The 72,089-nt window shown below is 53.8% G+C and overlaps 1 protein-coding gene across 2 annotated transcripts; it reads right to left on the reverse strand.

Annotated features, from left to right (window-relative positions):
• Positions 1-32,735: 32,735 nt before the first annotated feature.
• Positions 32,736-35,383, reverse strand: LOC144947812 (aerolysin-like protein). Of its 2 annotated transcripts, none has more exons than XM_078877165.1 (3): positions 35,352-35,383; positions 34,331-34,393; positions 32,736-33,767 (listed from the first exon to the last, which is right to left on the reverse strand). In XM_078877165.1, exon 3 carries the CDS (start codon positions 33,756-33,758, stop codon positions 32,817-32,819), a length of 942 nt encoding a protein of 313 aa, XP_078733291.1. In that variant the 5' UTR covers positions 33,759-33,767; positions 34,331-34,393; positions 35,352-35,383; the 3' UTR covers positions 32,736-32,816. The 2 variants fall into 2 exon arrangements, with proteins under 2 accessions (XP_078733291.1, XP_078733292.1); XM_078877166.1 differs by having other exon boundaries at positions 35,359-35,379.
• Between the last annotated feature and the right edge of the window lie 36,706 nt (positions 35,384-72,089).

Here is a 72,089-nt window from a genome sequence, read left to right on the forward strand (position 1 = left end):
GCACGCATCACACACACCACACGCACACACCACACACATCACACAGACACCCCACACATATCACACACACGCCACACACATCACACACACACGCATCACACACTTCACACACACACGCATCACACACACCACACACATCACACCACACACATCACACACACACCACACACATCACACACACGCATCACACACACACCACACACACACCACACACACACGCCACACACACACACACCACACACATCACACGCATCACACACATCACACAGACACCACACACACACCACATACATCACACACACCGCACACATCACACACACACCACACACATCACACACACACACACCACACATCACACAGACACCACACACACACACCACACCACACACATCACACACACACACCACACACACCACACACACCAAACACACACCACACACATCACACACACATCACACACACACGCCACACACATCACACACACGCATCACACACACACCACACACACACCACACACACACCACACACATCACACACACACCCCACACATATCACACACACGCCACACACATCACACACACACGCATCACACACTTCACACACACACGCATCACACACACCACGCACATCACACCACACACATCACACACACACCACACACATCACACACACGCATCACACACACACCACACACACACCACACACATCACACACATCACACACAAGCATCACACACCACACATACACCCCACACACATCACACACACACGCCACACACATCACACACACACGCATCACACACTTCAAACACACACGCATCACACACACCACACACATCACACCACACACATCACACATACGCATCACACACACACCACACACACACCACACACATCACACACAAGCATCACACACCACACATACACCCCACACACATCACACACACACCACACACATCCCACACACACGCATCACACACTTCACACACACACACACGCATCACACACACCACACACACACACCACACACATCACACACACCACACACACCACACAAACGCATCACACACACACACCACACACACCACACACATCACACACAAGCATCACACACCACACATACACCCCACACACATCACACACACACGCATCACACACTTCACACACACACGCATCACACACACCACACACATCACACCACACACATCACAAACACACCACACACATCACACACAAGCATCACACACCACACACACACACCACACACATCACACACACGCATCACACACTTCACACACACACGCATCACACACCACACAAATCACACGACACACATCACACACACACCACACACATCACACACACGCATCACACACACTCCACACACATCACACACACACGCCACACACATCTCACACACACACACCACACATCACACAGACACCACACACACACATCGCACACACACACCACACACATCACACACACACCGCACACACACCACACACATCACACACACCACACACATTATACACACCACACACATTACACACACCACCACACCACACACACCACACACATTACACACACACCACACACACAACACACATCACACACACATCACACACACACACCACACACACATCACACACACCACACACATCACACACAAGCATCACACACCACACACACACACCACACACATCACACACACACGCATCACACACTTCACACACACACGCATCAAACACCACACAAATCACACGACACACATCACACACACCACACACATCACACACACGCATCACACACACACCACACACATCACACACACACGCCACACACATCTCACACACACACACCACACATCACACAGACACCACACACACACATCGCACACAGACACCACACATATCACACACACACCGCACATACACCACACACATCACATACACCACACACATTATACAAACCACACACATTACACACACCACCACACCACACACACCACACACACACACCACACACATTACACACACACCACACACACAACACACATCACACACACATCACACACACACCACACACGCATCAAACACACCACACACATCACACCACACACATCACACACACACCACACACATCACACACACACCACACACACACACACCACACACATCACACGCATCACACACATCACACAGACACCACACACACAGCACATACATCACACACACCGCACACATCACACACACACCACACACATCACACACACACACACCACACATCACACAGACACCACACACACCACACCACACACATCACACACACACACCACACACACACCACACACATCACACACATCACACACACACACCACACACATCACACGCACGCATCACACACACCACACGCACACACCACACACATCACACACACACCCCACACATATCACACACACGCCACACACATCACACACACACGCATCACACACTTCACACACACGCATCACACACACCACACACATCACACCACACACATCACACACACACCACACACATCACACACACGCATCACACACACACCACACACACACCACACACATCACACACATCACACACAAACATCACACACCACACATACACCCCACACACATCACACACACGCCACACACATCACACACACACGCATCACACACTTCAAACACACACGCATCACACACACCACACACACACATCGCACACAGACACCACACATATCACACACACACCGCACATACACCACACACATCACATACACCACACACATTATACAAACCACACACATTACACACACCACCACACCACACACACCACACACACACACCACACACATTACACACACACCACACACACCACACACATTACACACACACCACACACACAACACACATCACACACACATCACACACACACACCACACACACATCACACACACCACACACATCGCACACAAGCATCACACACCACACACACACACCACACACATCACACACACACGCATCACACACTTCACACACATCACACCACACACATCACACACACACCACACACATCACACACACGCATCACACACTTCACACATACACACGCATCACACACACCACACACACACACCACACACATCACACACACCACACACACCACACACACGCATCACACACACACACCACACACACACCACACACATCACACACAAGCATCACACACCACACATACACCCCACACACATCACACACACACCACACACATCACACACAAGCATCACACACCACACATACACCCCACACACATCACACACACACGCATCACACACACCACACACATCACACCACACACATCACACACACACCACACACATCACACACAAGCATCACACACCACACACACACATCACACACATCACACATACACGCATCACACACTTCACACACACACGCATCACACACCACACAAATCACACGACACACATCACACACACACCACACACATCACACACACGCATCACACACACACCACACACATCACACACACACGCCACACACATCTCACACACACACACACCACACATCACACAGACACCACACACACACATCGCACACACACACCACACACATCACACACACACCGCACACACACCACACACATCACACACACCACACACATTATACAAACCACACACATTACACACACCACCACACCACACACACCACACACACACACCACACACATTACACACACACCACACACACAACACACATCACACACACATCACACACACACACACCACACACGCATCACACACACCACACACATCACACCACACACATCACACACACACCACACACATCACACACACGCATCACACACACACCACACACACACCACACACACACGCCACACACACACACACCACACACATCACACGCATCACACACATCACACAGACACCACACACACACCACATACATCACACACACCGCACACATCACACACACATCACACACACACACACCACACATCACACAGACCCCACACACACACCACACCACACACATCACACCACACACACCACACACACACCACACACATCACACACACATCACACACACACGCCACACACATCACACACACGCATCACACACACACCACACACACACCACACACATCACACACACACCCCACACATATCACACACACGCCACACACATCACACACACACGCATCACACACTTCACACCACACACATCACACACACACCACACACATCACACACACGCATCACACACACACCACACACACACCACACACATCACACACATCACACACAAGCATCACACACCACACATACACCCCACACACATCACACACACACGCCACACACATCACACACACACGCATCACACACTTCAAACACACACGCATCACACACACCACACACATCACACCACACACATCACACATACGCATCACACACACACCACACACACACCACACACATCACACACAAGCATCACACACCACACACACACACCACACACATCACACACACACGCATCACACACTTCACACACACACGCATCACACACCACACAAATCACACGACACACATCACACACACGCATCACACACACACCACACACATCACACACACACGCCACACACACACACCACACATCACACAGACACCACACACACACATCGCACACAGACACCACACACATCACACACACACCGCACACACACCACACACATCACATACACCACACACATTATACAAACCACACACATTACACACACCACCACACCACACACACCACACACACACACCACACACATTACGCACACACCACACACACAACACACATCACACACACATCACACACACACCACACACGCATCACACACACCACACACATCACACCACACACATCACACACACACCACACACATCACACACACACCACACACACACACACCACACACATCACACGCATCACACGCATCACACACATCACACAGACACCACACACACACCACATACATCACACACACCGCACACATCACAAACACACCACACACATCACACACACACACACCACACATCACACAGACACCACACACACCACACCACACACATCACACACACACACCACACACACCACACACACACCACACACATCACACACATCACACACACACACCACACACATCACACGCACGCATCACACACACCACACGCACACACCACACACATCACACACACACCCCACACATATCACACACACGCCACACACATCACACACACACGCATCACACACTTCACACACACACGCATCACACACACCACACACATCACACCACACACATCACACACACACCACACACATCACACACACGCATCACACACACACCACACACACACCACACACACACGCCACACACACACACACCACACACATCTCACGCATCACACACATCACACAGACACCACACACACACCACATACATCACACACACCGCACACATCACACACACACCACACACATCACACACACACACACCACACATCACACAGACACCACACACACACACCACACCACACACATCACACACACACACCACACACACCACACACACCACACACACACCACACACATCACACACACATCACACACACACGCCACACACATCACACACACGCATCACACACACACCACACACACACCACACACACACCACACACATCACACACACACCCCACACATATCACACACACGCCACACACATCACACACACACGCATCACACACTTCACACACACACGCATCACACACACCACGCACATCACACCACACACATCACACACACACCACACACATCACACACACGCATCACACACACACCACACACACACCACACACATCACACACATCACACACAAGCATCACACACCACACATACACCCCACACACATCACACACACACGCCACACACATCACACACACACGCATCACACACTTCAAACACACACGCATCACACACACCACACACATCACACCACACACATCACACATACGCATCACACACACACCACACACACACCACACACATCACACACAAGCATCACACACCACACATACACCCCACACACATCACACACACACCACACACATCCCACACACACGCATCACACACTTCACACACACACACACGCATCACACACACCACACACACACACCACACACATCACACACACCACACACACCACACAAACGCATCACACACACACACCACACACACCACACACATCACACACAAGCATCACACACCACACATACACCCCACACACATCACACACACACGCATCACACACTTCACACACACACGCATCACACACACCACACACATCACACCACACACATCACAAACACACCACACACATCACACACAAGCATCACACACCACACACACACACCACACACATCACACACACGCATCACACACTTCACACACACACGCATCACACACCAAACAAATCACACGACACACATCACACACACACCACACACATCACACACACGCATCACACACACTCCACACACATCACACACACACGCCACACACATCTCACACACACACACCACACATCACACAGACACCACACACACACATCGCACACACACACCACACACATCACACACACACCGCACACACACCACACACATTACACACACCACACACATTATACAAACCACACACATTACACACACCACCACACCACACACACCACACACACACCACACACATTACACACACACCACACACACAACAGACATCACACACACATCACACACACACACCACACACGCATCACACACACCACACACATCACACCACACACATCACACACACACCACAAACATCACACACACGCATCACACACACACCACACACACACCACACACACACACCACACATACACACCACACACATCACACGCATCACACACATCACACAGACACCACACACACACCACATACATCACACACCGCACACATCACACACACCACACACATCACAAGCACACACACCACACATCACACAGACACCACACACACACACACACCACATCACACACATCACACACACACACCACACACCACACACACCACACACACACCACACACATCACACACACCACACACACACAGACATTATACACACCACACACACCACACACACCACACACACACCACACACACACCACACACATCACACACACGCATCTCACACACACACGCATCACACATCACACACACCACACACATCACACACACACCACACACATCACACACATCACACACACACCACACACACACACATCACCCACACACACCACACACACACATCACACACACCACACACACACCACCACACACACACCACCACACACCACACACACCACACACACACACAACCACACACACACACATCACACACATCACACGCATCACACACCCCACACGCATCACACACAAGCATCACACACCACACATACACCCCACACACATCACACACACAAGCATCACACACCACACATACACCCCACACACATCACACACACACATCACACACACACGCATCACACACTTCACACATACACACGCATCACACACACCACACACACACACCACACACATCACACACACCACACACACCACACACACGCATCACACACACACACCACACACACACCACACACATCACACACAAGCATCACACACCACACATACACCCCACACACATCACACACACACGCATCACACACACCACACACATCACACCACACACATCACACACACACCACACACATCACACACAAGCATCACACACCACACACACACATCACACACATCACACACACACGCATCACACACTTCACACACACACGCATCACACACCACACAAATCACACGACACACATCACACACACACACCACACACATCACACACACGCATCACACACACACCACACACATCACACACACACGCCACACACATCTCACACACACACACACACCACACATCACACAGACACCACACACACACATCGCACACACACACCACACACATCACACACACACCGCACACACACCACACACATCACACACACCACACACATTATACAAACCACACACATTACACACAGCACCACACCACACACACCACACACACACACCACACACATTACACACACACCACACACACAACACACATCACACACACATCACACACACACACACCACACACGCATCACACACACCACACACATCACACCACACACATCACACACACACCACACACATCACACACACGCATCACACACACACCACACACACACCACACACACACGCCACACACACACACACCACACACATCACACGCATCACACACATCACACAGACACCACACACACACCACATACATCACACACACCGCACACATCACACACACACCACACACATCACACACACACACACCACACATCACACAGACCCCACACACACACCACACCACACACATCACACACACACACCACACACACCACACACACCACACACACACCACACACATCACACACACATCACACACACACGCCACACACATCACACACACGCATCACACACACACCACACACACACCACACACATCACACACACACCCCACACATATCACACACACGCCACACACATCACACACACACGCATCACACACTTCACACACACACGCATCACACACACCACGCACATCACACCACACACATCACACACACACCACACACATCACACACACGCATCACACACACACCACACACACACCACACACATCACACACATCACACACAAGCATCACACACCACACATACACCCCACACACATCACACACACACGCCACACACATCACACACACACGCATCACACACTTCAAACACACACGCATCACACACACCACACACATCACACCACACACATCACACATACGCATCACACACACACCACACACACACCACACACATCACACACAAGCATCACACACCACACATACACCCCACACACATCACACACACACCACACACATCCCACACACACGCATCACACACTTCACACACACACACACGCATCACACACACCACACACACACACCACACACATCACACACACCACACACACCACACACACGCATCACACACACACACCACACACACACCACACACATCACACACAAGCATCACACACCACACATACACCCCACACACATCACACACACACGCATCACACACTTCACACACACACGCATCACACACACCATACACATCACACCACACACATCACACACACACCACACACATCACACACAAGCATCACACACCACACACACACACCACACACATCACACACACGCATCACACACTTCACACACACACGCATCACACACCACACAAATCACACGACACACATCACACACACACCACACACATCACACACACGCATTACACACACACCACACACATCACACACACACGCCACACACATCTCACACACACACACCACACATCACACAGACACCACACACACACATCGCACACACACACCACACACATCACACACACACCGCACACACACCACACACATCACACACACCACACACATTATACACACCACACACATTACACACACCACCACACCACACACACCACACACATTACACACACACCACACACACAACACACATCACACACACATCACACACACACACCACACACACATCACACACACCACACACATCGCACACAAGCATCACACACCACACACACACACCACACACATCACACACACACGCATCACACACTTCACACACACACGCATCACACACCACACAAATCACACGACACACATCACACACACCACACACATCACACACACGCATCACACAAACACCACACACATCACACACACACGCCACACACATCTCACACACACACACCACACATCACACAGACACTACACACACACATCGCACACAGACACCACACACATCACACACACACCGCACACACACCACACACATCACATACACCACACACATTATACAAACCACACACATTACACACACCACCACAGCACACACACCACACACACACACCACACACATTACGCACACACCACACACACAACACACATCACACACACATCACACACACACCACACACGCATCACACACACCACACACATCACACCACACACATCACACACACACCACACACATCACACACACACCACACACACACACACCACACACATCACACGCATCACACGCATCACACACATCACACAGACACCACACACACACCACATACATCACACACACCGCACACATCACACACACACCACACACATCACACACACACACACCACACATCACACGCACGCATCACACACCACACGCACACACCACACACATCACACACACACCACACACACGCATCACACACACACACCACACACACACCACACACATCACACACAAGCATCACACACCACACATACACCCCACACACATCACACACACACGCATCACACACACCACACACATCACACCACACACATCACACACACACCACACACATCACACACAAGCATCACACACCACACACACACATCACACACATCACACACACACGCATCACACACTTCACACACACACGCATCACACACCACACAAATCACACGACACACATCACACACACACACCACACACATCACACACACGCATCACACACACACCACACACATCACACACACACGCCACACACATCTCACACACACACACACCACACATCACACAGACACCACACACACACATCGCACACACACACCACACACATCACACACACACCGCACACACACCACACACATCACACACACCACACACATTATACAAACCACACACATTACACACAGCACCACACCACACACACCACACACACACACCACACACATTACACACACACCACACACACAACACACATCACACACACATCACACACACACACACCACACACGCATCACACACACCACACACATCACACCACACACATCACACACACAACACACACATCACACACACGCATCACACACACACCACACACACACCACACACACACGCCACACACACACACACACCACACACATCACACGCATCACACACATCACACAGACACCACACACACACCACATACATCACACACACCGCACACATCACACACACACCACACACATCACACACACACACACCACACATCACACAGACCCCACACACACACCACACCACACACATCACACACACACACCACACACACCACACACACCACACACACACCACACACATCACACACACATCACACACACACGCCACACACATCACACACACGCATCACTCACACACCACACACACACCACACACATCACACACACACCCCACACATATCACACACACGCCACACACATCACACACACACGCATCACACACTTCACACACACACGCATCACACACACCACGCACATCACACCACACACATCACACACACACCACACACATCACACACACGCATCACACACACACCACACACACACCACACACATCACACACATCACACACAAGCATCACACACCACACATACATCCCACACACATCACACACACACGCCACACACATCACACACACACGCATCACACACTTCAAACACACACGCATCACACACACCACACACATCACACCACACACATCACACATACGCATCACACACACACCACACACACACCACACACATCACACACAAGCATCACACACCACACATACACCCCACACACATCACACACACACCACACACATCCCACACACACGCATCACACACTTCACACACACACACACGCATCACACACACCACACACACACACCACACACATCACACACACCACACACACCACACACACGCATCACACACACACACCACACACACACCACACACATCACACACAAGCATCACACACCACACATACACCCCACACACATCACACACACACGCATCACACACTTCACACACACACGCATCACACACACCATACACATCACACCACACACATCACACACACACCACACACATCACACACAAGCATCACACACCACACACACACACCACACACATCACACACACGCATCACACACACCACACACATCACACACACACGCCACACACATCTCACACACACACACCACACATCACACAGACACCACACACACACATCGCACACACACACCACACACATCACACACACACCGCACACACACCACACACATCACACACACCACACACATTATACACACCACACACATTACACACACCACCACACCACACACACCACACACATTACACACACACCACACACACAACACACATCACACACACATCACACACACACACCACACACACATCACACACACCACACACATCGCACACAAGCATCACACACCACACACACACACCACACACATCACACACACACGCATCACACACTTCACACACACACGCATCACACACCACACAAATCACACGACACACATCACACACACCACACACATCACACACACGCATCACACACACACCACACACATCACACACACACGCCACACACATCTCACACACACACACCACACATCACACAGACACTACACACACACATCGCACACAGACACCACACACATCACACACACACCGCACACACACCACACACATCACATACACCACACACATGATACAAACCACACACATTACACACACCACCACAGCACACACACCACACACACACACCACACACATTACGCACACACCACACACACAACACACATCACACACACATCACACACACACCACACACGCATCACACACACCACACACATCACACCACACACATCACACACACACCACACACATCACACACACACCACACACACACACACCACACACATCACACGCATCACACGCATCACACACATCCCACAGACACCACACACACACCACATACATCACACACACCGCACACATCACACACACACCACACACATCACACACACACACACCACACATCACACAGACACCACACACACCACACCACACACATCACACACACACCACACACACCACACACACACCACACACATCACACACATCACACACACACACCACACACATCACACGCACGCATCACACACACCACACGCACACACCACACACATCACACACACACCCCACACATATCACACACACGCCACACACATCACACACACACGCATCACACACACCACACACATCACACCACACACATCACACACACACCACACACATCACACACACGCATCACACACACACCACACACACACCACACACATCACACACATCACACACAAGCATCACACATCACACATACACCCCACACACATCACACACACGCCACACACATCACACACACACGCATCACACACTTCAAACACACACGCATCACACACACCACACACATCACACCACACACATCACACACACATCACACACACGCATCACACACACACCACACACACACCACACACATCACACACAAGCATCACACACCACACATACACCCCACACACATCACACACACACCACACACATCACACACACACGCATCACACACTTCACACACACACACACGCATCACACACACCACACACCACACACACCACACACACGCATCACACACACACACACCACACACACACCACACACATCACACACAAGCATCACACACCACACATACACCCCACACACATCACACACACACGCACGCATCACACACTTCACACACACACGCATCACACACACCACACACATCACACCACACACATCACACACACACCACACACATCACACACAAGCATCACACACCACACACACACACCACACACATCACACACACACGCATCACACACTTCACACACACACGCATCACACACCACACAAATCACACGACACACATCACACACACACACCACACACATCACACACACGCATCACACGCATCACACACACACCACACACATCACACACACACGCCACACACATCTCACACACACACACCACACATCACACAGACACCACACACACACATCGCACACACACACCACACACATCACACACACACCGCACACACACCACACACATTACACACACCACACACATTATACAAACCACACACATTACACACACCACCACACCACACACACCACACACACACCACACACATTACACACACACCACACACACAACAGACATCACACACACATCACACACACACACCACACACGCATCACACACACCACACACATCACACCACACACATCACACACACACCACAAACATCACACACACGCATCACACACACACCACACACACACCACACACACACACCACACACACACACCACACACATCACACGCATCACACACATCACACAGACACCACACACACACCACATACATCACACACACCGCACACATCACACACACCACACACATCACACACACACACCACACATCACACAGACACCACACACACACACCACATCACACACATCACACACACACACCACACACCACACACACCACACACACACCACACACATCACACACACCACACACACACAGACATTATACACACCACACACACCACACACACCACACACACACCACACACACACCACACACATCACACACACGCATCTCACACACACACGCATCACACATCACACAAACCACACACATCACACACACACCACACACATCACACACATCACACACACACCACACACACACACACCACACACACACATCACACACACCACACACACACCACCACACACACACCACCACACACCACACACACCACACACACACACAACCACACACACACACATCACACACATCACACGCATCACACACCCCACACGCATCACACACACCACACACACATTACACACACGCATCACACACACGCATCACACATACATCACTTGCACGCGGCCCACGCGCACCCGAAGATCCCCCTGCGTGGCCTTCAACAGACCGTTGGGGCAAGTGCTGTTGGCCAGCGCGGCACAGGAAGGGGGCGGATGGCCAACACTACGCCCGGTCACCTTTGTCTCCCCAGTTCTGATAATTACACACCTCGTTTTAAGGCCAAGTCGACCTAGGGGGGCCCAGGACCGGTTCAGATATTTGCGATCGACATTCGTCACACATCACAGTCACTCCCACATCAGATACCCAGGTGCCATGGGTTAACTGAGATGACTGACATAAGAATCAGCTGTGCCCCCTGCTGTGCCACCTCCCTGCGTTTTATCCACCTGGCGCTCCGCTCGTTGTTGTGAGCGTCGCTCCTCCGCCCTCAGTTGTTGTTGGATGGCGACTTCCTCCAACTTCCCAATAGCAGCGTTCTTCACGAGCCTCCTCCACAGATCGATCTTGACACAAACATCACACACATCCCACATCACACACATCACACACGCACCGTACACCCACATCACACGCACGTCACACATCACATGAACATCACACGTCACACACACATATTACACGCGCATCACACACATCACGCACGTCACACACGTCACACACACATCTGTCACACACATCACCATTCCACCTACGCACATCACACACATTACACTCACCACACACAAATCACGCACACACACACTCATCAAGCACATCGCAAACACGTCACACACATTACACACGCACCACACACATCACACACGTCACACACACACAGGGCCGTCCATAGGGGGATGCGGGGCCCGGGGCAAATCTCACTGTGCCCCCCCCCCCGACCCGACACCTTTAAACCGAAGCGGCAGTGTGACATCTCATACCGTGACGTCGAAGCGCGAGGTCCCCCCAAAGCGCCGGGCCCGGGGCGCTCGCCTCGATATTCGCCGTTCCCAAGAGACGGCTCTGCGCACACGCACACACATCCCGCTCAAAGTGCTCGTCTCCTGTTTATAGCCCTGTAGAGCCAACGCGTGCCATTCCACATGCCTATGGCGGGGACGAGTCTCTCCACTGCTGACTCCTGCTCCCTCCCTCCGCCCGCAAAGTGCTGGTCACCACGGACACGGGGAGAGTTTGGCCTCGGTTCGCTTCGCTTTAGCGACAAACCGAATGAATTAGCGGTTTGCCGCACCGATAGCAACGTCGAGATCAACGGCCGCGACGCCCTCAGGGCTCTGCCGGAGAAGTGAAGAGAGCAGCGGCAGCAGCGGTGGCAACCGCGGTGGCGGTGGTGCAATGGCGAGAGGCCCAAGCGGACTTTGCAATCCAGAGGTTCGCCGGTTCGACTCCATCTCCCGCGGTGCGGCGTTTGGAACAGTGGGGGCGAGCACTTTGCAGTGCGGCGCCTTCAACGTTGACACGAGGGCAGACTGTGTAACACGCGGTGGCGAGATGCCTTTCGCCCTGCGGTTTTTGCAAGTTCGACTGAAATCGATTCGCCGGGGTTCCTGATTGATTTTTAGTTTTTTAGAACTCGCTAACGGTTTCTAAAGACAAAAAACGGTTACCGGTTTAGCGGTGTCCGCTTGACACGGCCGCACACGCGCACGCGCGCGCGCCGCCTCCATACGACTCGCACGCGCCCATGCGCTCCCCCGGGGGGTGAAGATGAATGGAGACCGCTTTGCTTCCCCTGAATGGAATCTAATTGGGTTTTTAAAATTTTCATTAAATCGCCTTTTGTTCACCGCGGCCTAATGAGAGGGAATTAAGAGAGGTTCGTGCATTGTGGGAGAAGAAAAAAGAAATCGACCACGTGCTCACGGAGCCGCTGAGCCGGACTGCAGTGTCCAGGCAGGGGACGGGGGAGGACGAGGGGGAGGGGAGGTGGGGTGGAGGACGAGGGGTGGACAGGGGAGGATGAGGAGGGGGGAGAGACGTTCGCCTGGAGTCGCTCCCTGACGAGCGACATTGGCAGGGTCGACGGGCGTGAGCACCTGATCACTCACTAACTCACTCACTCACTGACTCACTCATCCATCCACGCACTCAATCCCTCACTCACTCATCAAAGCACTCAACCCTTCACTCACTCATCCAAGCACTCAACCCCTCTCTCACTGACTCATTCACTCAACCATGCACTCACTGACTCACTCAGCCACTCACTCAACCACGCACTCAACCACTCACTCAACCACTCACTCACTGACTCACTCACTGACTCACTCGACCACGAACTCAACCAGTCACTCACTGACTCACTCACTGACTCACTCACTCAACCATGCACTCAACCACTCACTCACTGACTCACTCTCAACCACTCGCTCATTGACTCAACCACGCACTCAACCACTCACTCAATAACTCATTCACTAAACCACGCACTCAACCACTCACTCATCCTGGCACCCACTAACTCACTCACTCAACCACGCAGTCAACACAAACTCACTCAACCACGCAGTCAATCACCCACTCAATCACCCACTCAATAACCCACTTACTCGCTCGCTCACTCACCGCCTTACTTACCCACTCAGCCATGAGTACATTGTTGGTATTGGCGCTGTGGTTCCTATAGCGCAGGGGGAGGGGGCGATCATCAGGCGGGATGGCGCCGTTGCTGACTATCCCAGACACAGCCGGCTGTAGTCTCTCAGTCGCTTTGCGCGGTGTTGCCGCTGTGTGTAAACTGTTCGTGTAATTTTTCAAATTTTGGCAAATGTGGACCGTGACGCCGGCCGGCACAACAATGGCGCCCACTCTTTTCAAACCTCCAATGCGAGTGAAGCAGACGGCACGTGGTAGGAGAATATTTTTTGACTGTTAATACGCACCGCGGTGATTAACCAGGGTGGGCCCTGCCGGAACCGAACCTCTGCAACTCGCGGTGAATGCGCTGCGCCCCCCCCGGTGCCCACGTGACCGTGCAGACAACACCACGCGCAAAACCAATACCGCGTGGCCAAACATTGGGCCAATGTTGCAGAAGCTCCGCAGAATTGATTTCCCCCCCCCAGCCCAAAATTAATCACGGTTCACTCTGCTCCGCACACAAAAGGGTGGTCGCGCCTTTGCGTGAGCGGCATGCAGGAGGTGGCCAGCGGCACCTTTGTGTCCACAGCCGCGTGGACAAACACCGAGGTCGCACGCAGGGGCCACCGCTGGTAGCCCCCCCCCCCCCCGCGAGGCCGCCCGAGCAATCTCGCCATGCGCGCTTCGTCACTCGCGCGGCGCGTGCTGATGGCCCCCTCGGGGAGACGCCGGGGACCTCGCCACTGCCCACACGCAATCACGGGGGAGGGGGGGGGATTCTAAAACGCTGCTTGGTGGCCTCGCGTGCCTTGCCCTTGCCCGTGTCCTCCTCCCTCCTCCTCCTCCGTCCTCATCTCCACTCCGTGCACCGCCTGCAAATGTTGAGACGGCAGCGGTGGCGGCGGCGGTGGCGGCGAGCGCAGTGGAGACAACTCGCGCCTCGCGCGGCGAGAAGGGGCCTGGGTTCCACTCCCGACTCGGGCGGCTTCTGCGTGGGGTTTGTGGTCTCCCCCTCCGCTCTGCATCGTTTCCCTCGGGTTCTGCGATTCCTTCCATAGCTAACACAAACATTTAAAACTGATTTTTATTTTATTTTCTTTCAAACTTATTTTTGCGTGTTTAGTGTTGTTACCCTTCCCCTCTGTACCTCCGATTAGCACGGTTGGCTAAATACGGTGCGAAAGAGGTTCAACATAGATACACGCGCACAGACATCCATTGCAACCGAGTTCGATTCCCAGGTCCAACGGCTAACATCAGTGGCGAGTGATATCAGAACTGCTCCTGGTCTCTCCCTGTCCCCCCAGCGGTGGCTGACGAGCGTTCGGTGATGCAAGGTCCATGACCCGACTCGCCGAGGGGAGGGCTTCATCCAGCAGTGGAGTGCGAAGGCTTCTCTGCTCGCCTCCCACATCAAGCCCAAACCCTCATGCAGGGAATTGGCCGAACTTGCCCCGGGTGTAGCGGGCGCCTCCTGAACGAGAGCGTTCAGACCCAGCGATGCTTCCCTTGGGTCGACACATTATTACATTAATGCGCATTAATAATATAAATACATTATTGCATTAATATATTAATATAACGGAGGTGACATTGGGAAAACCACACTGGATGTTTTTCCCATTCGTTTGCTCCCGATTGAGTTGGCAGCAGAAGAGAAGCAATTCTGACAGCGTCTGAATAATTGAATCTACACGGATCGTGACTTCGGCGTTCCTCGTCACCTTTCCGCGCTCGCGTCTCTCGGAACCTGAACACCCGTGCCAGATAAGATGTTCCGTCTCCTGCTGGACGGCCCCTCGAGACGTTCCATCTCCATCATTTGTGAATAAATATCTTCACAAATTATAGAAATGTACAAACGCCGCCGCGCGAGACGACGCGGGGAAACGCCTCGTTATCCGCTCTGCTGTTATCAGCCCTCCTGTTATACGCGCCGATATTCTCATTGTCTGTGCACAAATTCTTCTCTCCCGTTATCCGCGCTACATCCACGGTCGTTGGCGAGCGCCAATCGATCCCTTCTATCCGCGCGGCTGAGTGGGCAAGAGGACAGAGTTCGCTGGTGTCGCGGCAGCACATTCAATCCTGTTTATCCAAAAGCATATTCACGGGTAGCCACGTGTATCGGCTCTCCGTGGCTTGCGTGGCAGGACACAGACGATGGGATTCGGGGTTGAGTTGTTGGTTCGGCCACGGAACGGTTTGGGGCCAAGTTCGTGTCGCAAGGCCCTCCGCCACCCGGCACAGCCACAGATATGTAATTGTCACGGGGTTAGGTTCGACGTTTCGGTTGTGACTGCGCCAAGCATATTCAGGATAAGATCCAGGAAGTCAAAATGATATGAACCGTACACGGGAATGTCACCTGTACACGTGGCGAGAGGGGTAACGCTCAGTCTCCGTGCAGATGGACGCGAACCACCCGCTTGCTGTACTGACCCAGCCCACGGGAAGGGAGGGAATGACTCAACGTGCGTGTGTGTGATCCACCAACCCTCGCTGCTGCCTCAACAATGCTGAGTTACAGACCACGCGCAGCGGAGAACGCGACAGCGAGTTGGGGGGGGGGCGTCAGGGAGGGCAGCAGCGCACTATCATCATCATCACCATCATCATCACCACCATCGCCATCATCACCTTCATCACCATCATTAACACCACCACCAAAATTATCATCATCACCACTACCACCACCACCACAATTATCACCTTCATCATCACCATCATTACCACCATCGCCATCATCACCTTCATTATCATCACCACCACCACCACCACCACCACCGCCACCACAATAATCACCACCACCACCACCACCACAATTATCACCTTCATCATCATCACCACCACCACTACCACCACAATTATCACCTTCATCATCACCACCACCATCACCACCACATTATCACCTTCATCATCATCAATCACCATTATCATCACCATCATCACCTTCATCATCACCACCATCATCACATTCATCATCACCACCAGCAATCGACACGGATCGTGACGCGATTTTTCTCGCCACCTTTTGCTGTCCTTCCGCCGCCCCTGCGCTTAGCGCGATTGGCTACGTACGGTACGAAAGAAGCGCAACATAGGTACACGCTAGATTTGAAGCTTTCGTGACTGCAAGGATTCATATTCTTAGGTTTTTTCGGTAAAGACACGTAGATAAAAAATTTTAATTAATAAAAGTAAAATAAAATAAAAATAAAATAAAAATCACGACGTTTCGGAGGCAACACAAGCTTCCGTCTTCAGGTGGAACCGTCACAGCACGATAGCTGTATCAAGTAAGATAAATTCCAAGAAAACAGTCCTTGTATATATACTGGTTAAGGGTGGGAGGAGCCAAGGTGGGCCCTGAATATTATTTTTGTGAGGTTCGGTGCGGTTGAAGCACGCTGTTAGGAATGAGCCTTTGTTGTGTAAACTAGGTGCGGCTGATGTAAAGGTGCGTGTAAATGGGACTGAGCCTTTTGTTATGTCGAGGTGGTGCGGCTGAAACCGCTGCCAGGAATGAGTCTTTGTTGTGTAGAATGGTTGAACTGGGAGGTTCTAAGAGTTGTTAAGGTGCGGCTGATGTAAAGGTGCGGCTGCTGTGAATGGGACTGAGCATTTGTTATGTAGATGAAACAGCACTTTTGTTACGTTTCTGTGATTAATTCTAGATTTGCCAAATATGTGTGGTAAAACTTAAAGTAGGAAAACCAGTGTGTGAAAAAAGAAGAAGAAACTATACGGTAACTGAAGAATAGTGCCTGTCAAATAAGATGATCCAGATATGTGTAGTTAAATCTTTTTTGCATGGTTAATAACATCTTCCCAATGATTACTAAGTTTGTACCCATCATCACGGTTGAAATTATGTCTGTGTTTGTATATTTGGATGGCTTCGTGTACAGACCTTTGATGGTAGCCAGGAGGTTTGCAGAGCACCTTGGTCTCGGAAAAGACCATTTCATGAGAGCCCACAGCGTTGTAGCAATGATCGGCAATGGCGGAAGAATCCGTTTTGCCGTGTTTCAGATCTGACTTGTGCTGGCGGACACGATCAGAGATATGACGTTTCGCGTCTCAAATGTAGCAATCACCACAACTGCAACTCAGTTTGTAGACTCCAGGGTATTGTAAGTCAGGAATGACATCTTTCACAGATGGAATTAGATCACGGATTTTATGTACTGTACTGAATCGGACTTAGATCTTATGTTTGTGTAATAAACGACTGGACCACGATGTCTGGCTCAGTGTCCTTTATTATTCGGTTCGTGCTGTACACCCACACGGCTGTCTTTACTCTGTAGCTTCTCCACGGTGCTGACTCCAATGTCGGCCCGATCCACAACAGCAGCTCCGCTGCTGTTTCTCTCACACAGCCCCCCTTGGCTGTACTCGCTGCTGCTCTTCTCCCTCCGCAGCTCTGACAGCTTCTTGCTCTCTCTCTCTCTCTCCGCAGCTCCTCCTGGCAGCCACACCGCTGCCTCTAACAAGCAGCCCCCTCTCTCTCTCTCTCCGCAGCTCCTCCTGGCAGCCACACCGCTGCCTCTAACACGCAGCCCTCCTGGCTGTCTCCTCTGCAGCTGCACACCACTCCGCAGCTTCCTCTTATCTTCGGGGTTGGCTCCCGATGGCCGTCGGCGCCCCCCCTCTCCACACTCGCCCGCGTGGCCTCACTCTTTTCCGCTCACACCCCGACTGCCTTCCCCTTCCGGTTTACCCGCTTAAGGCCCCGAACCTTCCCCCCACGTCACATGACTCCACCCCCCGTGACGTCACATCCGGAAGGTCGCTTACGCCCGCATTACACCACCCTCCCCCGTAGAAAAATCCCAGCCGACCTCGGCTGACCAATAGCAAATCGTAATGCGGCGAACCGAGCTTCCCCCCCTAAAGGACACTAAGCATACAATGTAACAGCAAGAACAACAACAACAACACAATTAACATCAACGAACGTACAAAAAGCATGCAATAAATACAACTGTAAGAAAAAAATATCAAGACAGCAACAATCAACGAAACGTAAGCGATTTGGAACGTGTGCGGGTCGCCGGCCCGTCCCGGACGGTCGGCGGCCCACTCGCAGAACGGGAACGCGATGAAAGTCGAGGAATGACAGGGGGTAATCCCCCTGTCGCAGCTGGAAGTCCACCGCCGTCCCGTGTCTCTAAAGAGTTAGTCTTGGGCTTGTCCTGTGACCGTGCCCGCAGCTGGGTCGGAAGGGCTGCAGGGCTCGAAGGTCCCGCAGACCTGGCAGGCGTCCTCCGAGCAGGGCCCCTCGTCCCCCGCAATGTCACGGCCGGCCTGTCTGGAACAGGTACGACAGGCGCTCGAGCAAGATCAATGGACGCAGGCAGGGGAGAGTCAGCAGCAACAGACCCCGGCAAGGCAACATTGGGGGATGACGCATCATGTAAGGGAGCAACATATGGTTTCAAGCGCGACGTATGCACAACCCAGCGACGAGACCCAATCTGGACGCGTGCTGACTGTGGGTTGGGAACCGCAATGAGGCGTACGGGACCATGCCAGGGTTTGTGCAATTTCGGCGAGGTCCCCGGACGTACCTGTGGACAATGAAGCCAGGCTAGGTCCCCAACCTTCCAAGGGCACTCCCCCTCAGACCGTCGCGCATATCGCTCGTTCCGGGCCTGGGCTTTGGCCGTAGCCACGCGGGCATTCTCCCGCGCCTCCGTGACTCGGCGAACCGTGTCCTGAATGTATTCAGGAAGTGGTTTACGAGGTCCCTTCACCCCAGTTCCCAATTGCACATCCACCGGCGGCACGTTTTCCCGACCATACATAAGGTAAAACGGCGAATATCCTGTAGCCGCATGAGGCGTCATCCTGTACGCCGAAAGCACCCCGGGGATGTGCAGATCCCAATCTGATTGTTGTTCACTCACGGTATGGCAAAGCATGGCAGACAATGTCCTGTTCAGCCGTTCAACCATACCATCCGTCTGCGGATGGTATGGGGATGTCCGTACTTTCTTAGTCCCAAGGCCCGCGCACACTTCCGCCAATAATTTAGAAGAGAAATTCCTGCCCTGGTCCGTGAGGAGTCTCTCAGGCGCCCCCTTATCCATAATATACCCAAACAAAAAGGCGTCGGTAATGGCCGCGGCCGACTGATCGGGCAACGGCCAGGCCATCGGCCAACGGGAGAGGTACTCAACCCCTACCAGCAAATATTTATTACCCCTCGCCGATGGTGGAAAAGGTCCCAATATGTCCAGTGCCACTAATTCATTGACTCGAGACACCTGAATCGACTGGAGAGGCGGCACGTAAGGATGTTTCGGCGGCTTACGTTGTGCACACGCAGGGCACGCGCGCACGTGCCCTACGACATCTGTCGCCATGCCGTGCCAAAAATAATGACGTTGCAACGTCAACAAGGTCTTCTGCACCCCTAAATGTAAGAGAGTGTCACAATGGAGGGTTCTAATCAACTCGAATCGCAAGGACGTTGGTACCACCAGGCGCCAACGTTCCTGGAACCCCTCCCGCCACATAAGCAGACCATCTCGGAGAGCGGTTTGCGGCCCCACAGCCGTACTCGGGCTCCCATTGTCCTTAGCAGACCGCTTCCGCAAGGACACCAATGACTCATCCATCATCTGTTCCCGGATCCAGACAGACCGCGGCAGATTCAAAACCCCGTCAGCCGGTCCCGGTTCCATCGGAGTGTCCGACTTCTCGACGGCCAACGTGAGCGGCTGAGGGGGGTTTGGAATCGGCGAACACCTATGCGTCCCCGACTCACATTTACAAGGGGCGCGCCGCGGTAATCTGGAAAGTGCGTCAGCGTTCGCATGGCGCACTCCCTTCCGATGTTGAATTTGGAAGGAAAATTCCTGTAGCGTGTCCAACCAACGTGCCAACTGTCCGGATGGCTGGTCAATTTTAAGGGCATATTGCAAGGCCGCATGATCCGTACGCACAATAAAAGAACGACCGTAGAGGTATGGTCGAAACTGCCGTAGGAAAAAAACAACCGCCAATAGTTCTCTGCGAGTGACACAGTAGCGGGTTTCCGCAGGAGACAAGACTCGGCTACCATACGCCACGACACGCTCTACACCCCCTTTAGACTGTGATAACACCGCCCCAATACCTGTGTCACTCGCGTCCGTATCAAGAAGGAATGGGTGATCGAAATCGGGATAATCCAATGTTGGGGCCGTAGCCAATAGATCACGCAGACTCCGAAAGGCCGCCTCCTCCGGCTGTCCCCAAACAAACTTCCGTCCTTTACCCGTAAGGAGATGCAAAGGCCTCGCAATCGTCGCAAAACCCGGCACAAATCTTCGGTAATACGAGGCAAATCCCAAAAACCGCCGAACATCCCCCACGGTGGCCGGAGTCGGCCAATCCCGGACGCACGCCGTCTTTTCCGGATCCGTGGACACTCCCTCAGCGCTCACAATGTGCCCCAAATAGCGGACGGACCGTTGCAGTAGGTGACATTTCTTTGGTTTGAATTTCAATTTGGCAGAACGCATCCTCGTGAACACTGTCTCCAGCCGCGTCAAATGTTCATCGAATGTGCGGCTGAAGACAATGATATCGTCCAAATATATAAGACATGTCTCCCACTGCAACCCCGTCAAAACGAGCTCCATCAATCTTTGAAATGTAGCAGGGGCCGCATTCAATCCCATCGGGAGACAGTTGAATTGAAATAACCCCTGCGGCGTACGGAATGCGGTTTTCTCCCGTGAGGACTCGTCAAGGGGAAGCTGCCAAAATCCCGAAGAGAGGTCCAGTGTGGAAAAGAACTTAGCCCCCGACAATGCGTCGAGGGAGTCATCCATACGCGGCAGGGGGTACGCATCTGCCACCGATATCTTATTCAATTTGCGGAAATCAACACAAAATCGCAATTTGCCATCCTTCTTCTTAACCAAGACGACTGGAGCGCCCCATGGGCTGTTAGATGGCGATATAATGTCCGCAGCCAACATGTCTTCCACTGCCCCCCGTACGTGTTCTCGCTCCGCAGGACTCATCCGATGCGAATTTAATCGAATAGGGGCAGCATCGCCCGTCTCAATGTGATGGTAAAGCAAGGAAGTGCGGCCCAAATCCAAATCATCGGAGCTGAACACATCGGAATATGTCAACAACAATTTACGCAGCGCACCACGTTGCTCCATGGACAGGGAAGAATTTTCGTCACATAAATGAGCAACCCAACGATCATCCGAACTCCTTGGCTCGGAAACCCCAGCAACAACTCCCCGGCTATGTGGACAATCATGGGTCGCAAACGCCGTAGTGGCATGTGCCACAACCGTACCGGCCGGGACACGGACGTTTTCTCCCCCCGCATTAAGCACCTGTAAAAACGGTAATTGATCCGGCCGGACGATGGTCTGTGCCCCCACTAACGCCAACCCGGTTGTTATCGTGGCGGACGGTGACAACAAGACCCCTACTGCTCGTAGCCGATCAGGCAGGGGCTTCCGATACCGCAAGGGTATAAGCATCTGTGTACCAGGTGGGATGTCCACAGATGCGACGGACAGCGCCTGCACTTGTACGGCCGAAGCAGGTCGCCCCCAGGGCGACGGCAGAAACGAGATTTGACGGCCCCCCGGCAGTTCAATACAATTCTCATTGATTTTGATCAAAATGGGCATCTTAGCCAAAAAATCGGTGCCTAACAAACAAGGAACCGCCAAAGATCTCGATATCAACACAACGCCCGAGGCCGACACATCCCCAATAGATATCTTAGCATCCACCTGACCCACGATACCCATGCTACCCCCGTTCGCAGCGACGCACGACCCATAAACCGGACGCACAGCCCCCGGCGGAATGCCCAACAGATGGAAAATGACATCCGATATAATAGTCGCAGACGCCCCCGAGTCGACCAAAATGCGCACGTCCACACCTTGTATGGACCCCGGTACAGTGGACGAACCCGTAGCGGCCGCGACAACTCTCCGTGCCAATTTGCGCCACTGCGTAACTGAATGACAAGGCCCCGTCGATGGCCTTTCTTTAACAACAACAATAGGATCGCGCAACACAGGTGGTGGGTGAGGTGGAAAGCCTTGCCGAGTGTCTGGTGCGTGCCGACATGCCTGTTTCGGAGGATCTTTAGCCGACTTGACCGGTGCCGAGGCCTCCTGCTGCGGCGGAGCCGGGAAGCGGGCCCAGCAGTCTCTGGCGTAGTGGCCCCTACGCCCGCAGCGGAAACATTCGGCCTCGTTGCGCCGAAGCGCAGGCCTCGCCTCCTGACGGCCCCGTTCTGGTAGCACCGCGCGCGGTCTCGGCCCGCCGCGTCCCGTCCATGGAGCGGAGGCGGCCGTCAGTTGTTGAGGGCCCCGGTCATCCGGAACATAGACGGCCTGCGCAGGGTTCCACCCCAGCGCATCCCCTTCTTTGACGGGCCCCCCCGTCCACGCCGTCACTTGTTTCCAGCGACGGAGGTTGAATTGCGCATCGAGACACTTAGCAGCCGTCCGGGAAGTTAGCTTCTCATGCCCACACACAGGCATGGGGATCCCTAGATCCCGAGACAGCTCCAACATTTTCCCTAATATGAGAGGCTCGAGCAGGTCCTGTGGCGTCTCAGGATAAGCTGCCATGGCCAGCTCCAGCACCGCACCCCTGAACGCCACGGGCGACTCCTCTGGTGCTCGTTGTCGTTGAGCGAATCGCCGATGCGCATCATCTGGTGGCTCATAAGCATCGGCCATTTCTTGAAAAACACCACATAAAGTTGCCTTCTTATCGGTCGTTATGGAACGGAAGAATCGGACAGATTCGTCGTCCAGGAGAGTCGGCAACACCTCCATCTTGCTGTGCGTACCGCCGCCAAGAAGCGGCAGGCGAACGCGCTCCAGTCCCCACCGACGGAAAATTCTTTAACCGTTGTAAGGTGTCGACTCCGACTCCTCTTCCCGCCGTCTTCCAATGGTGGTGGTTGTGATGGCAAATTCAAAATGGCGTCGGCCCGCGGCGTGGCCAAGATGGCGGTTTGGCGCCACGGAGCGCGCAAAATGGCGGCCTCTTGCCGCGTGGGCAATGGCGGCGGCAGGACAGGCAACGTGGCGGCCCGCGGAGCACCACTTGCATCATCCATCGTCCCTGGCGCGACGAGATGGCATAGATGCGCCAGGACGTCCTTAAGTGCCTCCAGTTGTACCGCCATCGCTTGCCATCGTTGATCCGCGTCTGATGATGTCGACGGACCCGCCACCGCGCCAACATCCTCCACTCCCGTTCCCGTGGTCGCCTCAGCCGGGCTCTCCTCCACCACCCCAACAGGATCCGTGGTTGGAGGGAGTTCGTCGTCGTCGGACGAAGAAGCCGATGCAGGCGCCGGATTAACTTTCTTCCTCACTTGTTTCGACATGCCGTTGCACTTCCGACACCAGTGTAATAAACGACTGGACCACGATGTCTGGCTCAGTGTCCTTTATTATTCGGTTCGTGCTGTACACCCACACGGCTGTCTTTACTCTGTAGCTTCTCCACGGTGCTGACTCCAATGTCGGCCCGATCCACAACAGCAGCTCCGCTGCTGTTTCTCTCACACAGCCCCCCTTGGCTGTACTCGCTGCTGCTCTTCTCCCTCCGCAGCTCTGACAGCTTCTTGCTCTCTCTCTCTCTCTCCGCAGCTCCTCCTGGCAGCCACACCGCTGCCTCTAACAAGCAGCCCCCTCTCTCTCTCTCTCCGCAGCTCCTCCTGGCAGCCACACCGCTGCCTCTAACACGCAGCCCTCCTGGCTGTCTCCTCTGCAGCTGCACACCACTCCGCAGCTTCCTCTTATCTTCGGGGTTGGCTCCCGATGGCCGTCGGCGCCCCCCCTCTCCACACTCGCCCGCGTGGCCTCACTCTTTTCCGCTCACACCCCGACTGCCTTCCCCTTCCGGTTTACCCGCTTAAGGCCCCGAACCTTCCCCCCACGTCACATGACTCCACCCCCCGTGACGTCACATCCGGAAGGTCGCTTACGCCCGCATTACATTTGTTTAGAATTTTGGAGATATTTTTGGTCACGCCTGCTATGTATGGCAACGTGATAGTTTTGATCGGAGTTTCATGTGGCTGTTTCTGTATGGTGGGAGAAACCGCTTGGCAGATGGTGCCGTCAGAGTATCCGTTCATCCTGAGGGCCCGATGTACATGTCTCAATTCACTGGCCAGGTGGTGTTCGTCAGAAATGCCATGAGCTCTGTGGTATAGCGTTTTGATGAGAGAATTCTTTTGAGATGGGTGGTGGTGGGAATCCGGTTTCAAGTAGGAATCTGTGGGTGGCTTTCCTGTAGACAGAATGTCCCAAGGATCCGTCAGGTCTCCTCTCAAACAGAATATCTAAGAATGGTAGTTTACCATCTTTCTCCACTTCCATGGTGAATCTGATGGATGGGTGTCTGGAATTGATGTGGTCCAAGAAGTGGTTTAATGCTGGGAGGCCATGTGGCCAAATGACGAAAGTGTCATCCACATACCTCTTCCACAGGGAAGGACGCAGGGTGGATGTCTGGATGGCGTCTGATTCAAACTTTTGATGTAGTATCTCTGTTTACCAAAGTCCCAGTACCTGACACCCTAACAATAATTGAGGACTTGGTCCAACATGGATTGAATTCGGATGTACCTGCGCTGGCTAGGCATTGCCTCACCAACACTTATTTTACCTGGAATGGCACCTTCTACAAACAGAATGAGGGTACCCCTATGGGCTCCCCCTTGTCACCAGTGATAGCCAACATGTTCATGGAAAAGTTTGAATCAAACCAAACGCTCATCAGCGGTGGCTGATGAGCATTTGGTGATGCAAGGTCCATGAGCAGCAGCAGAATTCGGCGATCGAGCTCCTAGGAGGGTCTCCTGAGCGGTGTGGCCACCTGCGGTCGAGCTCGCTGCATTCGCAGGCGGTGCACAACGGAGCCCGAGCCGGGTTCGTACGAAGCACCCCTCCCCCGCCCCTCATCGCTCCCCCCCGCCCTCTACAGCCCCCCAACGCTCCCCCCCCGCCCCCCACCGCTCCCCCCCCGCCCCCCACCGCTCCGCCCCCGCCCCCACCGCTCCCCCCCGCCCCCACCGCTCCCCCGCCCCCCACCGCTCCCCCCGCCCCCACCGCTCCCCCCCCCGCCCCGCACTCGCCCCTGCATCAAAGGGCCGCGGTGGTGTCGCGCGTGCCAGTGGCTCGCGCACAATGAGCGGGTCACGCCGCCTGCTGCTGCCTGCTGCTGCTGCCTGCTGCTGCCTGCTGCCCGCTGCTGTTACTGCCTGCTGCTGCTGCCTGCTGCTGCCTGCTGCCCGCTGCTGTTACTGCCTGCTGCTGCTGCTCTCTGCTGCTGCTCTCTGCTGCTGCTCGCTGCTGCTGCTCTCTGCTGCTGCTCGCTGCTGCTGCTCGCTGCAGCTTGCTGCCTGCTGCTGTTTGGTGTTGGCCAAACATCCCAAATAGTCCATGGGACAGAGCAGAAATGTCTACCGCCTACTTTAGCCGTGGCGGTTCTTCAAATACGGCCAATAAGAGCGGATAATGCGATGACCCACTCAATCCACATGGTTATCACGAAACTCAGCGGCATTGGCCACCTAAAGAAATTGGAACCGGTAAAAGTGACACGCTGACGAGTGACACCCGATCGTGACGCATGGGGAGTAATTTCTGCAAAAACGCATCACTGGCACATTATCACTGAGGATCACAAAGCAGCAGCAAAATCGCCTCCCACTGCGACAAGCTTAGCAGTCCCCTCCTAAAAAAGAGGCATGAGAATCGGTGAGGCTTTCCTGGGTTAACAAGCGTCGTGATGAGCAACAACAACAATAATAACAATGTAGCAACAGCCCCCGACGTTGTGTCACGCGGGCAGCTCTGAAACAGAGGCGCCTCCTCATCCACCCGTGGGGCACGATTTTGTCACGCAGGCACAAGGCGCGAGCGTCCCACGCGTCCCAGTCCGCGTGAAGATCAATCCGGAGTGTTGATGCCGCGCGCCGTGTCCCCGGCCTAATTGTGACCCTGCCCGCCCCCCGTCGCATGGATCACCACTTTTCGCCTGGTATGCAGGAGGTCATGGGTTCGATCCCGACCCTGACGCCTGCTGTATATTTTGAGTTTGCGTGCCTCTCTCTCTCCGTGGTCAACGTGCATTTTTCTCCAGCTTCTCCGGTTTTTCCCTTCATGCGGAGGCACGCGGCATGGACGGCCCGGGCCGCACGCCGCGCTCGGGGGGAAGGAGCCCGGCCTCTTGGCGCCCCGGCGGCCACGTGCACATTGATTTGTTGAGGTCCCCGCGCGCTCCAGGTGAGAGCGATAGATAATGCATCGAGTGACAGCAGCAGTCGGGCCCATTCACAATCATTCTATCAGCCGCTGTGTGTGCGTGTGTGAGGAGCAGTAGCCGAGTGGTTAGCGCGCTGCGCTATGAACCCGGCCGCCACAGTTCGATTTCCGCTCACAGACAACACCAGTGACGATTATCTGAACCAGTCCTCCGGTAGGTCGACTCAGCCTCAAATGAGTACCTGGTGTAATGTGTAAACATTGCCACTGGGGAGACAAAGGCGGCTGGGCGTGGTGCTGACCACCCACCCCCTCGTGTGCCGTGCCGGCCTTCATAGGCGCTCGATTATAACACTTGCCCCAACAATCTGTTAAGGCTATGCAGGGGATGTTTGTATTTTGCGACTGCGTGCGTGAGGAGCGGCGGTAGTGCAGTGGTTAGCGCCGTGCGCGACTAACCAGGCGACCCGAGTTTGATTCCCGCTCACGGCCAACCACAATTGAAGATTATCTGAACTTGTTCCGGGCCTACCATAGCTCGATTTAGCCTTAAACGAGTACCTTGCAACTTTAATTGATGCTCTCCTGCAGGGCCGGATCATGGTCCCGTGATGCCCTTGGGCACATGCCTTTTGGAGCTCCCCTGCTCCGCTTTCCTATATTGGTATTGTGGGGGCCGACGTCCACCCCGCTGCCCTCGTTGGGCAGGTGGAGGGCAACGTTTGCCCCCTCCACTCCTTCCTCCACCGCGCCGTTTGGCCCTTCTCACCGGGCCCCCGCCGATCGGGTGATCGCCCCCCCCCCCCGCGCCAGCGCCCTCTGAGGGACATGGCCGATTGGCTGGCTCACCACCGCCCGGGGTTATCCCGCACACGCCCACCACCACAAAGTGACCGCAAAAGCGTGCAAGCGCGCGCCCCTGCAGGCGCGTATTTCGCAAACACGCGCGTTAACCACGCGCACCCCTACAAGCGCTTATTTCGCGCACAGGTTCGCGCTAAAGAAAACGGCGATGTTAATATGCGCGCCCACCCCCCGGGTGGTTAAGCCCTAATCCACTTGCACACAGGCTAATGTTAAAGGGCTGTATGAATGTGCACGCGCACCTCCGGGTGGCCAAGCCCCAATCAGCTTGCACAAAGGCTAATGCTAAAGGGCTGTATGAATTTGCGCGCACGCCTCGCCGTTAATGCTATTGCCGCTGTGTAAACGCCGGGAACCGCACCCCACCCTAATTACTCACGCGGCATACTGCAGGCGCTCATGTTTCACACGCGCCAGCATCGGCGGCCGTGCATGTTTTAATACACGCGCGTCTCGCACACACGCTCAAAACACATTCCTTCGGGGTGGGCAGGTAGGAACTTGGTTGGATAGCGCATTCGTGCACGACAGACAAATAATCCCTGGTGGGAAGTGTGGAACCTGTTGTTTCAAGCTGTAAAACATACCATGCCACTAACCCAGTTTCAATCATGGCCATACAATGCAGAATAGAGGATATGAAACTCGATACTCTTTAGTTCTTTCGGTAAAGTCACGGTGAGTAGAACCAAGGAATGGATCCTTGCAGTCACGAAAACAAATTTAGAATATGAAGCCCAATGTAACTACAAAATAATCCCTGCCAACAGCAAAGGGTGAAATATCCATGTCTATAAACATTAGAACCTTGTAAAAATGTAAATTCCTTACATGCAACCACAAACATGCAAAGAGAAAATTGAAGTGCAATGCAGAAGGCTTTTATTCGTAGTCAGCCACAATTATTCTTTCAGAACATTTGATCAAAAAACGGTAGAAAAATGCTGCTTATTTCTCAGTAGCACGGGCAGTCATTTTGGTGAAAGTGAGCCCCTTGTAGACGCCACTCAGGGGAACGTCAAAGAGAGCGCCATTCATGCAGGTGATGCGCAGCAGGGCCGTGTACGGGAGGTCGATGTTTGCACGCCCGATTTTGGCGACAACGGCGACAGTCTTGTGCGGAGGAACCGAGACAGGGAACGTGAGAGTTTCCGTCCGCTCCTCAGAGTTCTCCAATGCGTGCGTGGTCTCAGAGCTCAAGGTGAAGCTGAACCCGGCCTCCCCCTCCACGACCTCAGGTATGCCTGCCGAGACAGTCAGGCTGAAGGTGAACTCGATCTTGTTGGTCGTAGACCACGACGACTTTTTGGTTATCGTCTTGGAGCTCTCGAAGGTGTGAGACTGCATGACGCTGGTGTCGTTTATGTACTCCATTTCTTTAATCTCCTCCATCTGCACGTTAGGCAGAACCTGGTGCATAGTTGGGTACTTCATGTTCTGGATTACCGACGACTTTACAGCATTGATGAAAAGGAAGCCCATGGAGTCGATGTCAGCCCCCGCTCGGCCCTGAACGCCCAAGCAGATGCCGGAGCCCACATCGATCTTGTACTCGGTCTTGAGCCCCCAGTCCGTCATCTTGGCAAAGAACTCACGGTTGCGGCTCGTTCTGAACTTGATGGCACCCAGACGCGTGCCAGCCCCATTGCCCCACAGGGAGAGCTGCGACATGAACTCGCCCGACTGGAATTCAAACTGCTGAGCAGAGGAGTCCACGGTGCCGAATTTCTGCCTTCGCCCGTCAGTCAGCCACACCTCCACACCCCTCACTTGCCAGCCTCCAACGCTCACGGAGAGTTTCTGCAGCGTGGCCGCATTGCTCCTCCCATCAAACGAGAACGCATTTCCACCTTGCCCTCCAATGATGTGCAGCGTAAGTGGGTACGACATTATGTCAACCTGGACGGAGACGGAAGGGAAAGCATAGCAAGCATGTTTCAAGCCAAGTATTCCTGCCTTACTATCATTTACAATAAACAGAATCAGGACTACAGTTCACTAGCAACTGTAGTTCAGTGTACCATTCGTGTCTTAAAATACTTAGGAAGGACTGAAAAATAGTGGGCACCAAATAGTGCACAATAGCCATTTTACATGCTGTTAAAGCATGTTTTAAATCTTTGGCAAGCATGCAACAAACATAATCAGAGTCAAAATTACTACCGTTTTTAGATTTAAATGTGGAATCAATATTAAAGCAAAAAGTGCGCAACACAATGAACTCTTCGCTGATAAATTAACAATTAGTCCTTCAAGCACAAGCGTGTGTGCTCATGGAACTGCGGGCATGGTTGGTGGCAGAGTATCAAAACTAAATTCCCATACATTTTTATCCCAACATCAAACAGCAGGATAGAGTATGGCCCATTCCAAAACCCTCGATCCACTCAGCCACAGTAGACCATCATGCAGTGGGGCAATGCAAGAGGGATGCACGTGTCAAGTTGCAGTAGCACAAATACCTTTTCTTTCCACGAACAATGAAAAGTTCGGATAGACGATCCAGGGACTTGGCTGAAGGAGACCTAAACGGGTCATATGAACAGAAGCAGTTGGGTTAAGGTAGTGTGGGGAAAACAGATTAAACCTATAATCAAAGGCAACCATGTTTACATATGCAGATCGCCCAGGCAAGAACCATCCTGACCGAAAAATAAACAGCGGAGGTTTTTTAGAAGGCAGGCATAATGCAGTGGGCATTAGGCGTTGCATCATATCAAGGTAGAGAAATTTATGACAGCACTGTTTGAAAAGGGGACAAATTAGACCCTTCTTTAGATTAAAAAAAATTAGGTGGCAGGACACATAATTAATTTGAGAATTCCCATTAACTGTTTCAAACTTAAAAAAGGGTTTTCAGTTTCTGCAATACAACCCTCACATTTCAGGTCAATAAAACGGAAGTAGTGCAGCCCTATGCTACGAATCCATTTTTAAAACATTAGAGATTCAGCCAGAATTTGGGCAGGTGAGACTTTGAAAAAGGTGCAGAACAGACAGTTTAAAAAAATTACGGGGAGATCAAACCGGCTAATACTGGAAAATATATTGTTCAAACAAGCCCATTGTTGATTGAGGGAAATTTTAGGTAAACAAGCTAATGCATGCTTTTATTTGCAGTATAAAACTTCTTGACCCCAAAATTAATCAAATTTGGTGCCTTTAATGGGTGGTTGGCTTGCATAAAAATGTCGAAATGGAAGGTTACATGGATTATGTTAAAACGCAATAAGGAGCAAAATGTACGGGACCTGGACAGGCTTTAAGGAAATATTGAATTGTCATGCGCGGTGAGTGCGTGTAGAAAGCGTCAGCTCGTTCGGCTTAGTACCTCCGAAGACATTAATCCTCAAAGTTAAAAAAGAAAACTGACCACGCAGAAAGTTAAATACAAGTATGGAAAAAAAGACAACCAACATGCACCCAACATGGTCTGGAAAGAGGCACAACAGCAAATCCAGCAATGTAGCCTGCCCCACTTACCACTTACAAAAGCAGTCAGCCCCGTGAAGCGCAGATGCGGTGTGCCGTCTGCTCCCTCCTTTATATCGAGGTAGCGCACGTCACGTGGAACAATCACGCGGGGTTGCCTTCCCATCCCTGGCCAATCATGGGGGTCAGAGGGAGAAGGCAATCATCGCGAGTCAATCAGTATGATGATTCACTAATTGGATGGGTGGCGCTTCCTGCACTCGTTCCTATTTTGCGTGAGACTCCGTTAACGAGCCCAGCCACGCGCGCTAGGGCTTCATAGACGCAATCACGACCCCCAAATGAGTATGTTGAGAGTCCATTGAGGGAGCTCACATCACGTGACAGAATTACGCGCGCGTGCCTCCGCCCATCTTCCCCTCCAGGCCAATCATCGGGAGCCAATCACAGCGAAGATTCGCTCATTGCACGCGCGTCCATTGTGTGAGGCGCCGTTCATGAGCCAAGCTACTGGCACGCGCCTCGTTAATGCAATCACGGTCCCGATACCAGGCCGTGAGTCAATTGAGTTGTGTACTGAAGTGATTTAAACGTTTCTTTTTTCTCTTTATCATGGTCCACACGAAAACGTTCAAATTAGCCTCGCTACCATCACTATCTGTAATTCATGTTGTTAATAAGTGCCTTATCGATTGAACTGAACGTGCCTCTGGATATTTTGTTTTTACTCATTTGTTCAATTGTGGAATGCTTTGATTTGTCTGCTGGCCGGGTCTCCCTTGAACACGTTCCTTCGGAGTGGGCAGGTCAGAACTTAGCGCATTCGTGCGATCCGTGTCACGCGGCAAAAGCTGCGTGGGGCGGCGCGTCACGTGGTGCTGAGCCCGTCCGAAGCGCTCTATGAAATACAAATCGAGGGCGTGGCTATGCACGACAGACAGATAACTAATTCCTGGTGGGCAGTGTGGGACTGTTGTTCCTACCTGTATTACCAGCACCGTGTCAAGGTTCACCCCACACACACACAGAAATCACACTGCGCCGACGCTCTGTAGTAAAGTTTATTACTGGCGCAAATACACACTACCTGGGGGGGGGATATTTCTTGGGAAGAGCTTAGCCTAACTCTGCCTATGAACCCAGTTGCTCAAACGTCCTGCCACATACCTCGAAGCTGGACTCACGGCGTCCCACGGATGCTGAGAGTCGGAGGGAGAAGGACGAGAGAAGACTTGACCTATCACTGTCTCGCAGCCGAACTCGCTGGCATCATATAGATGCTGTGAGCGGCTTGAAGAGGCAGGATGGCAGGGAGAGGGTCTTGACTGCCCGGAGGTTGCAGACAAGAGAGTGAATCGTCCCGAGGCTCCCACCTTTATTCTCTAAACTTCAAAGGCCCAGGGGGGCGTCGCTCCGCGCAGCCAATCATGCGCTTACCTGGAGCGTTATTTTACGTTACGCCTCGACCCATTGTCTACACACCCGCCCTCGGTCCTGCGGAATACACCTCCGTGGAAGGTCCAGGGCTTTCCCTCCCCCCTCCCCGTCTGCGCCGCCTGCATGCTATTTCCCCTCTGGCCCCTTCCCCCGTGATGTGAGCGTTCTCATTGCGGTTAGCCCGGTGAGTTTCTGTGTGCCCATACAATGTTTAGCCAATTTAGGGGCACCGCAATGTAACCTGTCCTGTGAGGGTCGGCCAATCTCCTGGCACCGGGAAACCGTGAGACTCTCCAACTAGGGGCCCTTCGAATTAAAACCCGATGTGCCAGGAAACCCCCGTCAGGACACGACGTGGGAGCGCTGCCTGCGGGTGTGTGTTTAGTGCGGGAGCCGGGAGAGGATCGCGGCGTTTGCGGAGTTGCTGCGAGGTCGTGGCACCACAGTGTCTTTCTTGCCTTCCTCCATGCAAAACCATCCACTAGATCGTCAAAATCGAGCTGTCTGACAAGGTCTGACTCTATTGACATAAGTGACGATGAGCTGAGATGTGTTTGGTTACTCCGCAGCTCATTTTTTAGTCTGCCTAAAAGGGAAAATGTCCGCTCACCCTGGCAGTTTGTCACTGGCAAAGCCACGAAAGCATTGGTGAACACTGACTCCAGATTAAGTGCTTACAACGTCTCAAGCAATTTAGTTTGGCACTTCTCACCCTCAGACATAAAAGACTTGAATTGGATGAGTTCGTTGGCAAAGTTCATGTCCAGATTCTTAGGTTTTTTCGGTAAAGTCACGTAGGTAAAACATCAAAATTAATGAAAATAAAATAAAATAAAAACAAAAATCACGACGTTTCGGAGGCAACACAAGTCTCCGTCATCAGGTGGGACGGAGACTTGTGTTGCCTCCGAAACGTCGTGATTTTTGTTTTTATTTTATTTTCATTAATTTTGATGTTTTACCTATGGGACTTTACCGAAAAAACCTAAGAATATGATTCCTTGCAGTCACGAAAGCTTCAAATCTAGAATTCATGTCCAGATCTGATGGATATGCAGCGGTGAGTGATGAGTGATGTCCACTATGACATCACTCATAATAAAGGTTTTTGGGTTAGATCGCGTTATTTATAAATGTGTCGCAACTCTCCACCAACGGCTAATCAGTAAAAAATGTGTCACGTTGACAAAAGACAAACCTTTCACTACTTTAGCCCACCAGTGTGTTGAAGAGTGAATCCATAACATTTACAATTTTTGAGTACGACGTTTTGCTGGTCATTACATCCAACATCATCGGGCAATTTGCCAGAATATTGAAGCCTGCTCCCGGTCTTAAATAGAGCAGCAGAGTGACGTCATCATTTAACCCAATCAGAGGTGGAGAGGGGGGGGGTATTGTAATTATATAAAATATTAATTGCTATTAGTAATCAATTGTAGATTAGTAATTAGTTGTAATGTGTATTATTTTATAACTGAACCCAATCCCTATACCCAATCAGGTGCAGAAATCAGAGGTGGCGGAGGGGGGGGGTTATTGTAATTATATACTACGTTAGTAATCAGTTAATTCGTATGTGTTTCCCCCATAAGGAATTGTAATTGTAATATGTATTATTTAATAATACGCTTCCAGGCCGCACTAAGCCTGTAGCTGTCAGAGCGATTAAAGTTATTTGTTTTTCTCTCAATTTCAATGGATTCTCCAATTAGTCTTGCCCAGTAATAATTAGTTTTACACAACACTTCAACGTTATCAAAATCAATTGAGTGGCCTTGTTGGCAAGCATGTTCTGCCACTGCCGACAGTTGTGTTTGAGATAATTCAATACTTATTTGGTGTTCTTTTAGTCTTATGCTGATGTTATGTCCCGTCTGTCCAATATAGCATCTTCCACATAAGCAATTAATCTGATATACACCTTCTGTTGATAATTTAGGTAATTCGTCTTTCGTACAAGATACTAGTTTTTGAATTTTGTGTACTGTACAAAATCTTACTTTAATGTTTTGCTTTTGCAAAACACGGGCTAATTTGTCAGTTACTCCTGAGATATATGGTATTTTAATTGTTTTAATAATCTGATCACTTTCAGCAGTGTTGCTTTGTGATCGTGATTTGCAATTCAGTGCTCTGTTAATTTGAGCATTATTGTAGCCATTCTGTCGTAGTGTTTAATCTCTCTCCCGAGACTTTCACCATCAGAAACTGTTTTAGACTGATGTATGAGCGTCTTAATAAGAGAGGATTTCTGAGCTCTGTGATGATGTGAATCTGCATTCAGATAGGCATCAGTGTGCGTTCCCTTTCGGTAAACGCTGTGTGTTATTTTGCCATTTAAGCCATGTCCAAGCAAAATATCTAGGAAAGGGAGTGGGTTATTCACCTCTGTTTCCATGGTGAACTGGATGGCCGGGTTTTGTGCATTGAGATGATTTAGAAATGCATTAAGTGTATCTTTACCATGTGGCCAGACAACCACAGTGTCATCAACATATCTAAACCAAAAATATGGTTTTAACGTACTTGAGGCAAGTGCTCTTGTTTCAAAGTTTTCCATGTACAGATGTGCTATAGCAAGAAATAAAGGAGAGCCCATTGCTGCTCCTTCCTTTGTTTAAATAAACCGCCTCTCAGGTGGTGGCGGGTTGCGACACATTTATAAATAACGCGATCTAACCCAAAAACCTTTATGTGTTATGACATCACTGTTAGACACCTGATCTGACATAAGCAGAACTCCAAAGAGACTGGTCAAACGCTTGTAAGCATCCAATCAATGTTCAAGGCATGCCACTAGCTTATCAATGACCACATACAATGTTTCTATTTTGAACTTCTCCCTCCCCTCAAGTGTCACACCTGGCTCTGAGCTCTCATCTGCAAATGTTTTGCATTTCCTCTTTCCCTGAAGATCGTGCTTATATGACTGAGAGACACCTGTCACATTTACAGCTGCCCTTTCAAAAGCCTCAAACTGGTCTCAATGTCCCGTCACAAAATCCCTCAAAGACAAAAGCTGTGCTGCTACAGAGATGTCAATGTCACTTTTCTGTAGGTACATGCTTGTAGTGTGGAACCGGTCAGGTATGATGCCCCAGAAATGTGCCATGAACACCATCTCTAAGGTGTCCAATTTAGCACATAGTCCAGCGGCCTCAATTCGAGTATCTCTTTTCTCATTGTGATCATTGCACATACCACCGAAGGCCTCTCTAATGTTGGTGTAATTTCTCCACAGTGCCTTGTTTGACTCTGCCCGAGCACTCTACCGAGTACTGGACAGCGATTTTAAAGCCAGTCTGACGTCTGTCTTTCGAAAAACTTTCCCCCATCTGTGTGTGGATGAAGAGCAAAATGTGTACAGTGACTGCAACATTCTAGATTTGAAGTTTTCGTGACTGCAAGGATTCATACTCTTTGGTTTTTTGGTAAAGTCACATAGGTAAAAAATAATATAATTGAAAACAACTAAATTAAATCACGACGTTTCAGGCGCAACACAAGCGTCCTTCTTCAGGTGGGGACAACGTAGCGAAAGCACAGCCGCTTAAGTGTGTCTAAGAGATGGCTGTGACGGCAGCATAACAAAAGGCTGCTTAATCTTAGCTTCCTTATCTACTTCCGCCCCCGGCATTACAAAGCTTCAGTTTGAACTCCGTACGCTGCGCTCACCCCGTTCCTCACATCGTTGCCTCCCAGCCCACAGCCCGCCCACACACTCACCATGGCCCCTCCCCTCCCTCCATCCCCCGCGACTATATAATTCCTCGGCATAGCCATCTCTTAGACACACTTAAGCGGTTGTGCTTTCTCTGCGTTGTCCCCACCTGAAGAAGGACGCTTGTGTTGCGTCCGAAACGTCGTGTATTAATTTAGTTGTTTTCATTAATTTTTTACCTACGTGACTTTACCGAAAACCAAAGAGTATGACTGAAACATGTTAAAAAAAACTCGTCAGCATCTGGGCTACTGCCGTCTAAGGTGATAACACCAACTAAGTTAAGTGAATGCGCTGCGCAAGGCACATACTCTATCAGAGGGTTTTTTTTGTTTCAGGTGGGCCTGTAGCGCATTGTATTTTCCTGACATATTGCTTGCATTGTCATATGACTGACCTCTACAGTTTGAGAGGTCCAACCCAAGGCCCTCCACCATCAAAGTCACACAGTCTGCTAAACTTTTACCAGTGTGGCTCTCAATTGGCTCAAAACCCAGGAACCGATGTCACCGCCCGCGGGTAGGGAAATCGAGTTCCACGCCTCTGTGTGTGCGCGCGCGTGTGCGTGATCCACCAACCCCCGCTCTGCATCAACAGTGCTGGGTTACGAGGCAGCCCACGTGCAGCGCGGGAAGGCAAACCAGCGCCCAGATAATAATCCCTTACACGAGACGCGCAGCAGACACAGCAATTACCCCCCGACTTGTGTCGGGTTTATCTGATGCCACGTGCTATCGTTGGACGAACACACCGGGGAAAACACAGCCGGATATCTCTCTCTACCTATTCAAGACAAAAGGTCCCGCGTATAACCTTTTTAACAGACTGTTGGGGGGCAAGTGCTGTGAGCGAGCATCTATGAAGGCCGGCCACGGCATACGTATTTTGTATGCCTGTTGTAGAGCTTCTTTCGCATGGTACTTAGGCAACCGCGCTCAGTGGAGGTGCGGGGGAAGGGCAACAAACTAAACACAAGCATATTTTTGGGGTGGGTGGCCAACACCACGCCCGGCCGCCTTTGTCTCCCCCAAGCTGATGTTTTTTTTTTACACACACCGCAACAGGTACTAATTTAAGGAGGACTGGTTGAAATATTTGCTGTCGCTTTTATTGGTGGTGAGAGGGAATTGAACTCGGGTCGCCAGGTTTGTAAAGCGGTGTGCTAACCACGACCCTCGTGGTAGTGCACACACACGGTCTACTGTATATTAAGTCTACAATGTGTACTGTACACAGTATACTGTACATCTCAACACACAGACGCACATATGCAGGGCAATTGACAGATCAATATCTCCCCGATGGATAGAGAGGCTGACAGCCGCGTGGGTTGGAGAGCTTCTCGAAAGTCAGAGAGAGTCAGAGTGGTTTCCTGCTGAAATCTGAGACGGTTGGCGATGAATCTCCCGTTCACAGTCGTGAGCCAGAACGGTGGAAATTCCTCATTCTCATGGTGGGGGTCAACGTGGAGAGGGACGGCGAGCCGAGACAATTGCGAATCGAGCACAAGAAAGAGAACGCGGGGTTTCCACCAGTCCCGGAATGGGCATCTGCTTTTGAGTGGCAGGAATCGATTTGTACTGACGTCTGATGGAATTGTGTTGAACTTTTTATTGACAGCTGACTGCGCAGTCTGGACAGAAATGTGTCCGGGTTCTAAATGTGTAAAAGGTGGCGACCCTGATCCAGACATCCACTCACTCACTCAACCGCTTAATTACCCACTCATTCACCCACTAATTAATCCACCCACTCACTCACCTACCCATTCACCCACTTACCCAAGCACTCACCCACTCGCGCACATAATCACCTATTCACCCACCTAACCACCCTAGGGTTGATACCTGTTCCACCCAGTTGCGGGCCGTGTATTTTTTACACCAAGGCCTTCAGTGCTATCCTCCCGCAATTAAACCGCCTTCGAATAACCTCACTATGACACTAGGGCTATAGGCTATTGTCATTCGACGTAACCACCCCATATTCACAGTGACAGTAACCTTTATCGAGTGGAATAAAGTGATTTAACACGAGGCTCAACACCTATGAGAGTTACAACACACTAATTGCAGACACATGAATACATGGTGACTGAAACCATCAAGGATATAGCACTATTACGCAGTATGACAGGCTGCTGCATCACACATAGACATCGCATAGCCCAAATCAATGTCATTACCAAAGAAACAAGAAAAAACTCACAACAACCAGCCACATTTACTCATACGACCACCAAGCAAGCAAAAATGCCGTAAAACACAAATAGCACAATCAGGATTCAACAGGCTTCTCCACAGAAAAATACAAATCTAAAGCACTACATCTAAAAATCTAAACGTCACGAAAGAAAGTTTAAATAAATATTAGATGATGCTATGTTACGTGCTAGCTAGTTTTACTTCAGTTAGCTAACTGGCCCTCTGATCACGCCACACCAAAAATGTTGACGTAGGCGGCTAGGCCAGCCAGAAGGCTCCGGCGTGTCAAAGAATATGCCCAACATGGCAAACTCGAAATATGATTGGTTAAAGAATATAACAATCAACAACATCGTCCCCATTTGCTTCAACAGCAACGGGGATTCACTCGACATTCTGAAGGCCTCAGGATAGATTTTTCACCCGGAGAGGCGGGGACAGCACAGGTGGAAAATCTGATTGGATAAAAGCTCTAATTTATGAGCTGCACTGGAAGCAGCGCAACTGAGGGAGAGAGTAGCAATGAAATGACGTTAATAGACTGGTGGGAACGAACTTTGTAAAATATATATAGCATTAATGAAGATTAATATAATTTTTTAAAAATAAAAATGTCTGATTCTGACAATCTCTAGGCCAGCAGAAAATGTCCTTGCTGGCCCTAACGGCCCTCCTCTGGTTCCACCGGACCCACACGCTCAGACTTCTCGATATCGAGAGACGGTGGCGGACACCACCACCACTACAACTGCCTCCACCATCACCACCACTACCACCACTAACATCACCACAAAAACCACCAACGCCACCACCACCGTCATCACCACCACCAACACAACCACCACCACTGCAGCCACGACTACCATCATCACCATCACCGCCGATCCCATCACCAACAACAACAGCCGCCATTCGCCACGAACTGGCCGTGACGTTACCACGGCGTCTGTGCCAGGCCAAGTGCACTCTGAAGCCACGTGAAGTGTCGATGGCTCGCTGACAGGATGTCACGGGACAAACCCAGGTGCCATGAGTTGACAGACTGAGACTGACAGATGATGCACTAGCTGTGCCCCCCGACTGTGCCAACTTGCTGGGGGTTCCCCCCGCGCTTCGCTCGTTGTTGTGAGCATTGCTCCTCTGCCCTCAGTTATTGTTGGAGGGCGACTGTCTCCAATGGGCCAGTAGCGTCCTTCACGAGCCTCCTCCATAGAGGCCGATCTTGACACCGCTAGTACCAATCTTCGGCAGGTCCACTCAGCTCCACATCTTCCTTTACTGTATCAGTCCATCTCTTTTCAAATCCGTGTCGCGCCCGTTTTTGCCCCATCTATCCTGCCAAACAGAAACTGCTTCGGCATGCGGTGGATTGGCATGACCCAACCAACGCAGCCTTGCCCGCTGGGGGAGCGCACCAATGGGAATGTGTCCAGATATATCAAGGATTTTTGACCTCACACAATCCAGCCTGGTTAAACCCAGGATGGATCGTAGGCATACCAGCCGGAATGTTTCTAACCAGCGCAGATGTTCCATTAGAGGAGTCCACGTTTCCCAAGCATAGATATGGGAGGACGTGACTGTGGCCAAGAAGACCCGACGCTTCGTGCGGAGTGACAGACCAGGTAGCCTCCAAACAGCATTATGCAGCCGATGAAAATATAATGCTGCTTGACTGATTGGGAGTGAGACCTCTGGTGCCAAACTAGGTCTGGTCATAAGCACACTGCCCACGTACGGAAACCTCTCCACTCTCTCCACAACTGCCGCATCACCAATAGGGAGTTGAGGAGGTGGATTGTTTGATGGCACAACATTCCCAGGAAGGTGCTTAGTTTTGGTAGGGCTGATGGAAAGTCCCCACCTCTTTGTGGTACGCTCCAGGTTTAGCAGCAGCGCCCCCAACTCCTTCCCTGAGTGACCAACAATCACCAAATCATCATCATACATAACATGATAGACCAATAAGGAGCCATCCCTCGATCGCACCCGGGTATCGATCAGCTTCCCATTCTATCTGTACCAGATGCAGGCGAGGTTCGTCCACTAGGGGCGTTGGGGTGCCGCCCCAAAAAGCAGCTGGAGATGATAAATTATTTTTCTAATAAAAATACTTTTCTATAAATGGTTTTGTTGCGTTTAAAAACAATACAATATAATGATTATTTGGACGTTAATTGCCTAATGAAGATAACATTTTCAGTTCATAATAGAAACCGCTGCAACGCAGTCTGATTTGTGCCTCGGGGAGGTGTCGGGGCAGTTGCGAAGGTGTCCAAGTGAGAGATATCCCCTCATTCATTGCGATTTGCTTAGCATTTTAAACACGCCGTTTGAGACCTATTCAGGGCAGTGAAAAAGGCTCCTATGGCTGTAATGATTATGTCATAACGCGTGGTTGCACTGTGAAAATATATCAGCTCACATGGCCTACACGCTCTAGGCTTTTGGCAGTGTCAAAGGAGTTGTGTAGTGTGAACTTGAGGGTCATGGGGACAGCATTTGAGTTATTTGTTGTTTTGTTTCGTATTGTTTATGAATACCTACCGTTGGTAGATAATAGAGTTTTTCACTTTCACAGGAAAGCCAATAATATGACAAGATTTTTCTTAATTAGGACACCGTATTTTTAGAGGTCACTCACAACAGCCGCCATTGACCAGATGGAAATTCCTCCGGTACAACCATGAAAAGCTTCAAGATATACGTGGTCAAAAATAATGTTACATAATGTAGGAGCCAGAGGATATCCCTGTCGCACCCCAAGGTGTTTAGGGAATGGCTCTGACTCCCGGCCACGTAGCCTTACCTGGGTCTGCCCACCGTCATAAATGTCCTTAACGATTGTGAGCAGAGAGTCATGGACTCAAGAAACCTATCGACAGTATTGTTCTGTCCCACGGCAGATATGGGGGGGGGGGGGGGGGTGTTTATACAGGAACTTCCTGATATGATGGTGCTGAGTTTGGTCACTTGACCAGGAAGTTCCGGGTTAAGGGTCTCTACGCCACCAGGCCATGAGGGGGTGTCAGCCATTATACAGAGTACAAAATGGAGGCACAATTAGCATATCAGTGAAGACGGGTGCATTTGTTCATTGCGGGACTTTAAGAAGCATTGTCTGAAAGCCTTTGACTCAGTAGACCACGACCGACTAGCAGCTCTATTAAAACAACTGGGACTAGATAAAAACGACATCGACTTCATCATTGCTCTTTATTGGAAGTGTAGAGGTGTAATTGTGTATGGGCGCGGATGGCTAACAAACACAAGGGGCGTGGTTAGGGCCGTACACAGAGGAGGTGCTCACACCGACGTCCGCACCTGCATCCCCCACGGGCCCCTCCCGGGGGCCGAGTACTATAAAAGGTGGTGAGCCGGAGTGCTCGAGGTCGGAGTATCAGCTTTAACCAGCGAAGACTGAAGACCAGCTAGCATAGGCCCCGGAGCTCCCCTGGCTCGCTGTCCTTGTCAGGACCGACCAGGGCAAGCCGGTGGCGTGGCCCCGAGAGCCCAGACTCAGGGTGCCGGAATCCCAGCTTGACCAGGGCTGGGATAGGTAGCCTCCCTTAGCTCCGTAGTGGAGGACTTGGGCTTAGGTTAGCGGGGTTAGATGTTGTGTCTCCCTGTTAGTTGACTAAAGGGGACGTTAACCCCTTAAGTACTGTGTGTACCCGCTACTGTACACAAGTTGGTGTTAATAAATAAGTGTGCCTCCGATCCCGTCGTCAAGCCTCCTGAATACTTACTACATCTGGTGTCAGAAGTAAAACGTTCAACGATGGACACACGAGGGACGACACGTACCAGGGAGTCGGAGATGGAGGACACCGCGGCCGAATCGCCACCAGAGATGGCCGAGGTCGGATCGGAGCAGCCGGGGCCGAGTACACCCGCGCTGCTACGATAGGAAGGGGGGGATGCGTCGGCCGAGGGACTTCAGCTGGCTCACTCCCGCCTGGCGGAGCTGCTCTACGCTGCGGCCACCACGTTGGAAGAGATCACGCGGCTGGGGGCTGGAGGGGCTGCGCGGGACGACGACAGCAGCCGACGCGCGGCGACAGTTCCCGCCACCCCGACGCGGCTCGCGGTTAAATTTCCCGCCGTCACTACAGTGTGAGCAGAGGGCGGGGCCGGCCCGCGTCAGGTGACTGCTGAGGGCCAAGCACGAGCCGTGACATCATCAACACCGGCCAGCGCGTCAACAACAGAGCGACCGGCGATGCCATGCTCGCAGCCCGCCCACACTGTAACGTCTGCTGGGAACGACGGAGCGCGATCCGCAGCCACGGACGTCGCGTTACAGCAGCGAATGCCGCCTCTCAAAGAATTCGTGGGCGCGGACGGAGACTGGGTCGGCTTCAAAAGGCGGTTCATCGCTCATCAAGAGATGGCGAACTGGACGGACGCCGAAGCACTACGCGCGCTGCCGGCGATGCTGGACAACGACGCCCTGGCTACTCTCACCTCGGCGCCTAAGGAAAAGCGCGCCACGCTGCACTTGGCGCTGCAGCTGCTGTCAGCTGTCTATGGCCCGCCTTCGGACTGCAGGCAGCTGTTCCACGATCGGCATCGGGGCGCCAACGAATCGCCCCTGGCCTTCCGGACGGCTCTCCTGGCCCTGGCGAAGGCAGCTTTCCCGCGGATGGACGAGGAGGGAGTGGACGCTATGGTGGCTGAAAAGCTGCTGCTACTCGCGGATGAGCTGGACGTCGCCGTCTTGGCTCAAGACGACGCAGAGATGTCGTCCTTGCTGGTCGCGCGCCACATCCACGGGGGCTTGCGGTCCCTGCGTCGCAAGGCCGCCAAGGGGGTGGCCGGCCATGCCATGGCGGCCACCACCCTCCCATCGGAGGTCTGCGGGGTGGAGCGGCGGGGGGAATGGAGATCGGTGGCACCACAGGCTCGGAATGGACCGAGCCGCCAGGAGCAGCCCAGGCCATCTCGGGCGCTCACACGCTGCTACAACTGTGGCCTTCAAGGCCACATTGCTTCAGGGTGCCGGGCTCCCCGCCAGCGCGGGGCGACACCTCGTCAGGACGCCGCGCCATCTCCACCCAAGCTCCAGCAGAGAAATACGGCGAGTCGTGGCACCTCACACGTTTGGCCCATGCACACATCCGACACACACTCACGCGCTCAACCGAACAGGGCTCGCAAATCGACGGCCGTTGCGCCCGATTGTTCTGAAATGCGGCGAGCACTCCAACCGGGTCAGTGGTCGGAGCTCGCCCATTGTGTCGTTGCAGCGTCGGCGGGATCGTCGGTTGTGTTCGGTCATATTGATGGGGTAGAGGTGCGGATTTTAATTGACACAGGAGCGTCGGCGACCATTATATCTGATTTGATCTATAACATTCTTCCCGTTCAAAGTCGTCCCTTGCTCCCCGTTGACGTGCCATGCTATGCTGCTAACGGGGGCTCGCTAGGCATCATTGGCCAAATCCGCGCCAAAATTTGCATTGGAGACATTAAATTATCCGGCCCTGTTTTGGTTTCCTCCTCACTGGCGGTTCCGTGCCTGTTGGGGACGGATTTCTTGGCCAAAATGCCCATTCGTATCTTGATTGACCAGGGGTGCATCGAGCTCCCGTCGGGTCGGCGCGTAACGTTTTTGTCTTCCCCCGCCACGGGGCGTCGGGCGTTTGTAACCGTGCAGGCGCTCGTGGCAAAAACTGTGCGCGTACCCCCGGGGGCTCAGATGCTCGTCCCTCTTAGGTTGCGTCGGCCGTTTGCTGAGGGGGTTGCGGATCGGGGGGTCTTGTTGGGACCATCTCGGGCCGGGGTCAATGGCCCCGATTTGCTAGCGGCTCAGACCATGGTGAAAGGGGATGGGGACCCCTTCATTGCAGTCCTTAATGTAGGATCGCGAACGGCCGTGGTTCCTCAAGGGACCGTGCTTGCACACGCAATGCCGGCACCCTATGAGGAACCACTCGTGGGTCAGGTAACCACCGATCCTCCGTCGCGACCGCATTCGGACTGTGATGACGGATGGCTGGATGCACTTTCCGCGGGATCAGTGGACCTGTCCGACTCGCAGCGTGCGCAGCTGCGAGTTCTCCTGAAAGAATTTGCCGACGTTTTTAGTCAACACAAATTTGATATTGGTTGTACTAAATTGCTGCGACACCATATTGACACGGGTGACAGCGCGCCAATCCGCCAAAATCCCTTTCGGCTGAGTCCCGCCGAAAAGGATCATGTCAAATCGGCCGTTGATGACATGCTAGCCGCCGATATAATTTCCCCTTCCAACAGCCCGTGGGGCGCGCCGATCGTTTTGGTGAAAAAACACGATGGCTCACTGCGGTTTTGTGTTGACTTTCGGCGATTGAACAAAATTTCTGTGGCAGATGCGTACCCGCTTCCTCGAATGGATGAGTCGCTCGATGCCTTGGCGGGGGCGCAATTCTTTTCCACTCTCGATTTACTTTCTGGATTCTGGCAGCTTCCTCTGGATGACGAATCAAAACCTTAGACTGCTTTTCGTACACCGCAAGGTCTCTTCCAATTTAACCGCTTGCCGATGGGCTTACATTCTGCGCCGGCAACTTTTCAGCGGTTAATGGAACTGGTCTTGGCAGGCTTGCAATGGGATTCGTGTTTAATTTACTTGGACGATGTCATCGTCTTTAGCAAATCCTTCGAGGAACACCTCCAGAGGTTGCGTGCTGTTTTTCAATTTGAAATTTAAACCACAGAAGTGCCATTTGCTCCGCGAATCGGTGCGGTATTTGGGTCACATTGTTGGGCGCTCGGGGATATCCACTGATCCCGCCAAAACGGAATGCGTCAGCTCCTGGCCGACTCCCACCTCGGTGGGAGAGGTCAGGAGTTTCATTGGGTTCGCGTCGTACTACCGACGGTTTGTGGCTGACTTCGCTATGATCGCGAAACCATTGCATGCCTTGACGTCCAAGGGAGTCAGGTTTCATTGGGGGCCGGAGGAGGAGGCTGCTTTTCGCGCCCTCCGGAATGCCCTGGTGGGGGCTCCGCCGTTGAATTACCCCGATTTCTCACAACCCTTCTTGCTCGATACAGACGCAAGTAACACGGGCATTGGGGGCGTGCTGTCCCAGCTCATTGGGGGCGTAGAGCATGTGGTGGCTTACGGTAGTCGGGTACTGTCTCCAGCGGAACAACGGTACTGCGTTACCCGTCGGGAATTATTGGCAATTGTTTATTTCATTCAGCAGTACCGCCCGTATCTGTACGGTCGGCGTTTCACCGTCCGTACAGATCATGCGGCTCTACAGTACGCCCTGCGGGTTCAACAACCATCGGGCCAGTTGTCTCGATGGTTGGAGATTCTCCAGGACTACGACTTTGTCACCACATATCGTAAGGGCGTCTGCCACACGAACGCTGACGCCCTGTCGTGGTTGCCACCCACTTCGGAGTGCGCTTGCCTCTTGGGTTCGGGGCGTTGTAGGCCCCCGAACGTCACCACCGATTCGGTCCTCGTGGCCGCCGTCGATGCGCCTTCGGCTTCGGGTCCTATCGAGCAAGAAGGGAGGGATTCGTTGCTGGGGTTGTCGGTCGCGGAGTGGGGACGCCTCCAAATGGAGGACACCTCCCTCCTCGCTCTGCGCCGTCGCACCGGGGGGTTGGTCAGGGGGTGGCGAACGTTGACTCGTGGGGGTTGTTCCAGGGTCTTCTAATGCACTGGGACGGAAAATCCCGCCGCCAACGGCTCGTGGTGCCTGCAGCATTAAGGGGTAAGGTAGTATGGGCTGCTCGTGAGCGGCTCCTGCACTTGGGGGTTCACAAGACCTTTGCCACGCTCCAGCTCGATTTCTTCTGGCCGGGCATGGCAAAGGACGTGGGGGATCTCCTGGGGTCGTGCACGCAATGCGCGCAGCGGAAGCCACCAGCAAGGGGGTCCAACCCTCCGCTGCAGTCCATAAAGGTTTCCCGGGTTAACGAGCTCGTTGCTCTAGATATTCTCGGGCCATTTCCCGCTACACCCAGGGGAAATAGGTATTTGTTGACAGGGGTCGAATACTTCACGAGATGGCCTATGGCCTGGCCCCTGGCCAACCAGTCGGCAGCAGCCATCGCGGAGGCCTTTGTCCAGGGCTATGTCCTCGACAAAGGTGCTCCGGAACGGCTGCTGACTGACCAGGGTAAGAATTTTTCGGGGAAACTCCTCCGCGAGGTGTGCGACCTCTTGGGTACGGAGAAAATTCGGACCTCCCCGTATCACCCACAAACTGACGGGATGGTGGAACGGCTGCATCGGACCATCACGTCCATGCTGTCCCAGCAGGTATCGGAATCCCAGACAGATTGGGACCTTCGCATTGCTGGTGTGTTGCAAGCCTACAGGATGGCTCCCCATGCGGCCACCGGATTTTCCCCTTTCTTTTTAATGTATGGCCGCGAGGCTAACCCCCCTGTGACGACCCAGCTGAAGCTCTCGGCGCCTCAGGCGAAGTCTACATTGTCCGAACACGTTAAATTTAACATCGGCAAATTATCTGAGGCGTGGGAAGCGGCCGTGCAAAATTCTGAACTCCGCCAGAAGGCGAACGAGAGGCTTCGGCTGGGGCGGGTACATGTGTTCAAATGGAAACCAGGGGACAGGGCATGGTTGCACTGTCCCCAGGTGCCGCTGGCGACCTCGTCAAAGTTGGTACGGCCGTGGCGGGGGCCCATGGAGGTCGTACAGGTCTTGCGGCCGCAATGTGTACGCGTCAAATGGGGGAGGCGTCGGTGGTACGTGCACCCCTCAAGGTTGAAACCGTTCATTGCGCCGTCCCGTGGTTCGCACACACACACGCATGGCCAAACGTGTGAGGGGTCCGCCGACTCCCCGACGTCGCTGCTCTCGCCTAACCTGACATCAACTGTTCCATCTCCAGGTGCAACTGGAGTGACGGGTCCACGACCGCCAACCCCCCCCGGGGGGGTCGGGGGTCACTCGGCAGCGAAACCAGACTCTCTCGCACCCGGACCGTCAACAACCGCCACTGAGCATGCCGGGACGGGCCCTTGTGACGGGCCTGCCGCGAGAACGCGGGGTATTTATTCGGGGGGGTGCGCCGGGTTATTTTTTTTCATTCTCTTTTTTCTTCTACCTGTTTCCTGTTGTTGTTGTCATGGTTGTCATTGTTCTTGTTAAAATTACGCGAGGCACACACGGTTTTGGGGAGGGATGCACCTTTATTCTGATTTTGTTGCAGCCGGGGACGGCTGCGAGCTGTACAGGGGGGGTGATGTAGAGGTGTAATTGTGTATGGGCGCGGATGGCTAACAAACACAAAGGGCGTGGTTAGGGCCGTACACAGAGGAGGTGCTCACACCGACGTCCGCACCTGCATCCCCCACGGGCCCCTCCCGGGGGCCGAGTACTATAAAAGGTGGTGAGCCGGAGTGCTCGAGGTCGGAGTATCAGCTTTAACCAGCGAAGACTGAAGACCAGCTAGCATAGGCCCCGGAGCTCCCCTGGCTCGCTGTCCTTGTCAGGACCGACCAGGGCAAGCCGGTGGCGTGGCCCCGAGAGCCCAGACTCAGGGTGCCGGAATCCCAGCTTGACCAGGGCTGGGATAGGTAGCCTCCCTTAGCTCCGTAGTGGAGGACTTGGGCTTAGGTTAGCGGGGTTAGATGTTGTGTCTCCCTGTTAGTTGAGTAAAGGGGACGTTAACCCCTTAAGTACTGTGTGTACCCGCTACTGTACACAAGTTGGTGTTAATAAATAAGTGTGCCTCCGATCCCGTCGTCAAGCCTCCTGAATACTTACTACATCTGGTGTCAGAAGTAAAACGTTCAACGATGGGCACACGAGGGACGACACGTACCAGGGAGTCGGAGATGGAGGACACCGCGGCCGAATCGCCACCAGAGATGGCCGAGGTCGGATCGGAGCAGCCGGGGCCGAGTACACCCGCGCTGCTACGATAGGAAGGGGGGGATGCGTCGGCCGAGGGACTTCGGCTGGCTCACTCCCGCCTGGCGGAGCTGCTCTACGCTGCGGCCGCCGCGTTGGAAGAGATCACGCCTCCGATCCCGTCGTCAAGCCTGTGCCTCCGATCCCGTCGTCAAGCCTCCTGAATACTTACTACAGAAGCAAACAGCCCAACTCCGATATGACAACGAATTGACAGACCTAACACCAATACAAAAAGGTGTACGACAAGGCTGCCCACTGTCACCGATTCTTTTCAACATCTACTCGGAGCAGATTTTTGATCGAACACGAGCAGACAAAAACATTGGTATTAAAGTCAATGGATAATACATCAACAACATCAGATATGCCGACGACACTGCACTGCTGGCCGATTCGGAACAAGACCTACAACAAATCTTGGACGCGGTTGCCGCAGAGAGTCAAATATGGGGCTTACGAATTAACAAAAAGAAAACAAAGGTTATGGAGGTCAGCAGAACTACAAGCGAAACAACAATCAAGCTGGGCAGCGAAAAATTGGAACAAGTACACCGATTCATATACCTTGGTGTAATCATTGACGATCAGTTGAACCATGAAGTCGAAATCAAGAGCAGAATTGAACAAGCAAGGCAAGCAACTTGAGTACATCACTGATACTGCGCACACTGAAATGTTACATCTGGTCAATTTTGCTGTACGGAGTAGAGACGTGGACACTGACAACAACAGCAACAAAAAGGCTCGAAGCTTTCGAAATGTGGCTGTATCGAAGAATTCTGAAAATCCCATGGACAGCCAAAACCACCAAAACACAAGTTCTGCAAGATATGGGCACTGACAGGCAACTGCTGAAGACCATCATTAGCAGGAAGTGTTACTACCTAGGCCACATTGCCCGAAACGACCACAAATACCAGCTATTAAAGCAAATCCTGGAAGGAAAAATCGAAGGGAAAAAACGACCAGGACGGCCAAAAACGACATGGCTCAGTAACATCAAAATATGGCTACAATTAACAACAGCACAAACTCTACACGCCGTGCTAGACCGGGACCAATATCATCGTGAAGTCGCACACGCCGTTAGGCAGCACTAAAGAAGAAGTCTGTAAGTTCGTTTATGTTCTTATAATACTGGGAATGCTGTTATAATGTTGGGATTGCCGTTATAATGCTGTACATGCCTTTATAGTGCTATTAAATTGTTATGATGAATATGGGGCCTAGTTAACAACGAAGCCTTCCACTTGCATTATTGTGAATGTGTGGGGGCTACTGCCCCCCGATTCCTCTCTGTGAGACATAACTCTCGGCTGGTCCCTTAGCCACCTTGTTCATTCAAACACCCTCTTCGTGCCTTCCCTCAAACATTGGTAATAACTACCCGCACGCTACTGTTCAACTCCGTGCATGCTCTAGAAATCGCATGGCAGCTGGGGGTCGGAGGTCGGAGGGCCGTGGCGTTGCTCGCACACGCGCGGCCGCCGTGAGCGGGTGAAAACGCTCGTCTAAAGGGGCCGTGGAACAGGTGTTTGCGGTGGGTGTGAGCCCTCACGCAGCACGCGTCTCAACACCGACCACCCACGTTACGAGCGCACACCCGTGGAGCACTGACTACACACGCTGTGAGCGTACGTACACACAGCACCGCGCGCGTTCACACTCTCGTCGAAAGCACACGAGGCTACGATTAGTTATTACTGCGTTGCCTCTCCTTCAATCAAACGCGACACCTCCCCTCACACAGCCCCACGCAGCACTCACACGCTATGAGCATACGTACACACAGCACCGCGCGCGTTCACACTCTCGTCCAAACCACACGAGGTTGCGATTAGTTATTAATGATTTATTACCGGCCGACTATGATTCACTATTAAGTCAGTAAGGATCGACAAGGCAGGCCTACACTATCGCCCAAGGGTCTGTACCCGATATATCTAATTTGATAGGCTCTAAGCGGTTTTGGTTTTTCTAGCCTCAATCCCAATAATCCTTTTCCCTCTTACTCACGGTTAGATGCGTACGGCTCTCCGGTGGTCTCGTCCTCGCGGCACACTTCGACTCGTCGCACGGACGCTCGAGTGGCCGAACTGGGAACCGTCCCGGGCGCTACCTTCTGGAGCAAGAGACTGTTTTACCTCTCTGCGCCCTCCTTTTATCCTTAACCTACATCAAAGAATGCCGACCTGAGCGCCTTTTCGGCCAATCAGGTCGCCACGCCCGTTCAGCCGCATTCCCGGTTTCCCTAACAATGGGTCCCCCACCGATTGCGGCGCCGGCGGTGAACCACGGGCGCCTTTGTTATGCCAATCAGCCGCGGTTTCCGTAACAAAGGCTCGCCGCGGGCTGCTGTGCGGCAGCGGTCCCCGCGCACGCCTGCCACGCCAATCAGCCGCCCCCCCCTGGCTTCTCCTTCGTTCGTGGCTGTGGACCCCTGCCTGCCTTGCCGATACGTGTGTGTGGGGGGTGCGTTTCAACCGTGGTGGCTGGACAGCCCCCCGCCGTGACCATGCAATCTCAACCCAGGTCACAGCGCCGCGGTGCGAATTAGCATCGGGGGAGGTCGCCCAATTCCCTGGCCGCAGGAAACCGTGAAGATTATCCCTATGAGGGCTTTCGGGTAAAAACCTGCTGGCCAGGAGACCTCCCCTCGGAGCTCTATGGGGGAAAATGTGTGAGGGTGTTTTTATATGGGGGGGCGGTGAGGGGGAAGCGGGGTCGTAGATGGGGAGCCCGCCGAGCGGCTTCGCGGCGGCATCACAAATGCTATTTGTAGTTGGATAAGTGGAGCCAGACTTGTGCCCATGTAACTTTAATGCGTTCTTAAATGCAAGGGTGAAGAAGTATCTCATCCACAGTTCAGTATTATATGCAGCACTGTACATTTAGGTTGCAGTATGGTGATTACATAAAGTAACCTTATTTAACACATTAGCTTATTCTCTAGTTGTATAGCTATTCAGTGCTAATATAGGTGCCTGGTCCATCCAGGACCTATTGTTGAGATTCATATTATCTAAGACAATGTTATGATGCTGCAGTGTTCATTCATTGCATTGATATTGCAAGTATTAACACATGCTGTATTTTGTGTTGTGTTTTCCATCAGTTTTACCTCGTTTAATTCATGTACACCCTGGCTCTGAGGGTTTACTGAATGCGAGGTTAACTACTCGGATAGTTGGAGCAACGCAGCGCACAGCGAGGCCGAGATAAGTATCATCATCCTTGACCAGGTCAATGAAGCAGACATGTATGTCCTGTTGTTGGCGCCCTTCGTGGGGCTCAGCTGTTGAGGCGTCTGTACTGGTGGGGTGGCTGCCTCCACTTTCCAGCGGCGTACTTCGTGGGGCTCACTTGCGGCACCGCCAGGACTGTCAGTGTGGGCGCTGCTACTGCCGCTGTGCTTCGTCAGCGGCCCTGCTCGTGGTGCCTTCATATCGTGCTGTGGGCCCCGCTGCCCAAGGCGTCATCTTTGCCCTGAACACCGTCGCCATCGTTATGGACGTTGCTGCCCGGTCGCCGTGCCATCGCTGTGTGTCGCGCGAGTGTCTCCACCAGTGCTGTGCTGCGTCACTACTCTGGACCAGTTTTGCTACATACATGACACGAACTCCACATATACACTATAAGTACAAAGATCCCCCATATAGCCTTAACAGACTGTTGGGGAAAGTGCTGTTAGCAAGTAGCACCTATGAAGGTCGGTACAGCACACGAGGGGGTTGGTGGCCAGCACCACGCCCGACTGCCTTTGTCTCCCTCCCCAGTGGCGATGTTTACACAACATTTGAGGCCGAGTCGACCTAGGGGAGGCCCAGGACCGGTTCAGATGATCGTCACTGGCGTTGGCCGTGAGCGGGAATCGAACTCGGTTTGCGGGGTTCGTAGAACAGCGTGCTGACCGCTATACTGCCACTCTCCAATACACTCCATGAACTTACATAGACTACATGATCAACACACTATATGATCAGCACATTACATGCACGACATGCATATCAATATATCACATTAAACAGTTTTATCAACTGTAATGTCATGCTTAGTAAGCGAACCTTTTGCATTGTTGCATTGTTACATCTTCGCAGATGATCCCTTGCACCACACACACCACCACCGCACACACCACCACCGCAACCACCACCACCGCAGCCACCACCATCACCACCACCGCCGCCACCACCGCCGCCACAGCGCGGCGGGGTCCACGCGCTCCTCATAGGAGAACTCACATCTCGTGGGCGAGCAGCATGCGTGGAATATTATCCCCTCCCCCCGGCCTCCCTGCCCCCCTCCACCTCCCCTCAGCCCCCTGTGGGCCCTCTAACCCAGCGAGTCGTGCAGAGCGCTCCATGCAATATGAGTCACTGCACATCAGCCACTTGGCTGCCATCACCGCATTAGTGAATCCGATTGTGACGCAGGGAATTGCATTTCAGCATCGCGCCTGCCACTGTGGTTTAATTCACGACGAGTTGATTGTTTTACCGTGGGGTTCACTCTGGGATTGAATTCACAAGCGCCCGCTCGCATTACTGTCCGTGGTTCGCTGCGGCTCGGTTTGCTATGGGATGCGGTGCTGTGTTTAAGTGCGGAATAAGTGGCAATTCTCCTCCTTAACTCAAAAGAATTGCATTTTCTCTGCTCGTTAGCTTTCCCGTAGCAAGCCAACGTCTAGATCCATAATCGAGGGCTCTTAACATGAAAGAATCGCTCAGTTACGTGGCCTCACACGAAACCTAACCAGGAATTGCGAGGCGAGTCGTTCCTGTGAGATATTATTACTCGGATTATAATTTGCCCGGAAATGCAGTTTTTATTTTTTGCACACAGCTACTGCCGAACACTGCCTCAAAGGTCCAAAACGTCATGCGGCCAGCAGCAAACAGCACGGTCAAGGTAGTAAGAGATGTGAGCCAACGGGATATTTGAAAATAGACAAGGTGAGAGTATTCAAGCACGGAACAAACGCGAATGCGCTTGCTAAACTCGCCAGGATGGCATTGTCACTGAGCTCGGTATCATGTCAACAAAGCGCTGCTGCTGTTGCCGCTGCGGAGGTACGGAATTCTTTTAATAGCGCATGCTCCAGCAGCAACCTGATAATATTGACGACATTCGCCAGGACTTAATCGGCCAATCCCTCCCACTCAGCTCAGAATTGTTGTTTTTTCGTGTAATCCTGTAATTGGAAGACGCAGCAAGAGGCACCGCCACCCCCCCCCCCCGCAAGCAGTGCCACGCGCCCCACTGAGTTCACGACGAGTCAGGGAACGGCTCCCTCAGTAGTGGGAATGGGACAATGGGTAGAGGAGTCAGAGGTCGAGAGTGGGGCTCCTGCTGCTCCTGCTGCTGCTATTCCCCCTGCTGCTCCCCCTGCTGCTTCCTCTGCTGCTGCTGCTCCCCCTGCTCCTGCTCCCCCTGCTGCTGCTCCTGCTGCTCCTGCTGCTGCTCCCACCGCTGCTGCTCCCCCTGCTGCTCCCCCTGCTGCTGCTCCTGCTGCTGCACCCCCTGCTGCTTCCCCTGCTGCTGCACCCTCTGCTGCTTCCCCTGCTGCTCCTGCTGCTACTGCACCTGCTACTGCACCCCCTGCTGCTACCCCTGCTGCACCCCCTGCTGCTTCCCCTGCTGCTGCACCCTCTGCTGCTTCCCCTGCTGCTCCTGCTGCTACTGCACCTGCTACTGCACCCCCTGCTGCTACCCCTGCTGCTCCCCTGCTGCTGCACCTGCTACTGCTGCTCCTGCTGCTGCTCCTGCTGCTCCTGCTACTGCTCCCCCTGCTGCTCCCCCTGCTGCTGCTCCTGCTGCTGCTCCCTCTGCGGCTGCTCCTGCTGCTGCTCCCCCTGCTGCTTCTCCCCCTGCTGTTGCTCCTATTGCTGCTCCTGCTGCTGCTGCACCCCCTGCTGCTTCCCCTGCTGCTGCACCTGCTGCTTCTCCTGTTGCTGCTGCTGCTCCTGCTGCTGCAATGAGCTATCGGTGCTCGTTTAACGTTCACAGCCCTCCTGCACAGCCAGTGGTGGAAATTCCGCATTACTATGACGAGGGCGAGTATATTCATAAGGCAACTACCGTTGACCTCCCCAACAGAGTTGGTATTCATTTTATCGACCCCCGGATGTAACGGATGATGATGGGCCGGGGTAAAGATATCTGACCAGCAGCAGCATCAGCGGGTGGTCTGTGCCGACGACGGGAAGCGGCTGCTTCTGTTTGACCTCAAACTCCCAATTTCACGATCGCTATTCGTGGCGGCGCAAAGCGGGGAGCTGGGGGGGGCGTCGTGGCTGCAGCTCCCCAGGGGGCCCCGCCGATTCGGAGCAGGGGACGGGGTCACGGACGTCGCGCCGCGAGGCGGCAGAAACATTCATTTTGGTGTTCGCCGCTTAGAGGAGTTTAAGGGCCCAGCCGCCACGCCGCCGTGATCCCGGGGGGGCTTAACGCGCCATCGGCGCAGCCGCTCGCCCGCCGTTGAATGGTAACGAGAAGTCGGCCTCTATGGTAACGAGAAGTCGGCCTCTATGGTAACGAAAAGTCGGCTTCCATGGTAACGAGAAGTCGGCTTCCATGGTAACGAGACCTCGGCCTCTATGGTAACAAGAAGTCGGCCTCTATGGTAACGAGAAGTCGGCCTCTATGGTAACGAGAAGTCGGTTTCCATGGTAACGAGAACTCGGTTTCCATGGTAACGAGAACTCGGTTTCTATGGTAATGAGAACTCAGCCTCTATGGTAACGAGAACTCGGCCTCTATGGTAACGAGAAGTCGGCTTCTATGGTAACGAGAACTCGGCCTCTATGGTAACGAGAACTCGGCCTCTATGGTAACGAGAAGTCGGCTTCCATGGTAACGAGAAGTCGGTTTCCATGGTAACGAGAAGTCGGTTTCCTGGTAACGAGAAGTCGGCCTCTAGCCCAATGGATGAAAGTGGCACCGACGATAAACGCAGACGCGGAGACAGAAACTTCCCAGGCAGCGAGAGGAGTGAGGCGAGGATGGGGGGGGGGGGGGGTCGGATATTTCATTTCAAGCTCTTAAAAAGGTTTCTACGTTAATAATAAAAACCCATTCCATGTATTTTCTGATGAATGTCGATAAAATACCAATTTTCCGGGTCTCAGGGGAGAGAGGGAGGGGGATCGCCCCCGCCGGGCCCGTCACCGCGTGACACCACGTGACACCACGTGACAGTCTTACTTTGTTTGGCTCGGTTGGGTCGGGTGGAAGAGGGTTTACACGACACAGAGTAGACCACTTCGTTTCTTGACATCGCACACAAAAACGCGAATCTTCAACGTCCTTCCCCCGCACCTCCGATTAGTGCTGCTGGCTAGGTACGGTGCGAAAGAAGTTCTACATACAAGGGCTGGAAAGCCTCCGCGTTGCGCCATATAAACGAGGCTCGGCGTACGACAGGGAAGCTTCTTTGCCCGAAACGTCGCCAATTGTTATATACTGTACACTTTATATTTATATTAAAGCCACAGTGTTGTTGACGAATGGGTTTGAGTGTTTTTATTTGGTTTGTTCATCGTACCGCACTTGTTTGTGCACCGCTGCAACCTCGGCGGCGGCGGCGGCAGCAGCAGCAGCAGCTTCATCCCGGGTGTCCCCCTGCAGTCTCCCCCCATGGGATGCATCAAGCGGCTACCGAGCCGCGAGTTCAACAAGGCGGCTTAGGAGACGGGGTCGGCCGCGAGGATAGCCTCGGTTATAATTGAATAATAATAATGCGTGATGATATTACACGGCTGTGCTGCTACTGCCACTGAATGCTGTGACCTTGCGCGAGGCGATGCACGGCACTGCACATGGGCAACGCACGCGGCCAGAGCATCATCATTGCGAGGCGGCGCGTATTGCAGATGCGGGCTCCGTTCACAGCGGCCTGGGAAGGGTGGCGGCAACCCTCGGTGCGTGGGTGGGTGAGTGGGTGGGTGGATGAGTGAGTGAGTGGGTGAGTGAGTGGATGACTGGGTGAATGAGTGGGTGAGTGAGTGGATGAGTGGGTGGGTGAGTGGGTGGGTGAGTGAGTGAGTGAGTGGGTGAGTGGGTGGATGAGTGAGTGAGTGGGTGAGTGGATGAGTGGGAGAGTGGGTGAGTGAGTGAGTGGGTGAGTGAGTGAATGAATGAGTGGGTGAGTGAGTGGGTGAGTGGATGAGTGGGTGGATGAGTGGGTGAGTGAGTGGATGAGTGGATGAGTGGGTGAGTGAGTGGATGAGTGGGTGAGTGAGTGGATGAGTGGGAGAGTGAGTGGATGAGTGGGAAAGTGAGTGGATGAGTGGGAGAGTGAGTGGATGAGTGGGAGAGTGAGTGGATGAGTGGGAGAGTGAGTGAATGAATGAGTGGGTGAGTGAGTGAATGAATGAGTGGGTGAGTAAATGTGCGGATGAACGAGTGGATGGATGGGTAAGCGGGCGAGCGAGTTGTCAACTTTAACCGGCCACACCTCTCAGTCTAAGCTGTGCCGCTCTACTGCTACAGTAAAGTTCAACACAATGCCAGTCGCATATTGAGGTTCAAATCGATTTCTGCCACCACCCGCCACGGAATCCTTCCGGAATTATCCCGCGGCGCAGCACGCAGGGGGTCGGCCCCCTGCGCGACCACCGCGGCGCACAATGCGAGACGCGCTCTGGGGTCAAGTCGCGTCGATAGAGAAAATATCAAAAGAAAAAACGACGTTTCGGTCGCAACACAAGCGTCCGTCTTCAGGTGAGAAAATGATCTGCTGTTGTGGCTTTATATAGGCACAGATCATGTTCTCACCTGAAGACGGACGCTTGTGTTGCGACCGAAACGTGGTGTCTTCCTAAGACTGAATGCGAGACATCTGTAGTCACACTTCTAGGACGCCGCTTTATCGACGAGGCGTCGCTCCTCGCGAGGGACACTTGACCCGAGACCCCGGCCTTGACTCAAGCAACCCGGGGCGTCATTTCGTGAAACGCCGGCCGAGGAGGGACGATCGATGGCCACACGTCGGGGGCCGCTCTTGCACTGCCGCGCGGAGATCCGCCTCGCCCGTCAACGCCGACGCGACCTTGCCTGGTGCCAAGCCAAGGGCAGAGACCCGGTGCTCACCGCCCCTCATCACCGCCCCTCATCACCGCTCACCGCCCCTCATCACCCCTCTCATCACCACTCACCGCCTCTCATCACCCCTCTCATCACCACTCACCTCCTCTCATCACCGCTCACCGCCCCTCATCACCCCTCTCATCACCACTCACCGCCTCTCATCACCCCTCTCATCACCCCTCTCATCACCCCCTCATCACCACTCACCTCCTCTCATCACCGCTCACCGCCCCTCATCACCCCTCTCATCACCACTCACCGCCTCTCATCACCCCTCTCATCACCCCTCTCATCACCCCTCTCATCACTGCTCACCGCCTCTCATCACCGCTCACCGCCTCTCATCACCGCTCACCGCCCCTCATCACCGCTCACCGCCTCTCATCACCACTCACCGCCTCTCATCACCACTCACCACTCTCATCACCACTCACCGCCCCTCATCACCGCTCACCGGTTCTCATCACCGCTCACCGCCCCTCATCACCGCTCACCGCCTCTCATCACCACTCACCGCCTCTCATCACCCCTCTCATCACCCCTCTCATCACCCCTCTCATCACTGCTCACCGCCTCTCATCACCGCTCACCGCCTCTCATCACCGCTCACCACCCCTCATCACCGCTCACCGCCTCTCATCACCACTCACTGCCTCTCATCACCACTCACCACTCTCATCACCACTCACCGCCCCTCATCACCGCTCACCGGTTCTCATCACCGCTCACCGCCCCTCATCACCACTCACCACTCTCATCACCGCTCACCGCCCCTCATCACCGCTCACCGCCTCTCATCACCACTCACCGCCCCTCATCACCGCTCACCGGCTCTCATCACCGCTCACCGCCCCTCATCACCGCTCACCGCCCCTCATCACCGATCACCGACCCTCATCACCGCTCACCGCCTCTCATCACCACTCACCGCCCCTCATCACCCCTCTCATCACCCCTCTCATCACCCCTATCATCACCACTCACCATTCTCATCACCGCTCACCGCCCCTCATCACCGCTCACCGCCTCTCATCACCACTCACCGCCCCTCATCACCGCTCACCGCCTCTCATCACCGCTCACCGCCCCTCATCACCGCTCACCGCCTCTCATCACCGCTCACCGCCCCTCATCACCGCTAATCGCCCCTCATCACCGCTCACCGCCCCTCATCACCACTCACCGCCTCTCATCACCACTCACCGCCCCTCATCACCACTCACCGCCCCTCATCACCGCTAACCGCCCCTCATCACCGCTCACCGCCCCTCATCACCGCTCACCGCCCCTCCTCACCGCTCACCATCCCTCATCACCGCTCACCGCCTCTCATCACCACTCACCGCCCCTCATCACCGCTCACCGCCCCTCATCACCGCTAACCGCCTCTCATCACCGCTCACCGCCCCTCATCACCGCTCACCGCCCCTCATCACCGCTCACCGCCTCTCATCACCACTCACCGCCCCTCATCACCGCTCACCGCCTCTCATCACCGCTCACCGCCCCTCATCACCGCTCACCGCCCCTCATCACCGCTCACCGCCTCTCATCACCGCTAACCGCCTCTCATCACCGCTCACCGCCCCTCATCACCGCTCACCGCCCCTCATCACCGCTCACCGCCCCTCATCACCGCTCACCGCCTCTCATCACCGCTAACCGCCTCTCATCACCGCTCACCGCCCCTCATCACCGCTCACCGCCTCTCATCACCGCTCACCGCCCCTCATCACCGCTCACCGCCTCTCATCACCGCTCACCGCCCCTCATCACCGCTCACCGCCCCTCATCACCGCTCACCGCCTCTCATCACCACTCACCGCCTCTCATCACCACTCACCACTCTCATCACCACTCACCGCCCCTCATCACCGCTCACCGGTTCTCATCACCGCTCACCGCCCCTCATCACCGCTCACCGGCTCTCATCACCGCTCACCGCCCCTCATCACCGCTCACCGCCTCTCATTACCGCTCACCGCCTCTCATCACCGCTCACCGCCCCTCATCACCGCTCACCGCCTCTCATCACCGCTCTCATCACCGCTCACCGCCCCTCATCACGCCTCTCATCACCACTCTCATCACCACTCACCACTCTCATCACCACTCACCGCCTCTCATCACCACTCACCACTCTCATCACCACTCACCACTCTCATGACCACTCACCGCCTCTCATCACCACTCACCGCCTCTCGTGACCGCTCACCGCCTCTCATCACCGCTCACCGCCCCTCATCACCACTCACCGCCCCTCATCACCACTCACTGCCTCTCATCACCGCTCACCGCCCCTCATCACCACTCACCGCCTCTCATCACCGCTCACCACCCCTCATCACCGCTCACCGCCTCTCATCACCGCTCACCGCCCCTCATCACCGCTCACCGCCCCTCATCACCACTCACCGCCCCTCATCACCACTCACCACTCTCATGACCACTCACCGCCTCTCATCACCACTCACCACTCTCATGACCACTCACCGCCTCTCATCACCGCTCACCGCCTCTCATTACCGCTCACCGCCTCTCATTACCGCTCACCGCCTCTCATCACCGCTCACCATCCCTCATCACCGCTCACCGCCTCTCATCACCACTCACCGCCCCTCATCACCGCTCACCGCCCCTCATCACCGCTAACCGCCTCTCATCACCGCTCACCGCCCCTCATCACCGCTCACCGCCCCTCATCACCGCTCACCGCCTCTCATCACCACTCACCGCCCCTCATCACCGCTCACCGCCTCTCATCACCGCTCACCGCCCCTCATCACCGCTCACCGCCCCTCATCACGGCTCACCGCCTCTCATCACCACTCACCGCCTCTCATCACCACTCACCACTCTCATCACCACTCACCGCCCCTCATCACCGCTCACCGGTTCTCATCACCGCTCACCGCCCCTCATCACCGCTCACCGGCTCTCATCACCGCTCACCGCCCCTCATCACCGCTCACCGCCTCTCATTACCGCTCACCGCCTCTCATCACCGCTCACCGCCCCTCATCACCGCTCACCGCCTCTCATCACCGCTCTCATCACCGCTCACCGCCCCTCATCACGCCTCTCATCACCACTCTCATCACCACTCACCACTCTCATCACCACTCACCGCCTCTCATCACCACTCACCACTCTCATCACCACTCACCACTCTCATGACCACTCACCGCCTCTCATCACCACTCACCGCCTCTCGTGACCGCTCACCGCCTCTCATCACCGCTCACCGCCCCTCATCACCACTCACCGCCCCTCATCACCACTCACTGCCTCTCATCACCGCTCACCGCCCCTCATCACCACTCACCGCCTCTCATCACCGCTCACCACCCCTCATCACCGCTCACCGCCTCTCATCACCGCTCACCGCCCCTCATCACCGCTCACCGCCCCTCATCACCACTCACCGCCCCTCATCACCACTCACCACTCTCATGACCACTCACCGCCTCTCATCACCACTCACCACTCTCATGACCACTCACCGCCTCTCATCACCGCTCACCGCCTCTCATTACCGCTCACCGCCTCTCATCACCGCTCACCGCCCCTCATCACCGCTCACCGCCTCTCATCACCGCTCTCATCACCGCTCACCGCCCCTCATCACCCCTCTCATCACCACTCACCGCCTCTCATCACCCCTCTCATCACCACTCTCATCACCACTCACCACTCTCATCACCACTCACCGCCTCTCATCACCACTCACCACTCTCATCACCACTCACCACTCTCATGACCACTCACCGCCTCTCATCACCACTCACCGCCTCTCGTGACCGCTCACCGCCTCTCATCACCGCTCACCGCCCCTCATCACCACTCACCGCCCCTCATCACCACTCACTGCCTCTCATCACCGCTCACCGCCCCTCATCACCACTCACCGCCTCTCATCACCGCTCACCACCCCTCATCACCGCTCACCGCCTCTCATCACCGCTCACCGCCCCTCATCACCGCTCACCGCCCCTCATCACCACTCACCGCCCCTCATCACCACTCACCGCCTCTCATCACCGCTCACCGCCCCTCATCACCGCTCACCGCCTCTCATCACCGCTCACCGCCCCTCATCACCACTCACCGCCCCTCATCACCGCTCACCGCCCCTCATCACCACTCACCGCCCCTCATCACCGCTCACCACCTCTCATCACCGCTCACCGCCCCTCATCACCACTCACCGCCTCTCATCACCACTCACCGCCCCTCATCACCACTCACCGCCTCTCATCACCGCTCACCGCCCCTCATCAACACTCACCGCCTCTCATCACCACTCACCGCCTCTCATCACCACTCACCGCCTCTCATCACCACTCACCGCCTCTCATCACCACTCACCGCCTCTCATCACCGCTCACCGCCCCTCATCACCACTCACCGCCTCTCATCACCACTCACCGCCTCTCATCACCGCTCACCGCCCCTCATCACCACTCACCGCCTCTCATCACCACTCACCGCCCCTCATCACCACTCACCGCCTCTCATCACCACTCACCGCCTCTCATCACCGCTCACCGCCTCTCATCACCACTCACCGCCTCTCATCACCGCTCACCGCCCCTCATCACCACTCACCGCCTCTCATCACCACTCACCGCCCCTCATCACCACTCACCGCCTCTCATCACCACTCACCGCCTCTCATCACCGCTCACCGCCCCTCATCACCACTCACCGCCTCTCATCACCACTCACCGCCCCTCATCACCACTCACCGCCTCTCATCACCACTCACCGCCTCTCATCACCGCTCACCGCCTCTCATCACCACTCACCGCCTCTCATCACCACTCACCGCCTCTCATCACCACTCACCGCCTCTCATCACCGCTCACCGCCCCTCATCACCACTCACCGCCTCTCATCACCACTCACCGCCTCTCATCACCGCTCACCGCCCCTCATCACCACTCACCGCCTCTCATCACCGCTCACCGCCCCTCATCACCACTCACCGCCTCTCATCACCACTCACCGCCTCTCATTACCGCTCACCGCCTCTCATCACCGCTCACCGCCCCTCATCACCGCTCACCGCCTCTCATCACCGCTCTCATCACCGCTCACCGCCCCTCATCACGCCTCTCATCACCACTCTCATCACCACTCACCACTCTCATCACCACTCACCGCCTCTCATCACCACTCACCACTCTCATCACCACTCACCACTCTCATGACCACTCACCGCCTCTCATCACCACTCACCGCCTCTCGTGACCGCTCACCGCCTCTCATCACCGCTCACCGCCCCTCATCACCACTCACCGCCCCTCATCACCACTCACTGCCTCTCATCACCGCTCACCGCCCCTCATCACCACTCACCGCCTCTCATCACCGCTCACCACCCCTCATCACCGCTCACCGCCTCTCATCACCGCTCACCGCCCCTCATCACCGCTCACCGCCCCTCATCACCACTCACCGCCCCTCATCACCACTCACCACTCTCATGACCACTCACCGCCTCTCATCACCACTCACCACTCTCATGACCACTCACCGCCTCTCATCACCGCTCACCGCCTCTCATTACCGCTCACCGCCTCTCATCACCGCTCACCGCCCCTCATCACCGCTCACCGCCTCTCATCACCGCTCTCATCACCGCTCACCGCCCCTCATCACCCCTCTCATCACCACTCACCGCCTCTCATCACCCCTCTCATCACCACTCTCATCACCACTCACCACTCTCATCACCACTCACCGCCTCTCATCACCACTCACCACTCTCATCACCACTCACCACTCTCATGACCACTCACCGCCTCTCATCACCACTCACCGCCTCTCGTGACCGCTCACCGCCTCTCATCACCGCTCACCGCCCCTCATCACCACTCACCGCCCCTCATCACCACTCACTGCCTCTCATCACCGCTCACCGCCCCTCATCACCACTCACCGCCTCTCATCACCGCTCACCACCCCTCATCACCGCTCACCGCCTCTCATCACCGCTCACCGCCCCTCATCACCGTTCACCGCCCCTCATCACCACTCACCGCCCCTCATCACCACTCACCGCCTCTCATCACCGCTCACCGCCCCTCATCACCGCTCACCGCCTCTCATCACCGCTCACCGCCCCTCATCACCACTCACCGCCCCTCATCACCGCTCACCGCCCCTCATCACCACTCACCGCCCCTCATCACCGCTCACCACCTCTCATCACCGCTCACCGCCCCTCATCACCACTCACCGCCTCTCATCACCACTCACCGCCCCTCATCACCACTCACCGCCTCTCATCACCGCTCACCGCCCCTCATCAACACTCACCGCCTCTCATCACCACTCACCGCCTCTCATCACCACTCACCGCCTCTCATCACCACTCACCGCCTCTCATCACCACTCACCGCCTCTCATCACCGCTCACCGCCCCTCATCACCACTCACCGCCTCTCATCACCACTCACCGCCTCTCATCACCGCTCACCGCCCCTCATCACCACTCACCGCCTCTCATCACCACTCACCGCCCCTCATCACCACTCACCGCCTCTCATCACCACTCACCGCCTCTCATCACCGCTCACCGCCTCTCATCACCACTCACCGCCTCTCATCACCGCTCACCGCCCCTCATCACCACTCACCGCCTCTCATCACCACTCACCGCCCCTCATCACCACTCACCGCCTCTCATCACCACTCACCGCCTCTCATCACCGCTCACCGCCCCTCATCACCACTCACCGCCTCTCATCACCACTCACCGCCCCTCATCACCACTCACCGCCTCTCATCACCACTCACCGCCTCTCATCACCGCTCACCGCCTCTCATCACCACTCACCGCCTCTCATCACCACTCACCGCCTCTCATCACCACTCACCGCCTCTCATCACCGCTCACCGCCCCTCATCACCACTCACCGCCTCTCATCACCACTCACCGCCTCTCATCACCGCTCACCGCCCCTCATCACCACTCACCGCCTCTCATCACCACTCACCGCCCCTCATCACCACTCACCGCCTCTCATCACCACTCACCGCCTCTCATCACCACTCACCGCCTCTCATCACCGCTCACCGCCTCTCATCACCACTCACCGCCTCTCATCACCGCTCACCGCCCCTCATCACCACTCACCGCCCCTCATCACCACTCACTGCCTCTCATCACCACTCACCGCCCCTCATCACCACTCACCGCCTCTCATCACCACTCACCGCCCCTCATCACCACTCACCACCTCTCATCACCGCTCACCACCCCTCATCACCACTCACCGCCTCTCATCACCACTCACCGCCTCTCATCACCCCTCATCACCGCTCACCGCCTCTCATCACCGCTCACCGCCCCTCATCACCACTCACCGCCTCTCATCACCGCTCACTGCCCCTCATCACCACTCACCGCCTCTCATCACCACTCACCGCCCCTCATCACCACTCACCGCCTCTCATCACCACTCACCGCCCCTCATCACCACTCACCGCCTCTCATCACCGCTCACCGCCCCTCATCACCACTCACCGCCTCTCATCACCACTCACCGCCTCTCATCACCACTCACCGCCCCTCATCACCGCTCATCACCACTCACGACTCGCGGTTTTAAACAGAGGAGCACGCTAACTACTACGCCACCACTCGTCCATTCGCTAACACGCATGCACGTCCTGTATGTCTAACTTCTTTCGCACCGTACATAGCCAACTGTACTACTCGAAGGCGTGGGGGGAAGAACGTCAGAATGCCCCCACAGAGAGGTTAAGATCTTCACAAGGAGAGCGGTGGCGCAGTGGTGGCAGCGCTGCCCCATTGTGAGCCTGTGTGTCCCGGGTTCCATTCCCGGCCACGGACAACGTCAGAGGCGAGTGAATCAAACAACCCCCGCTTTAAACTAAACTATGAAACAATTTTTTTAATTTTACCAATTAAGGCCCACTGAGCTGTATAGCTCTTTTTCAGAAGCGGCCTGGCCACAAACGATAGCTCAACGAAGCGGGCATATCACGTTGAAATGTATAGCAGAAGCCTAATACTCGAAACGCGTGACGTTGATTACACATGTGGTGGGGGAATAAAACCAGAGGACCCGGAGAAAAATCCACGTGACTACGGGAGAGAGACACCGCAAACTCCAAATACACAGCAGCAGGCGTCAGGGTGGGTAACGAACCCACGAAAGGCTGTACACCAGGCGAGGTAGTTAACATCTCCTAGCCACCGTGATGATGATGAGAGAGAGACAGACCTCCTGTATACCAGGCGAGGTAGTTAACATCTCCTAGCCACCGTGATGATGATGAGAGAGATACAGACCTCCTGTATACCAGGCGAGGTAGTTAACATCTCCTCGCCAACGTGGAAGTTGGCGAATTGGGGGTTGACTCAGCCCATCATCATCATCCCTTCGGGTTCGATAAACTAGATAACACATTGTGGGGAAGTCAACAGCGGTTGTCCTGTGGAGAGAATCTGCACCGGCCATAGGAATGTGGCATTGCCACCACTGACTCAGCACATGGATGTCGAGAGAAAGGGCAGGCGAGGGAGCGCTGTGTGCGACACTTACTCGGGCCTGTTGTTATGTTGTCAATGCAGGAGACGGAGCTCTCGGTGAAGGAGCCACTTTTGCAGAATTATTAGAGGAGGCGGAGGAGGAGACGATGATGGTGGAGGAGGGCGCGACAGCGGGGGGGGGGGGGGGGCGTTAGGGAGGGCAGCAGGGCAACATCATAATCACCATCATCACCTTCATAACAGTGATCATCGCCATCTTCATCATCACGACCACTATCATCACTTTCGTCAGGTAACCCGAACCGAGTCTTTCTCTCGGCTCTTTCAGGGAGAGTCATGGCACAGTTTAATAGTCGGAGGCGATGCTACTATGTGAACTCAAAATACCAATGACGATTATCTGAACCGGTCCTGGGCCTCCTCTAGGTCGACTCAGCCTCAAATTAGCACCTGGTGAGGTGTGTAAACATGGCCACTGGGGAGACAAAGGCGGCCGGGCGTGGTGCTGGTCACTGACTGCCCCGTGTGCAGTGCCGGCCTTCATAGGTGCTCTCTAATAGCACTTGCCCCAAATTATATTAAGGCTATATGGGGATCTTTGTTTTTGTCTGTGTGAGAAATTGCAGTAGGGAAGCACAAGTGGTGCAACTGCGAGTCATCTCAGTGAGTCAAACCATGGCACCTACTGGGTCTGTCCCATGATCGCATGCCAGCAACGAGCCTTGAGCACTTCACGTGAGGAGGGCTCGCTGTCTGTGTGTGTAAGGGAGTGTGAAGCTGTGAAGCTGACTGAGTGTGTAAGGGAGCGTGAAGCTGTCTGAGTGTGTAAGGGAGTGTGAAGCTGTGAAGCTGACTGAGTGTGTAAGGGAGCGTGATGCTGTCTGAGTGTGTAAGGGAGTATGAAGCTGAGTGTGTAAGGGAGTGTGAAGCTGTGAAGCTGTCTGTGTGTGTAAGGGAGCGTGAAGCTGTCTGAGTGTGTAAGGGAGTGTGAAGCTGTGAAGCTGACTGAGTGTGTAAGGGAGCGTGATGCTGTCTGAGTGTGTAAGGGAGTATGAAGCTGAGTGTGTAAGGGAGTGTGAAGCTGTCTGAGTGTGTAAGGGAGCGTGAAGCTGTCTGAGTGTGTAAGGGATCGTGAAGCTGTCTGAGTGTGTAAGGGAGTGTGAAGCTGTCTGAGTGTGTAAGGGAGCGTGAAGCTGTCTGAGTGTGTAAGGGAGTGTGAAGCTGTCTGAGTGTGTAAGAGAGCGTGAAGCTGTCTGAGTGTGTAAGGGAGCGTGAAGCTGTCTGAGTGTGTAAGGGAGCGTGAAGCTGTCTGAGTGTGTAAGGGAGTGTGAAGCTGTCTGAGTGTGTAAGGGAGCGTGAAGCTGTCTGAGTGTGTAAGGGAGCGTGAAGCTGTCTGAGTGTATAAGGGAGCGTGAAGCTGAGTGTGTAAGGGAGCGTGACGCTGTCTGAGTGTGTAAGGGAGCGTGAAGTTGTCTGAGAGTGTAAGGGAGAGTGAAGCTGTCTGAGTGTGTAAGGGAGTGTGAAGCTGTCTGAGTGTGTAAGGGAGTGTGAAGCTGTCTGAGTGTGTAAGGGAGTGTGAAGCTGTCTGAGTGTGGAAGGGAGTGTGAAGCTGTCTGAGTGTGTAAGGGAGCGTGAAGCTGTCCGAGTGTGTAAGGGAGCATGAAGCTGTCTGAGTGTGTAAGGGAGCGTGAAGCTGTCTGTGGGTGTAAGGCAGCGTGAAGCTGTCTGAGTGTGTAAGGGAGCATGAAGCTGTCTGTGGGTGTAAGGGAGCGTGAAGCTGTCTGAGTGTGTAAGGGAGAGTGAAGCTGTCTGAGTGTGTAAGGGAGTGTGAAGCTGTGAAGCTGTCTGAGTGTGTAAGGGAGCGTGAAGCTGTCTGAGTGTGTAAGGGAGTATGAAGCTGAGTGTGTAAGGGAGT

The sequence above is a fragment of the Lampetra fluviatilis genome, chromosome 47, assembly GCF_964198595.1.
Source record: "Lampetra fluviatilis chromosome 47, kcLamFluv1.1, whole genome shotgun sequence".
Lineage (NCBI taxonomy): Eukaryota > Metazoa > Chordata > Hyperoartia > Petromyzontiformes > Petromyzontidae > Lampetra > Lampetra fluviatilis.

Bases quoted from the DNA above. Each gene is read 5' to 3' on its own strand.
- LOC144947812 (XM_078877165.1), bottom strand. From the start codon at position 33,758: ATGTCGTACCCACTTACGCTGCACATCATTGGAGGGCAAGGTGGAAAT.